Below are 65,859 nucleotides of genomic sequence, written 5' to 3' on the forward strand. Positions count from 1 at the left end.
GGGGGTGATAATGATATTATTCTATTGTAGGTGGGGAGGGGGGAGGGGGGTGGATAATGATATTATTCTATGTGTAGGTGGGGGAGGGGGATAATGATATATTCTATGTGTAGGTGGAGGGGGAGGGGTGATAATGATATTATTCTATGTGTAGGTGGGAGGGGGTGATAATGTATAATTCTATGTGTAGGTGGATAATGATATTATTCTATGTGTAGTGGGGAGGGGGGAGGTAGTGATAATGATATTATTCTATGTTTGGTGGGGGGGGTGGATAATGATATTATTCTATGTGTAGGTGGATAGGGGGGTGATAATGATAATATTCTATGTGTAGGTGGGGAGGGGGGTGATAATGATATTATTCTATGTGTAGGTGGGAGGGGGGTGGATATGATATTATTCTATGTGTAGGTGGGGAGGGGGGTGATAATGATAGTATTCTATGTGTAGGTGGGGAAGGGGGTGATAATGATAGTATTCTATGTGTAGGTGGGGAGGGGGGTGATAATGATAGTATTCTATGTGTAGGTGGGGAGGGGGGTGGATAATGATATTATTCTGTGTAAATTGTGTCAATGTGATTATATGTATTCATGTAGAAGAAACATCAACAGCCGTGTGTGAGGCTAGGGTCTCAGTTTAGCTGTGTGATTCCCCAACCTCTCATCTAGTACCCCCAGACAGTCCTCTGCTTTGATGTATTCTACAACAAGCACAGCTGATTCAAATGGTCACCTGATCATCAAGCCTTTCATTCCTTAATTCAGCTACGTTTGTTCTGGAAGACATTGAATATGTGGACTGTCTTAAGGTACTGGAGGAGATATTCGGAGAGGTTAGGGAGTCACTGGAGGAGAGGTTAGGAGAGGTTAGGGAATCACTGGAGGAGTGGTTAGGGAATCACTGGAGGAGAGGTTAGGGAATCACTGGAGGAGAGGTTAGGGAGTCACTGGAGGAGAGGTTAGGGAATCACTGGAGGCGAGGTTAGGGAGTCACTGGAGGAGAGGTTGGGAGTCACTGGAGGAGAGGTTAGGGAGTCACGGGAGAGAGGTTGGGATCACTGGAGGAGAGGTTAGGGAGTCACTGGAGGAGAGGATTAGGATTCCTGGAGAGAGTTTAGAATAACTGGAGGAGAGGTTAGGGAGTCACTGGAGGAGAGGTTAGGGAGACACTGGAGGAGAGGTTAGGGAGTCACTGGAGGAGAGATTAGGGAGTCACTGGAGGAGAGGTTAGGGAATCACTGGAGGACAGGTTAGGGAATCACTGGAGGAGAGGTTAGGGAATCACTGGAGGAGAGGTTAGGGAGTCACTGGAGGAGAGGTTAGGGAATCACTAGAGGAGAGGTGTAGACATCAATGGTTGCTTCGACTGTCCCTGTACTTTTGGATTCGGCGAAAGAGGAAATGGGGATTGTAACGATGAGTCCAGAGTGTGTATCTGTGTGGGGAGGTGTCTGTGTGGGGAGGTGTGTGTGGGGATGTCTGTTGGGGAGTGTGTGTGTGGATGTGTGTGGGGCGGTGTGTGTGGGGATGTGTGTGTGGTGGGTGTCTGTGTGTGTGGGGAGGGTGTGTGTGGGGAGGTGTGTGTGGGAGATGTGTTGTGGAGGGTGTGTGTGGGAATGTGTGTGCGGGGAGGTGTGTGTGGGGAATGTGTGGGGAGGTTGTGTGTGGGGAGTGTGTTTTGTGAATGTGTGTGTGGGAGGTGTGTGTGGGGATGTGTGTGGGGAGGTGTGTGTGGGTGTCTGTTTGGGGAGGTGTGTGGGAGGTGTGTGGGGAGGTGTGTGGGGAGGTGTGTGGGGGAGCTGTGTGGGAGTGGTGTGTGGGCATGTGTGTGGGGAGGTGTGTGGTGGGGATGTGTGTGGGGAGGTGTGTGTGGGGAGGTGTGTGTGGGGAGGTGTGTGTGGGGAGGTGTTTGGGGAGGTGTGTGTGGGCCGGGTGTGTGTGGGGAGGTGATTGTGGGGAGGTGTGGTGTGGGATGTCTGTGTGGGGAGTGGTGTTGGGGAGTGTGTGTGGGAGGTGTGTGTGGGGAGATTTGTGGGGAGGTGTGTGTGGGCCGGTGTGTGTGTGGAGGTGTGTGTGGGGAGGTATGTGGGGAGGTGTGTGTGGAGGTGTGTGTGGGGAGGTATGTGGGGAGGGTCCTCCTTCTGTCCTACCACACAGCAGACCCATCACCCCACACCCCTACAGCCTGCTCTGTCCTCCTTCTGTCCTACCACACAGCAGACCCATCACCCCACACAACCCTACAGCCTGCTCTGTCCTCCTTCTGTCCTACCACACAGCAGACCCATCACCCCACACAACCCTACAGCCTGCTCTGTCCTCCTTCTGTCCTACCACACAGCAGACCCATCACCCACACAACCCTACAGCCTGCTCCGTCCTCCTTCTGTCCTACCACACAGCAGACCCATCACCCCACACAACCCTACAGCCTGCTCTGTCCTCCTTCTGTCCTACCACACAGCAGACCCATCACCCACACACAACCCTACAGCCTGCTCCGTCCTCCTTCTGTCCTACCACACAAGCAGACCCATCACCCCACACACAACCCTACAGCCTGCTCTTCCTCCTTCTGTCCTACCACACAGCAGACCCCATCACCCCACACAACCCTACAGCCTGCTCCGTCATCCTTCTGTCCTACCACACAGCAGACCCATCACCCCACACAACCCTACAGCCTGCTCTGTCCTCCTTCGTCTACCACACAGCAGAGACCCATCACCCACAACAACCCTACAGCCTGCTCTGTCCTCCTTCTGTCCTACCACACCAGCAGACACATCACCCCACACAACCCTACGAGCCTGCTCTGTCCTCCTTCTGTCCTACCACACAGCAGACCCATCACCCACACAACCCTACAGCCTGCTCTGTCCTCCTTCTGTCCTACCACACAGCAGACCCATTCACACCAAACAACCCTACAGCCTGCTCTGTTCCTCCTGTCCTACCACACAGCAGACCCATCACCCCACACAACCCTACAGCCTGCTCTGTCCTCCTTCTGTCCTACCACACAGCAGACCCATCACCCCACACAACACTACAGCCTGCTCTGTCCTCCTTCTGTCCTAACCACACAGCAGACCCATCACCCCACACAACCCTACGCCTGCTGCCGTCCTCCTTCCTTCCTACCACACAGCAGACCCATCACCCCACACAGACCCTACAGCCTGCTCTGTCCTCCTTCTGATCCTACCACACAGCAGACTCCAGCACCCCACACAACCCTACAGCCTGCTCTGGTCCTCCTTCTGGCCTACACACAGCGACCCATCACCCACACAACCCTACAGTCCTGCTCCGTCCTCCTTCTGTCCTACCGACACAGCAGACCCATCACCCCACAAACCCTACAGCCTGCTCTGTCCTCCTCTACCAACACAGCAGACCCATCACCCCACACACACCCTACAGCCTGCTCTGTCCTCTAACCACACAGCGAACCCATCACCCCACACAACCCACAGCCTGCTCTGTCTCCTTCTGTACCTACACACAGCAGACCCATCACCCCACACAACCCTACAGCCTGCTTGTCCTCCTTCTGTCCTACCCACACAGCAGACCCATCACCCCACACAACCCTACAGCCTGCTCTGTCCTCCTTCGTCCTACCACACAGCAGACACCATCACCCCCACAACCCTACAGCCTGCTCTGTCCTCCTTCTGTCCTACCACACCAGCAGACCCATCACCCCACACACCCTACAGCCTGCTCTGTCCTCTTCGTCCTACCACACAGCAGACCCATCACACCCACACAACCCTACAGCCTGCTCTGTCCTCCTTCTGTCCTACCACACAGCAGACCCATCACCCCACACAACCCTACAGCCTGCTCCGTCCTCCTTCTACCACACAGCAGACCCATCACCCCACACAACCCTACAGCCTGCTCTCCTCCTCTACCACCAGCAGACCCATCACCCCACACAACCCTACAGCCTGCTCTGTCCTCCTTCTGTCCTACCACACAGCAGACCCATCACCCCACACAACCCTACAGCCTGCTCCGTCCTCCTTCTGTACCACACAGCAGACCCATCACCCCACCAACCCTACAGCCTGCTCGTCCTCCTTCTACCACACAGCAGACCCATCACCCCACACAACCCTACAGCCTGCTCTGTCCTCCTTCTGTCCTACCACACAGCAGACCCATCACCCCACACAACCCTACAGCCTGCTCTGTCCTCCTTCTGTCCTACCACACAGCAGACCCATCACCCCACACAACCCTACAGCCTGCTCTGTCCTCCTTCCTACCACACAGCAGACCCATCACCCCACACAACCCTACAGCCTGCTCTGTCCTCGCTTCTGTCCTTACCACACAGCAGACCCATCACCCCCACACAACCCGACAGCCTCTGCTGGTCCTCCTTCTGTCCTACCACACAGCAGACCCATCACCCCACACCAGAACCCTACAAAAGCCTGCTCTGTCCTCCTTCCTACCACCAGCAGACCCATCACCCCACACACCCGACAGCCTGCTCTGTTCCCTCCTTCCTGTCCTACCACACAGCAGACCAATCACCCCACACCAACCTACAGCCTGCTCTGTCCGCCTTCTGTCCTCACACAGCAGACCATCACCCCAACACAACCCTACAGCCTGCTCCTGTCCTGCCTTCTGTCCTACCACACAGCAGACCCATCACCCCAACACAACCCTAAGCCTGCTCTGGTCCTCCTTCTGTCCTACCACACAGCAGACCCATCACCCACACAACCCTACAGCCTGCTCTGTCCTCCTTCTGTCCTACCACACAGCAGACCCATCACCCACACCAACCCTACAGCCTGCTCTGTCCTCCTTCTCTACCACACAGCAGACCCATCACCCACACAACCCTACAGCCTGCTCTGTCCTCCTTCTGTCCTACCACACAGCAGACCCATCACCCCACAGCAACCCTACAGCCTGCTCTGTCCTCCTTCTGTCCTACCACACAGCAGACCCATCACCCCACACAACCCTACAGCCTGCTCTGTCCTCCTTCTGTCCTACCACACAGCAGACCCATCACCCCACACAACCCTACAGCCTGCTCTGTCCTCCTTCTGTCCTACCACACAGCAGACCCATCACCCCACACAACCCTACAGCCTGCTCTGTCCTCCTTCTGTCCTACCACACAGCAGACCCATCACCCCACACAACCCTACAGCCTGCTCTGTCCTCCTTCTGTCCTACCACACAGCAGACCCATCACCCCACACAACCCTACAGCCTGCTCTGTCCTCCTTCTGTCCTACCACACAGCAGACCCATCACCCCACACAACCCTACAGCCTGCTCCGTCCTCCTTCTGTCCTACCACACAGCAGACCCATCACCCACACAACCCTACAGCCTGCTCCGTCCTCCTTCTGTCCTACCACACAGCAGACCCATCACCCCACACAACCCTACAGCCTGCTCCGTCCTCCTTCTGTCCTACCACACAGCAGACCCATCACCCCACACAACCCTACAGCCTGCTCCGTCCTCCTTCTGTCCTACCACACAGCAGACACATCACCCACACAACCCTACAGCCTGCTCCGTCCTCCTTCTGTCCTACCACACAGCAGACCCATCACCCCACACAACCCTACAGCCTGCTCCGTCCTCCTTCTGTCCTACCACACAGCAGACCCATCACCCACACAACCCTACAGCCTGCTCTGTCCTCCTTCTGTCCTACCACACAGCAGACCCATCACCCCACACAACCCTACAGCCTGCTCTGTCCTCCTTCTGTCCACCACACAGCAGACCCATCACCCCACAATACCCACACAGCAGACCCATCACCCACACAACCCTACAGCCTGCTCTGTCCTCCTTCTGTCCTCCCACACAGCAGACCCATCACCCCACACAACCCTACAGCCTGCTCTGTCCTCCTTCTGTCCTACCACACAGCAGACCCATCACCCCACACAACCCTACAGCCTGCTCCGTCCTCCTTCTGTCCTACCACACAGCAGACCCATCACCCCACACAACCCTACAGCCTGCTCTGTCCTCCTTCTGTCCTACCACACAGCAGACCCATCACCCCACACAACCCTACAGCCTGCTCTGTCCTCCTTCTGTCCTACCACACAGCAGACCCATCACCCCACACAACCTACAGCCTGCTCTGTCCTCCTTCTGTCCTACCACACAGCAGACCCATCACCCCACACAACCCTACAAGCCTGCTCTGTCCTCCTTCTGTCCTCCCACACAGCAGACCCATCACCCCACACAACCCTACAGCCTGCTCTGTCCTCCTTCTGTCCTACCCACACAGCGACCCATCACCCCACACAACCCTACAGCCTGCTCCGTCCTCCTTCTGTCCTACCACACAGCAGACCCATCACCCCACACAACCCTACAAGCCTGCTCTGTCCTCCTTCTGTCCTACCACACAGCAGACCCATCACCCCACAACAACCCTACAGCCTGCTCTGTCCTCCTTCTGTCCTACCACACAGCAAGACCCATCACCCCACACAACCCTACAGCCTGCTCTGTCCTCCTTCTCTACCACACAGCAGACCCATCACCCCACACAACCCTACAGCCTGCTCCGTCCTCCTTCTCTTCCACACAGCAGACCCATCACCCCACACAACCCTACAGCCTGCTCTGTCCTCCTTCTCTACCACACAGCAGACCCATCACCCCACACAACCCTACAGCCTGCTCTGTCCTCCTTCTGTCCTACCACACAGCAGACCCATCACCCCACACAACCCTACAGCCTGCTCTGTCCTCCTTCTGTCCTACCACACAGCAGACCCATCACCCCACACAACCCTACAGCCTGCTCTGTCCTCCTTCTGTCCTACCACACAGCAGACCCATCACCCCACACAACCCTACAGCCTGCTCTGTCCTCCTTCTGTCCTACCACACAGCAGACCCATCACCCCACACAACCCTACAGCCTGCTCTGTCCTCCTTCTGTCCTACCACACAGCAGACCCATCACCCCACACAACCCTAACAGCCTGCTCTGTCCTCCTTCTCTACCACAAAGCAGACCCATCACCCCACACAACCCTACAGCCTGCTCCGTCCTCCTTCTCTTCCACACAGCAGACCCATCACCCCACACAACCCTACAGCCTGCTCTGTCCTCCTTCTCTACACACAGCAGACCCATCACCCACACAACCCTACAGCCTGCTCTGTCCTCCTTCTGTCCTACCACACAGCAGACCCATCACCCACACAACCCTACAGCCTGCTCCGTCCTCCTTCTGTCCTACACACAGCAGACCCATCACCCACCCACAAAACCCTACAGCCTGCTCTGTCCTCCTTCTGTCCTACCACACAGCAGACCCATCACCCACACAACCCTACAGCCTGCTCTGTCCTCCTTCTGTCCTACCACACAGCAGACCCATCACCCCACACAACCTACAGCCTGCTCTGTCCTCCTTCTGTCCTACCACACAGCAGACCCATCACCCACACAACACTACAGCCTGCTCTGTCCTCCTTCTGTCCTACCACACAGCAGACCCATCACCCCACACAACCCTACAGCCTGCTCCTGTCCTCCTTCTGTCCTACCACACAGCAGACCCATCACCCCACACAACCCTACAGCCTGCTCCTGTCCTCCTTCTGTCCTACCACACAGCAGACCCATCACCCCACACAACCCTACAGCCTGCTCTGTCCTCCTCCTGTCCCTACCACACAGCAGACCCATCACCCCACACAACCTACAGCCTGCTCTGTCCTCCTTCCTGTCCTACCACACAGCAGACCCATCACCCCACACAACCCTACAGCCTGCTCTGTCCTCCTTCCTGTCCTACCACACAGCAGACCCATCACCCCACACAACCCTACAGCCTGCTCCGTCCTCCTTCTGTCCTACCACACAGCAGACCCATCACCCCACACAACCCTACAGCCTGCTCCGTCCTCCTTCTGTCCTACCACACAGCAGACCCATCACCCCACACAACCCTACAGCCTGCTCCGTCCTCCTTCTGTCCTACCACACAGCAGACCCATCACCCCACACAACCCTACAGCCTGCTCTGTCCTCCTTCTGTCCTACCACACAGCAGACCCATCACCCCACACAACCCTACAGCCTGCTCCGTCCTCCTTCTGTCCTACCACACAGCAGACCCATCACCCCACACAACACTACAGCCTGCTCTGTCCTCCTTCTGTCCTACCACACAGCAGACCCATCACCCCACACAACCTACAGCCTGCTCCGTCCTCCTTCTGTCCTACCACACAGCAGACCCATCACCCCACAACACCTACAGCCTGCTCGGTCCTCCTTCTGTCCTACCACACAGCAGACCCATCACCCCACACAACCCTACAGCCTGCTCTGTCCTCCTCCTGTCCTACCACACAGCAGACCCATCACCCCACACAACCCTACAGCCTGCTCTGTCCTCCTTCTGTCCTACCACACAGCAGACCCATCACCCCACACAACCCTACAGCCTGCTCCGTCCTCCTTCTGTCCTACCACACAGCAGACCCATCACCCCACACAACCCTACAGCCTGCTCCGTCCTCCTTCTGTCCTACCACACAGCAGACCCATCACCCCACACAACCCTACAGCCTGCTCTGTCCTCCTTCTGTCCTACCACACAGCAGACCCATCACCCCACACAACCCTACAGCCTGCTCCGTCCTCCTTCTGTCCTACCACACAGCAGACCCATCACCCCACACAACCCTACAGCCTGCTCCGTCCTCCTTCTGTCCTACCACACAGCAGACCCATCACCCCACACAACCCTACAGCCTGCTCTGTCCTCCTCTACCACACAGCAGACCCATCACCCCACACAACCCTACAGCCTGCTCTGTCCTCCTTCTGTCCTACCACACAGCAGACCCATCACCCCACACAACCCTACAGCCTGCTCTGTCCTCCTTCTGTCCTACCACACAGCAGACCCATCACCCCACACAACCCTACAGCCTGCTCTGTCCTCCTTCTCTACCACACAGCAGACCCATCACCCCACACAACCCTACAGCCTGCTCTGTCCTCCTTCTGTCCTACCACACAGCAGACCCATCACCCCACACAACCCTACAGCCTGCTCTGTCCTCCTTCTGTCCTACCACACAGCAGACCCATCACCCCACACAACCCTACAGCCTGCTCTGTCCTCCTCTACCACACAGCAGACCCATCACCCCACACAACCCTACAGCCTGCTCTGTCCTCCTTCTGTCCTACCACACAGCAGACCCATCACCCCACACAACCCTACAGCCTGCTCTGTCCTCCTTCTGTCCTACCACACAGCAGACCCATCACCCCACACAACCCTACAGCCTGCTCTGTCCTCCTCTACCACACAGCAGACCCATCACCCCACACAACCCTACAGCCTGCTCCGTCCTCCTCTACCACACAGCAGACCCATCACCCCACACAACCCTACAGCCTGCTCTGTCCTCCTCTACCACACAGCAGACCCATCACCCCACACAACCCTACAGCCTGCTCTGTCCTCCTCTACCACACAGCAGACCCATCACCCCACACAACCCTACAGCCTGCTCTGTCCTCCTCTACCACACAGCAGACCCATCACCCCACACAACCCTACAGCCTGCTCCGTCCTCCTTCTGTCCTACCACACAGCAGACCCATCACCCCACACAACCCTACAGCCTGCTCTGTCCTCCTTCTGTCCTTCCACACAGCAGACCCATCACCCCACACAACCCTACAGCCTGCTCTGTCCTCCTCTACCACACAGCAGACCCATCACCCCACACAACCCTACAGCCTGCTCTGTCCTCCTCTACCACACAGCAGACCCATCACCCCACACAACCCTACAGCCTGCTCTGTTCCTCCTTCTGGCCTACCACACAGCAGACCCATCACCCCACACAACCCTACAGCCTGCTCTGTCCTCCTTCTGTCCTACCACACATGCAGACCCATCACCCCACACAACCCTACAGCCTGCTCTGTCCTCCTCTACCACACAGCAGACCCATCACCCCACACAACCCTACAGCCTGCTCTGTCCTCCTTCTTCCACACAGCAGACCCATCACCCCACACAACCCTACAGCCTGCTGTGTCCTCCTTCTGTCCTACCACACAGCAGACCCATCACCCCACACAACCCTACAGCCTGCTCCGTCCTCCTTCTGTCCTACCACACAGCAGACCCATCACCCACACAACCCTACAGCCCTGCTCCGTCCTCCTTCTGTCCTACCACACAGCAGACCCATCACCCCACACAACCCTACAGCCTGCTCCGTCCTCCTTCTGTCCTACCACACAGCAGACCCATCACCCCACACAACCCTACAGCCTGCTCCGTCCTCCTTCTGTCCTACCACACAGCAGACCCATCACCCCACACAACCCTACAGCCTGCTCCGTCCTCCTTCTGTCCTACCACACAGCAGACCCATCACCCCACACAACCCTACAGCCTGCTCTGTCCTCCTTCTGTCCTACCACACAGCAGACCCATCACCCCACACAACCCTACAGCCTGCTCTGTCCTCCTTCTGTCCTACCACACAGCAGACCCATCACCCACACAACCCTACAGCCTGCTCTGTCCTCCTTCTGTCCTACCACACAGCAGACCCATCACCCCACACAACCCTACAGCCTGCTCTGTCCTCCTTCTGTCCTCCCACACAGCAGACCCATCACCCCACACAACCCTACAGCCTGCTCTGTCCTCCTTCTGTCCTCCCACACAGCAGACCCATCACCCCACACAACCCTACAGCCTGCTCCGTCCTCCTTCTGTCCTACCACACAGCAGACCCATCACCCCACACAACCCTACAGCCTGCTCCGTCCTCCTTCTGTCCTACCACACAGCAGACCCATCACCCACACAACCCTACAGCCTGCTCTGTCCTCCTTCTGTCCTACCACACAGCAGACCCATCACCCCACACAACCCTACAGCCTGCTCTGTCCTCCTTCTGTCCTACCACACAGCAGACCCATCACCCCACACAACCCTACAGCCTGCTCTGTCCTCCTTCTGTCCTCCCACACAGCAGACCCATCACCCCACACAACCCTACAGCCTGCTCTGTCCTCCTTCTGTCCTCCCACACAGCAGACCCATCACCCCACACAACCCTACAGCCTGCTCTGTCCTCCTTCTGTCCTACCACACAGCAGACCCATCACCCCACACAACCCTACAGCCTGCTCTGTCCTCCTTCTGTCCTACCACACAGCAGACCCATCACCCCACACAACCCTACAGCCTGCTCTGTCCTCCTTCTGTCCTACCACACAGCAGACCCATCACCCCACACAACCCTACAGCCTGCTCTGTCCTCCTTCTCTACCACACAGCAGACCCATCACCCCACACAACCCTACAGCCTGCTCTGTCCTCCTTCTCTTACCACACAGCAGACCCATCACCCCACACAACCCTACAGCCTGCTCTGTCCTCCTTCTGTCTACCACACAGCAGACCCATCACCCCACACAACCCTACAGCCTGCTCTGTCCTCCTTCTGTCCTACCACACAGCAGACCCATCACCCCACACAACCCTACAGCCTGCTCTGTCCTCCTTCTGTCCTACCACACAGCAGACCCATCACCCCACACAACCCTACAGCCTGCTCTGTCCTCCTTCTGTCCTACCACACAGCAGACCCATCACCCCACACAACCCTACAGCCTGCTCTGTCCTCCTTCTGTCCTACCACACAGCAGACCCATCACCCCACACAAACCCTACAGCCTGCTCTGTCCTCCTTCTGTCCTACCACACAGCAGACCCATCACCCCACACAACCCTACAGCCTGCTCTGTCCTCCTTCTGTCCTACCACACAGCAGACCCATCACCCCACACAACCCTACAGCCTGCTCCGTCCTCCTTCTCTTCCACACAGCAGACCCATCACCCCACACAACCCTACAGCCTGCTCTGTCCTCCTTCTCTACCACACAGCAGACCCATCACCCCACACAACCCTACAGCCTGCTCTGTCCTCCTTCTGTCCTACCACACAGCAGACCCATCACCCCACACAACCCTACAGCCTGCTCTGTCCTCCTTCTGTCCTACCACACAGCAGACCCATCACCCCACACAACCCTACAGCCTGCTCTGTCCTCCTTCTGTCCTACCACACAGCAGACCCATCACCCCACACAACCCTACAGCCTGCTCTGTCCTCCTTCTGTCCTACCACACAGCAGACCCATCACCCCACACAACCCTACAGCCTGCTCTGTCCTCCTTCTGTCCTACCACACAGCAGACCCATCACCCCACACAACCCTACAGCCTGCTCTGTCCTCCTTCTCTACCACACAGCAGACCCATCACCCCACACAACCCTACAGCCTGCTCCGTCCTCCTTCTCTTCCACACAGCAGACCCATCACCCCACACAACCCTACAGCCTGCTCTGTCCTCCTTCTCTACCACACAGCAGACCCATCACCCCACACAACCCTACAGCCTGCTCTGTCCTCCTTCTGTCCTACCACACAGCAGACCCATCACCCCACACAACCCTACAGCCTGCTCTGTCCTCCTTCTGTCCTACCACACAGCAGACCCATCACCCCACACAACCCTACAGCCTGCTCTGTCCTCCTTCTGTCCTACCACACAGCAGACCCATCACCCCACACAACCCTACAGCCTGCTCTGTCCTCCTTCTGTCCTACCACACAGCAGACCCATCACCCCACACAACCCTACAGCCTGCTCTGTCCTCCTTCTGTCCTACCACACAGCAGACCCATCACCCCACACAACCCTACAGCCTGCTCTGTCCTCCTTCTGTCCTTCCATCACATGATTACCAGCCATGGTAGGATTTACACTAAACCCAACAAGTTACGTTTCTCAAGTTAGGATTCAGCCCGAGGAAAGTACAATGTGTGGATCTGGCAGTATGTGTGTCATCCTCTCTCTGTAATGTGTGTAAGTACTGATTCCTCTCTGTAATTAACCCCAGGATTACCATGGGAATTATCCCTGAGGTGAAACCAAGACGACAGACAGTATCCCTAGGCTAAGACCAGGAGACAGGCATACCAACAACTCTCCTTTATACTGCCACTATAGTACAGAGAGCCTGCCTCTGATAGGCCACTATAGTACAGAGAGCCTGCCTCTGATAGGCCACTATAGTACAGAGAGCCTGCCTCTGATAGGTCTGTCCTGTCCACATAACTTGCTGGGTTTTGGCCAAACAGCCACTCTCTCTAATTCATTCCACCATGTAGAGAAGTCATTCTGAGTGCACTCTGTAGGCTGTAGGAAATAGGGGGCCATTTGGGACATAGTACGCTGTAACAAATTACACTGAGTGCTTCTGTTTTATTTTCATGTACTCTTATCACTCATCTCTTGCTCTCGCCCACTTTCTTTCCCTCTCCCCCCTCTCTGTTTGGTTTACTAAAAGACCCCTCTGCTACACCCTAAAAGACCCTAAAAGACCCCTCTGCTACCCCCTAAAAGACCCCTCTGCTACCCCTAAAAGACCCCAAAAGACCCCTCTGCTACCCCCTAAAAGACCCTAAAAGACCCCTCTTCTACCCCCTAAGACCCCTCTGCTACCCCCTAAGACCCCCCTGCTACCCCCTAAGACCCCCCTGCTACCCCCTAAAAGACCCCCCTGCTACCCCCTAAAAGACCCCCCTGCTACAACCCTAAAAGACCCCAACAAGACCCCTCTGCTACCCCCTAAAAGACCCTTCTGCTACCCCCTAAAAGACCCCTCTGCTACAACCCAACAAGACCCCAACAAGACCCCTCTGCTACCCCCCAAAAGACCCCCCTGCTACAACCCTAAAAGACCCCAACAAGACCCCTCTGCCACCCCCTAAAATATCCCCCTGCTACAACCCTAAAAGACCCCAACAAGACCCCTCTGCTACCCCCTAAAAGACCCCAACAAGACCCCTCGGCCACCCCCTGAAATATCCCCCTGCTACAACCCTAAAAGACCCCAACAAGACCCCTCTGCTACCCCCTAAAAGACCCCCCCGCTACAACCCTAAAAGACCCCAACAAGACCCCTCTGCCACCCCCTGAAATACCCCCCTGCTACAACCCTAAAAGACCCCAACAAGACCCCTCTGCCACCCCCTAAAAGACCCCTCTGCCACCCGTATGCTGTATCTGTCACTGGACAACATGTTCACTATGTTGGTTAGCTATTTATACCTAATCGCTGTGTACACAGACAGACGGTTGGTTAGTTATTTATACCCACTATTCTGGACCGCCATGTCAAAACAAGCTATCACAAACTAGCTGTCTGTCTGGGTACCACGAGGGCAGAGTGTCTGTGTGAGAGCAGTGTTTATAGCTATGCCACCACCAGTCACAAGGTGAGAACGGGGAGGTGGGAGTCAGTCGGCTCTCGCCTCAAGTAAACTCAGCAAGACCACGTCAGCGACCCAAATGGTACTCTGTACCCTACATGGCGCACTACATTTAACCAGAGCCTTATGGGCCCTGGGCAAAAATAGTGCATTATAAAGGGAATAGGGTTCCGTTTGGGACACTGCCCACAATAGGCTATTTAGTATTACAGTAAGTGCACTATAGGGCTCTTATCAAAAGAGGTGCCCCTTGGTCAAAAGAAGTGCACAATATAGGCTGCCATTTTGGACACATCCCATGATGAGCACAATGCAGGCTGTAGGTACTAGGTGGTGTGGATGAGCGGGAGTGAGACACTAGCCCTGTTTGAGTACTCTCAGAATGCATCCTTCCTTCCTCCTCCTTCTTCTTCTTCTTTGAAAGAGCCTAATCACTGATCTGGTGTCTGTTAATAGGTGAAAGCTAAGTAGTAGAATCCTTTACTTTCCCCTATCCAGCCATGTTGAATCAGTGATAGTAAGCCAGGGTGGTATTTCCTATTGATTTAGTGCACACCGTAGCGGTTTGCAGCAAAACAAGCACATTTCTTTATGGGACAAGTTGAGTTAATGAATATAACCCAGGTAAAGTATGAACCAAGACAGAGCAAGGGCATCAGAGCGTGTTATTGGCCTTGGATAATGACTTACTCTCCTGACTCCTCTCTAATCCATAGTGAGACAAAGGTTACTGCAGGTCATTCTCCCCCTGGCAGACAGCAGCATCGATCACAGAGCTTCTACCTCATCCTTATCAAGGGAGGAAGAAGGTGCCCCGAGAGTAGACGCTGATCTTGGGTCATTTGGGCATTTCCCCCATTAAGGTTAAGTTTAGGATTGGGGAGATGATCCGTAGCTAGGGGAAACGTCACCCAGGTAGGAGCCTTATCAGGCATTAATGTATTTTACAAACTTGAATAAAGGCCTATTAGCTACTAATCAAATCAAATGTTATTTATCCCATGCACCGAATAAAACAGGTGTTGACTTGACCTAATACCAAGCTACTGCTGAAAGTAAACAACGTTTTTGTTTGGGAAACAAACATCAATGTGGTAAGATGGTCCGCTAAATGACGTAAATGTAAACAAACATGTCGCACACTAGGAGATGTGACGCTATGGTCAACTGATAAGGGTGGACTTTGTACTTCCTTGCCAACCGGGTTGGGTAGCTAGCTATATCACTCTGCACATTGTCCTCTGACAACAAAACAAACGTTGCAACATACAGTAGTGCTGCCATGCATAGCCTTCGCCCCACTGGGCTCGTCATCATGTTTAAAGTTAGTAAAATACAGTTGGGTAATAACAGTAATAAGAGGTATTAGTTTGCGCTAGTCTGTATACCTTTCTATAGCATGAAATTGATATCTAAGTAGCTAAAACAGTGACTTTCAGATCAATCAACAAATGAATAACCGTTCTTCCGGCCTACCAACCGTTGCCAGCCAACTACTGTACAGGCCAGCTGTATAAGAGAAAGGCTATAGCCATACACATAGCTAGAACTGATATTGTCTATGGCTGTAGAAAACTAGACTGGTGCCAGTCTGTTTCTGCTCCATTGCCAACTCCTCAAGGAATTGGCATGTTTAGCTTGACAATAACAATGCAATTCCTCAGGCAAACGCACAAACCGATTTGGGACCAGGCTAATTGTTAGCTAGCAGCAAGTCAGCAACTGCACTGTACCAAGCTATTTCCAATATTTTTTTAAAATATTTTTTTCCCCGTAAGCTTTATTTAACTAGGAAAGTCAGTTAAGAACAAATTCTTATTTACAATGACGGCCTTTTTATTTACTTTTATTTATTTCACCTAGGTAGGCTAGTTGAGAACAAGTTCTCATTTACAACTGCGACCTGGCCAAAATAAAGCAAAAGCAGTTCGACACATACAACAACAGCGTTACACATGGAATAAACAAACACACAATCAATAATACATTAGAAAAAATTATATATACAGTCAGTGCAAATGAGGTAAGATAAGGGAGGTAAGGCAATAAATAGGCCATAGTGGCGAAGTAATTACAATACAGCAATTAAACACTGGAATGGTAGATGTGCAGAAGATGAATGTGCAAGTAGAGATACTGGGGTGCAAAGGAGAACCGGGGAACAGTGGGATAACTGCCTTGTTCAGAGGCCGAACGGCAGATGTTCACCTTGTTAGCTCAGGGATTCGATCCAACAACCTTACCACTAGGCTACCACCTGCCGCCCCAATATCCATACATCATAGTGACAGCTAAGGTTACGTAACATCCTACCGAAACCACATTTAGCAAACCATGTGCACAGAAACTTAAGTCTAGCTGAGATCATTCCGTTCGTACTGGCTGTTTGTCGACACTGGCAGGCTGTGAGCACATTCACAGCCCCTCTCTCAGAAAGGTAGCAACTGAAACAGTATAGCTAGCTAGTAGGTACTATAGTTCTCTGACTTTAGGAGCATTTGTGATTGAAATCACAAAATAATCACATTAGTAGACACTTTTGTTTGGCCAGGCAGCACTCAAATTCATGTTTACAAAGTAGCAAAAATACCTAGTTAGCCAGTTTGTGCTGAAGCTGGATGTAACGATGTGCCGTTATATCTAGCTCAGTGGTTATAATCAACAGTTGATCAACCAAAACGTTACATTGTTGGTAGAGCTACGCTAAGAGTTAGTTACTAGCCTAGCTAACGTTACCTAGTTACTTCAATTACTGAGGTTACTATGCACACAACAGACCACCGAAAATGATATAAACCCTTTTCGCAGCTAGGCAACGTTGTACATGTAGCTAATATAACGAGGTAGCTGGATAGTAGGCGTAGCTACACGACTTACCACCCATCACACCACACCCGGACAGAGCGTTTCCTCTTCTCTGGGCTGCAAGCCAAGTCTCCCTGCGTAGCACCGCTCTCTATCCCCTGCTCATTCGATGTGTGGTGACCGTTCTTGATCATGTTGATAAAATAATATTAAAACTCTGAGCTAAAACCACACAAGAATAAAAGAATGCCGTCAAAGTAAAGTTAAAAGGACGGGTCGTGCGATCTCATTCCCCGGTTTAATGTAAGAATGAACCCGCCGGTTGGACAACGCCTCCTTTTGCGTGGAAATCGCGTCATGATCGAACCATGACTACTCCTAGGTAGCGGCCATGCTGGGTTGCGTAAAAACTCATATCACGTGATTACGGAAACCCGCACAACGTAGATTTTGGGTGTGTTCGTGAATTCAATCTCGAGTGCCAGGGTGCGCTCAGGGCGTTCTTAAACACAAAGCGTTTCGCAGAGTAGGGTTGATCCGAGCGTTTAGACTCCACAACGGCAGTCAAGCGCCCAAGCTAACTGGCTAGCTTCCAGACACAAATGAGAGAACACCTCACTCTGACCATTTTACTCGCCCTAGCAGAGCTGGTTAGGCTGTTTTATCCTGATGGTTGGTGATTGTAACTGTGCTGCTGGCAACAATTTAATTACCCTTTTTTGCCGACGTTTATTGACACCAGCCATATTCAACGGGTGTTGAGCTTTAGTAAATTCATCAGTTATTCTGCGCTCTGGCAAAACTCAGACGAGAGTGCTCTGAAATAGAGTAAATAGCCAGAGCGAATTTACGAACGCATCCTATACATTTCCGATAAATCTACGCGATTCGTGTGTAAACAAAGTACCAGAACACTTTCCTGACAACCAATTTGTTTGAGACACAAAAAAATACAGCATGCAAAGTTTCAATAGATTCAGTGGAACTTTAAATTATAGTAACAGTACAAAAACAGTCAAGGGGTGGACAATGTATACTTCACAGTAGCCCAAAGGCCTGCAAATGGCGATATTGAGTCGTTTTACTCATATCAAATCAAACGTTATTGGGCCAATACAACAGGTGTAGACTACAGTGAAATGCTTATCCCCGCTATACACTAATATCCCCATGGACCGATTCGTAGATAAAACATTCTCCATTCAGGCTGCGAAGTTGTAGATTTCCTCCATATAAACGGGGAAGTTTACCTAAAATCCCAAACTTCCTAAGTGATTCCATACATTGAAATTAGTTAGGTGGAATGTGCCTTCTCCCTCTCTCTCCCTGTTGTTGCAGTCGGCCACATGCAATAATAATATAAAATAATCGCAATTGTTTTAGGTGGAAAGTACACATTTCCTGATTTAAAACATATAGTATTTTTGATTAAAATTGCTAATCTGGCCAGACCCTTTAAATAAATGTAGTAATTTGTCCACAATTCACGGTTTTCTCAATTGCTGACAATGGAGCCGCGCACAAAGACACGTCACATGACTCATTTGAGCAGCTCTCCAGTTCTACACTGTAGGGCACAGGTGTCAAACTCATTCCACGGGGGGCCGAGTGTCTGCGGGTTTTCGCTCCTCCCTTGTACTTGATTGATGAATTAACATCACTAATTAGTTAGGAACTCCCCACACCTGGTTGTCTAGGGCTTTATTGAAAGGAAAAACCAAAAACCTGCAGACACTAGGCCCTCCGTGGAATGAGTTTGACACCCCTGCGAGAGGAGAACTCCACCTAACTAGTTTCAATGTATGGAATCACGTGGGAAATGTGGGCTTTTAGCTTAACTTCCCCTTTAACTTGATTTAATGGCGAGAAGGCAGAATAAAAAAACAACAGGGAAACTGTGTGTACTTTCTGAAACACCATTTTCCACCACCATAGTTGGAATAGTGGTGAGATTTTAATGGGTGTAGGGTTAGTTGGTATAGTGGTGAGGTTTAATGGGTGTAGGGTTAGTTGGTATAGTGGTGAGATTTTTAATGGGTGTAGGGTTAGTTGGTATAGTGGTGAGGTTTTAATGGGTGTAGGGTTAGTTGGTATAGAGGTGAGGTTTTAATGGGTGTAGGGTTAGTTAGTATAGTGGTGAGGTTTTAATGGGTGTAGGGTTAGTTGGTATAGTGGTGAGGTTTTAATGGGTGTATGGTTAGTTGGTATAGTGGTGAGATTTTAATGGGTGTAGGGTTAGTTGGTATAGTGGTGAGGTTTAATGGGTGTAGGGTTAGTTGGTATAGTGGTGAGGTTTTAATGGGTGTAGGGTTAGTTGGTATAGTGGTGAGGTTTTAATGGGTGTAGGGTTAGTTGGTATAGTGGTGAGGTTTTAATGGGTGTAGGGTTAGTTGGTATAGTGGTGAGGTTTTAATGGGTGTAGGGTTAGTTGGTATAGTGGTGAGGTTTTAATGGGTGTAGGGTTAGTTGGTATAGTGGTGAGGTTTTAATGGGTGTAGGGTTAGTTGGTATAGTGGTGAGGTTTTAATGGGTGTAGGGTTAGTTGGTATAGTGGTGAGGTTTAATGGGTGTAGGGTTAGTTGGTATAGTGGTGAGGTTTTAATGGGTGTAGGGTTAGTTGGTATAGTGGTGAGGTTTTAATGGGTGTAGGGTTAGTTGGTATAGTGGTGAGGTTTTAATGGGTGTAGGGTTAGTTGGTATAGTGGTGAGGTTTTAATGGGTGTAGAGTTAGTTGGTATAGTGGTGAGGTTTTAATGGGTGTAGGGTTAGTTGGTATAGTGGTGAGGTTTTAATGGGTGTAGGGTTAGTTGGTATAGTGGTGAGGTTTTAATGGGTGTAGGGTTAGTTGGTATAGTGGTGAGGTTTTAATGGGTGTAGGGTTAGCTGCTAGTCCCCCCCACCCACCACCATCTCAAGTCTCTCTTTTTGTATCAATGTGTCACGGGAGTACAGTAGGTTGTGGTGTATGCACCTCAGTTGGATGCAATCAGCCAATACAATTAAAAAAGAACAGACTGCTGCAACATGATTGGCTAAACGCAATACATAACATCAAGGACTAGCATTAACTACTCTACGATAGAGGAAAATGGTGTTTCATAAATAAAGTATGCATATTTTCTAAATGTTTTCCCTCCTCACCATTAAATCCAGTTAAGGAGGAAATTGACACCTTTGCAGCCTGAACTGGAGAATGTTTAATGTACGAACCGGTCCACGGGGGACACGGCTGCATACATTTCCTTTGGATGGCAAGATGAAACTACTGAATATCGCCATCTGCTGGCCTTTGGACTGACTTCACAGTAACTCTGAAACAAAAGGGTTATACATATTGCAAAGTAGAGACTTGCCACAAGGCTTCATAGTGTAAAACTGCAGCATTGCAATGATGGTAGTAATCATGATCACTCAGTGCTCATCCTTGCCTTTCTAGGTGTATGGAGAAGTTGCTCCTAAACACTGATCCTGGGTCATTCCTGGCCTCCGTGTGAAGTGTGAATTTATTTCATCTGTAGCCTAATAAACTGCATGGTTTCCCAATGAGTCTTAGTGAGAGGACCACACAACATGTCATCGCGTGACTAAGTTTACTTTGATATGACTGCTATTATATCAATATTTGTGCATAAAAGCGTTTCCACTGACATTTCTTGCGTAGTTAATTTTACAGACACAAAAAGATCCCACCTTGTCTAGGTTGGATAGAAACCTGGTTTATGAAAACAAATAATGTTTTTTTTAAGTGTTTACATAGTGGCGTAGCCAGTCCACAAGGTGGCGCAGGGCCTCTTCTATTATTTGGGGAGAACACCGATGTATAGCACCAAGAAAACACAACATTTAACACTGAGATTCCATCCCAAATATACCCCCTTCAGCATGTAGTGCTCTACTTTAGACCAGGACCCATAGACAATAGGTTGCCATTTGGGACATACCCTAAATTCCCACTTCCATTATTGTAAAACCAAATGCCTGACAATAACACCATCCAATGACAGATACTAATGCCATGAATGTGCTGTACTGTAATAGGATGGCATCGACGACGGAAAACCTGAGGAAAGTTAGTAAGGTGCTGTGCATGTAACAAACACAAAACACCACTCCTATGAAACTACATAAAAGCACCATTCAATTGAAAAACCAAACTCTGTATTAGGTGGGTTATAATCTTTCTAGAAGTTACACAGGGTTGACAGAAGGACCTAAATGCTGCATCGTGTCACTTTACCAAGTCTTTCTTCATATTAAACATCTGATTAATCTAATTCTCCATGTGTTCTGTATTAAAGGGTACTTTATTAAATATAACAGAGATTTAAAATTGAATATTGGTGCACAATTTCGAAAGAAAAAATATCAAAGGGACACAAAGGCATTCATTTCGTGGAACAACCCATCTGTTTATGGACCCATATTTGCAAAACCTAACTATTCAATGTCTTTGTTTCACAGGGGACAGACCTAATCGTTGCTCTCTAAGTGGGAGGGGCTTATCATCTGGGAGCCTCAACAACATCATGATTCTGACAAGACAGAGAAGAGTCTATCCAGATCAGGACACCTCAAGAAACACCAGCAGAGAGGTATAGGGAAGAAACCTCACCACTGCTGCTCTGACTGTGGGAATAATTTTACTAAACAGAGGGATTTACACCAGAGAGAAACCGTACCACTGCTCTCAGTGTGGGAAGGGTTTCGCTGCATCTAAAACCTTAAAATCTCATCAGAGAAATCATATAAATGCTTCAAACAATCAGGAGCCCTGACTACACACCAACGCATACACACAGGAGAGAAGCCATATAGCTGTGATCAGTGTGCGAAGAGCTTCAGTCATTCAGGAGCCCTGACTACACACCAACGCATACACACAGGAGAGAAGCCGTATAGCTGTGATCAGTGTGGGAAGAGCTTCAGTCATTCAGGAGCCCTGACTACACACCAACGCATACACACAGGAGAGAAGCCGTATAGCTGTGATCAGTGTGGGAAGAGTTTTGCTCAAGATTTCACTCTGACTAAACACCAGCTCACATACACTGGAGAGAAACCTTACTCCTGTCTATGTGGAAAGAGCTTTGCTCATTCAGGGTCACTGATAAAACACCAGAAAGCACAAACATGTTTTCTTTCATCTCCCTCCTCTCTGGCACTGGTTTCAGATCCCTAAATAAAGTTTCAATAGAAAACATCTTGTGAAGAGTCATCCATCTCCCATTCTCTAACAGTTTATGTCTGATTACCATGGTAACCTGTGTCGCATAATATGCAGCTCTGGATCCATATGTATCAAGCGTCTTGGAGTAGGAGTGTTGTGTGTGTGTGGTGGGGAGGAGGTGTTCAGAGCTGTATCTTATTTAACTCCTATTATCCATTAAATAACTGTATAATGTTGAATAATGTTTCAACAATACTAGGTGTGTATTAAGTTCTGAACAAACAGAGTAAAACTCAGACAATTAGAAAAAGCTCAAATCAACTTTATTCACCCACTGGGTCATACAGCTGCAAAGACAAAGACGTGATTATAGAAGCACATATATTTATACCTTCCTACTAGGCGAGGTGTCAACTTGTTGCACATCTAGACAGCCAATAAAACTCTGTAGCTAGGCAGGAACTTAATTGGTTCCTCACTGGTGTAGTCATGGCCCTGCCTGATGCTTGAACCTTCGTGGGCGTATTAAAATCTATAATAATAATTTAAAAAATGTTTTACAAGGAGCATAGACCTCTTGTATTATTTGTTTGCCCCTAAAAGATTGTTGTGGAAATTCACCAGTAAGGAGTCAAACTCAATGTAACTCAAACACAAGATAGAGGGAGAGGAGATGCCGTGTACAATTCAAGGCTATCTTCAAACATAACATTTTCCGTCACAAGATGTTCACATATTTATTGTAAATCCCTTGACCAGGTTTTAGTGTAACTAATGGGACATATGGAAGTACAGAAGCCACAGGCCTATTAGTGTGGTCAAATGTTGTTGCAATGATTTAAATATGGATATCTTTCAACTTTCCTTATTGTATATTAAGTGTGCTCCAGAAAGATGTTCACACATTTTTATTGTGAAGCGAATGATGTGTTGGTTGTTAGGGAGAGGCATCATGGGGCAGGAAGCCAGCTCTGCCCATCAGCACTTATAGGTCATGTCAACCACAGACCTCACCACTCTTCTGTTTTCTCACAGCCAGTAAGGTCTCCCCTACCAAACTTCTCTCTCTTCACTCTGGAAATTAGCATTCTACTTTTTACGCAGAACGAATGCTTGCATGTAAATGTCATAGTAAAACATACATCTGGAATGTGGTTTCATGTTTTTTGTTTGTTTACATTGCTGATTGCATATTCATTTTTTTGATTTCATTTTTTGTGTTTAGTATTATGTAGAAGAGACCAGGATATGTTGTTGGCCTGGGTCCCAATACTCAGTGTTATAGTCCTGGTCCTGAGAATAGAGACCAGGATATGTTGTTGGCCTGGGTCCCAATACTCAGTGTTATAGTCCTGGTCCTGAGAATAGAGACCAGGATATGTTGTTACCCTGTGTCCCAATACTCGGTGTTGTAGTCCTGGTCCTGAGAATAGAGACCAGGATATGTTGTTGGTCTGGGTCCCAACACTCAATGTTATAGTCCTGGTCCTGAGAATAGAGACCAGGATATGTTGTTACCCTGTGTCCCAATACTCGGTGTTGTAGTCCTGGTCCTGAGAATAGAGACCAGGATATGTTGTTGGTCTGGGTCCCAACACTCAATGTTGTAGTCCTGGTCCTGAGAATAGAGACCAGGATATGTTGTTGGTCTGTGTCCCAATACTCAATGTTATAGTCCTGGTCCTGAGAATAGAGACCAGGATATGTTGTTGGTCTGTGTCCCAACACTCAATGTTATAGTCCTGGTCCTGAGAATAGAGACCAGGATATGTTGTTGGTCTGGGTCCCAACACTCAATGTTATAGTCCTGGTCCTGAGAATAAAACAGGTTTAAAACAACAACAGAGAAACACGTGTCTTACAGTGCTACACATCTGTTATAATAAGTGTTGTTTACTGCTTAATTGAAGTATCAGGTGTAGTTTTTCACCAGTTATAAAGTGTGTTTGTTGTCTCTATGTTTCTAGGCTGCAGGGAGGGAGATGCAACAACAGCCCTGAGAACATCTGGACTCAAATGAAACACGGTTCCAAGTTGCTGCCAGGTACAAGTAGACGATAGCAGAAAACAGTATTCTTAGTGAAAGGGGTGTTGTTGAACGTTTTCTTGACTTTACTCGACTTTTATAGATTGGTGAAATATTATCCAAGAACATTCTGAAGTAAGTTTTACCGTACATGAGATGTGAGACGCTATGTTGTCATAAAGTAATTGAGCTTAGATATTTAAATAGCTGTTTGATTGCTCTGGTCTATGGTTACATCAGTTGCAACATCGAGACTGGAATTCTCTTGCGGCCGGAAACCCCTCAAACCTTATCTGAACACCGTGACAACATATTAACTGCGCTGTAGCCTACACATGTATTTTCTTTAGTAAGAAACAATAGCTTCCACGATGAATCCGGTAAGTCTGGTTTCCTTTATTAAACAGTGTAGGTCTGCTGTGTTGTATAAAATGTCTAGGACTAGTTTTCATCATATTTGATCCTCCACATTGCTGTGTTCAGTTTAAACGGCTGGACAAAAAACATGACGGTAAAACTTGTTGGGATTGTTTTTTCCTTCGGCAAAGTAGCGTACTACTTTATCATGCGTAGGAATCTACGCCTATTACTTAAGCATCTCTCCTTCCTCCCAAAGTGTACACTTGTTCACCTCCACTTACTTGAAGGTCAGATTATTCATTATATGAAAAAAAGATACATATTTGCGACTGTATCTAACGATGTTCAACTCAGTATGCTTATCAAACTCAATTCCTGTACCCCTTTCTCCCTCATACAGTATCAGTCTCTCTCTTTCCTGATCATACTTCCCACACTGTATCAGTACATTCTCCACTGTCTCTGTTTCCTGGCAGTAATCACATCTTCCTGTTGAATGATTTCCTATCACATTTAATAACTTATTCAGCTGGCTGTGTCCTACTCTTAGCCTTGTAAGGATAGCCTCCTCTCTTCTGTCCATTCCTACCATCCTCCCCTACTTTACTCTGTACCTGGAATAGGGGCAGCAGGTAACCTAGCAGTTTATAGCGTTGGGCCAGTAACCCGAGCCGACTAGGTGAAAAATCTGTCTGTGCCTCTGAGCAACTTAACTCTAAATGTTTGTGTAAGTCGCTCTGATAAGAGTTTCTGCTAAATGACTAAAATGTAAACAATGAATAGATGGCTGCCCTTATTGTCACTGTTCCACTGCTCCTGCCATCTCTGCACCACCACTGCCCATATCATTCCCTTAGCCTCTGCTTTTCTCATTGGCACCTCCACCTCCTGTCTCCTAAGGGTCTGTTTAGCTAGTACATCTACTTCCTCATTCCCTTCCACCCCCACATGGGCCGGGACCCAAGCAAAGCTTATATGGACATCCATCACCCGGGCATAGAGCAGGCCTTGTCTGCTATGTGAGCTAAATGACTGCAGACTCATCAACACAGCACACGAGTCAGAACATATAGCTACTCTGTCTGGCTTGACTTCCTCCACCCACTGCAAGGCCAACAGTACGACCATCAGCTCTGCCATGTACATAGCCAGGTGGTCTGTGATACGTCTCCTGACAGCCATCCCACTTTCCTGTTCAACAAAGGCTGATCCAGTCTGACCTGTCCTTGGGTCTTTTGATCCATCTGTATATATGGGTAAGAAATACTGATTTACAGTTTCCAGTCGCCTTTTAAAGAACTTGCATGGATCAACCCCCTCCCTGTCTTTCCATAATCTCTCCAACACTTGTAAATCAACTACTGGAGGTGGAAGTAGCCATGGTGGACTCACAGGGATAGGTACCGTGGGGCTAAAGTCCCTGACATACATACCCATCTGCCTCGCCTGCTTATCACCCACCCATCCAAAGCTTTTATTCTGTCCATGTTCATGCTCCCAACTTTTCTGTAGCACCCCTTTTGTGGGGTGAGACAAATTAACTGTAAATTAACCCAATAATGAATTGCCAGCGATTGTCTTCTAATATGTAATGAAAAGAAGTGTCTTCACAAATGGCAGGCAGTCGTTATCACAGCCACAAAGTAAAACATTTATATCGTAGAAATTCATGGAAACAAAAATGTGCTTTTTTGAGTTTAAGGTTAGGATCAGGCATAAGGTTAGCAGTGTGGTTAAGGTTAGGTTTAATATTACATTTTAAGACGATAAATTGTTTAAATAGGCGTGTTTTTTTTTAAATCGATCAAGTTTATGTATTTATTGCCCGTTTTATATCAGCCGATGTCACAAAGTTCCCTGTACAGAAACCCAGCCTAAAACTCCCAAAAGCAAGCAATGCAGATGTAGAAGCACGGTGGCTAGGAAAAACTCCATAGAAAGGCAGGAACCTAGGAAGAAACCTAGAGAGGAACCAGGCTCTGAGGGGTGGCCAGTCCTCTTCTGGGTGTGCCGGGTGGAGAATATAAGAGTACATGGCCATTAAGGCCAGATTGTTCCTCAAGATGTTCAAACGTTCATAGATTACCAGCGGGGTCAAATAATAAAGTTCATGACTTTGTGGCTATGGTAACTAATGTCGACCTGGCACTAGTGGTTTTTTTCTCTCAAAGTTGCTGACATGTCACGTGTCCTACTTTTATCAGTACACTCGTAACAACTTAATCATTACGAAACGTATATTCGATCAAATAAGCCACAAGTCGCCTCTTCCTCTCTGTTTTGAAAGGAAATTACTGGTATACTAAATATGGTGGAAACTCTGACTAGCCCATGCCTCCACCAACCCAATACTATTCGATTAGTGGGAAGTAGTGAACGATTGAACATTTGAGGAAAAAGGAGATATTCTAGGGATGTTCCCAAATCCATCAGAGGTGTAGACTAAAATAATACAATATTTGGTTTAATGATAAACTGTTTGATATTTCTTGCGGCCAACAGGACAAAGCTAGCACGTTCCCCTCCACCCTCCCGGAGTCCCCGGGTCAAACGCCTCCTGGTACCGCTTTACTGCTGGTTCTGGTCGACTGCAGGAAAGCACCGGGGCAGAGTGGAACTGAGAGAGGAGGAGGAGAAGAGAAGGAAGATGGAGATTTGATTTCATTAAGTAAGAACCATGTTGTGTCGATTAGACTACAGTCTGCTTCTGAAACGATAGCGGAGGTGCATAAAGATGGCGGCCCGCAGGTACTTACCACAACTTCCTGGTTTTCCTACGTTCACTGTTTTTCACATTGCTCGCTTTCTCTTTTTTTTTTGGTATGGTCATTAGCACAGTAAACATGATCTCAATTTTAGTTTCAAGACGCTGGCAATTTGAAAACTCGTCAAAGTAGATTGTGTTGATTTATTGGAACATTGAACAATGTCGAGCACCGTAGTTTCAAAACGGGATAGTTCTAAAACAATGACGTCATATCAGAATTCTGCCATCTTTATGCGCTTTAGTCATTAATTGATTCGTGATATAGTGATGAAAATATCTGGGTAGTTCCGCCCATTTTTAAAAGTGTAACTTGGTCCAAAATATATATTTCACCTAATGTTAACATTCTGTCATAAAGAGCACATGTTCAACTTAATAAAAAACATGTTTTCCCATCTCAAGACATTTTGAATACAAATATTACTATACAAAGTGCCTATGTGCCAAATAAAGTGACATGGTTGAATGTAACAGGGGACCAGTGAAAACAACAAAACCACTGGATTACATGTGTAAAATAGTCCTTTAAATCAGCCATAAAACCGCTTGTGACAGGGGGAATGGAAGCTAGTTTTGTGCAACAGGGGGAATGGAAGCTAGTTTTGTGCAACAGGGAGCGGCAATTGAATGCAATCTTCACAACAACAAAAACATTTCTAGCATGTAAAAGGGTTGACTTCCTCAGTTCTCCACCACAAAAACATTTCTAGCATGTAAAAGGGTTGACTTCCTCAGTTCTCCACCACAAAAACATTTCTAGCATGTAAAAGGGTTGACTTCCTCAGTTCTCCACCACAAAACAGCAGTAAATTGACAAAAAGAGTAGAACCAGCTCACCAGCTTTTACTCTGATTTGACTATTAGATGTTCAATGTTTCTTTTGGATTTTTATTTTTTATAGTTTCACCATATTAAAACGAGAGTTGGGTTTATGTAACAGGGTTGACCTTAAAATGAGGGACAGATGAGTTTTCACATACAAACTTTATATGTTTGAATTCTGAATCAAATACGCTTCTCAAAAATATGTTTATTTTGATTAGCAATTTTCTGCATTTATTAAAGTCCCGTCAGGTACCCTGATATCAGATGTCCATGCTATTCAATATCTTTGTTTCACAGGGTACAGCCCAAACCGTTGCTCTCTCAGTGGGAGGGGCTTATCATCTGGGGAGTCTAAACAACAATTGGATGCTGACAAGACGTCTCTCCAGAAGAGTCTCTCCAGATCAGAACGTCTCAATAGCTGTGATCAGTGTGGGAAGAGCTTCAAACAATCACGACACCTGACTACACACCAACGAATGCACACAGGAGAGAAGCCTTATAGCTGTGATCAGTGTGGGAAGAGATTTGCTGTATCAGGAATCCTGACTACACACCAGCGCATACACACTGGAGAGAAGCCTTATAGCTGTGATCAGTGTGGGAAGAGATTTGCTGTATCAGGAATCCTGACTACACACCAACGAATACACACTGGAGAGAAGCCTTATAGCTGTGATCAGTGTGGGAAGAGCTTCAAACAATCACGACACCTGACTATACACCAACGCATACACACAGGAGAGAAGCCTTATAGCTGTGATCAGTGTGGGAAGAGATTTGCTGTATCAGGAGACCTGACTACACACCAGCGCATACACACTGGAGAGAAGCCTTATAGCTGCGATCAGTGTGGGAAGAGCTTCAATCAGTCAGGAGCCCTGACTATACACCAACGCATACACACAGGAGAGAAGCTTTATAGGTGTGATCAGTGTGGGAAGAGTTTCAGGACGTCAGGACACCTGACTACACACCAACGCATACACACAGGAGAGAAGCCTTACCACTGTGATCAGTGTGGGAAGAGCTTCAATCAATCAGGGACCCTGACTACACACCAACGCATACACACAGGAGAGAAGCCTTACCACTGTGATCAGTGTGGGAAGAGCTTAAGGAATTCAGGACACCTGACTATACACCAACGTATGCACACAGGAGAGAAGCCATATAGCTGTGATCAGTGTGGGAAGAGTTTTGCTCGAGATTTCAACCTGACTAAACACCATTTCACACACACTGGAGAGAAACCTTACTCTTGTCTATGTGGAAAGAGCTTTGCTCATTCAGAGTCACTGAAAAAACACCAGAAAGCCCTTTCCTCTCCGGCACCGGTTCCAGATCCCTAAATAAAGGTTCAATAGAAACACCTTGTGAAGAGTCATCCATCTCCCATTCTCTAACAGTTTAAGTTTGATTACCATGGTAACCTGTGTAGCATAATATGCAGCTCTGGATCCATATGTATCAAGTGTCTTGGAGTAGGAGTGTTGTGTGTGTGTGGTGGGGAGGAGGTGTTCAGAGCTGTATCTTATTTAACTCCTATTATCCATTAAATAACTGTATAATGTTGAATAATGTTTCAACAATACTAGGTGTGTATTAAGTTCTGAACAAACAGAGTAAAACTCAGACAATTAGAAAAAGCTCAAATCAACTTTATTCACCCACTGGGTCATACAGCTGCAAAGACAAAGACATGATTATAGAAGCACATAGTTTTATACCTTCCTACTAGGCCGGGTGTCAACTTGTTGCACATCTAGACAGCCAATAAAACTCTGTTGCTAGGCAGGAACTGAATTGGTTCCTCACTGGTGTAGTCATGGCCCTGCCTGATGCTCGAACCTTCGTGGAAGTATATGTGTGTGAAATAGGACTGTTTATTTTCACTTCATCTGGCCTGACCTCGGGACGGATTCCTCGTTCGTCCCTAATCCACGGCTGTTTTACTTTATCAGTGACTGAGACCAGACTGTTGCCCTTTGCCTCCCTCCTTAGGAGCTGTGATATTTAACAATAACATGTTTTGACAGAGTGTAAACTTTCTGCACTCCCCCTTGTCTCACTCAGTAACTTTCCATACACTTAGTTCTTATCCACCCTCCATTGACCCCAACATATACATTCCTTCTACCTGCAAAGTAATCAATAAGTTCCAGTCTGGTAACATGAATAGTTAGATTTCAAGCTAGAATCCAACAGTATTCATGTATTCAATAGATCAATAAATGAAATCCATTATCTGCAAAACAATGTCTACTTATCACATGAATTATATGTTTTTAAAATCTATAATAATAATACTTTTACAAGGAGCATAGACCTCTTGTATAATTTGTTTGCTCCTAAAAGATTGTTGTGGAAATTCACCAGTAAGGACTCAAACTCAATGTAAATGAATCAATCTTTATTATCAGGACCGGAGAGGTTCACAAACTCAACCCAAGCTTGATGACAACTCTGACAAGGGCGTTCCCTCTCAGTCCTTATATACTGCTACACGAACAAGTCATATAAGCATGATTTACATCATTCATTATTAGCATTGATTCCTGCATGTGACTTCCGTCTGGAGTGCCAGAGTGCGCTCTGGGCATTCATAAATTCAAATCCTTTCGCGGTGTACATGTTTTTTTTATATACATATATTTAAAGAAGGGTTGATCCGAGCGTTTTAACCTCACAACGGCAATTAAGCACTCAAGCTAACTGGCTAGCTACTTCCAAACACAAATGAGAGAAACCCTCACTCTGACCATTTTACTCACCCTAGCAGAGCTGGTTAGGCTGTTTTATCCAGATGGTTGGTGATTGTAACTGTGCTGCTGGCATCAATTGAATTACCCTTTTTTTGCCGACGTTTACTGACACCAGCCATATTCAACGGGTGTTGAGCTTTAGTAAATTCATAATTTATTCTGCGCTCTGGCAAAACTCAGACGAGTGCTCTGAAAACAGAGTAATTAGCCAGAGCGAATTTACGAACGCATCCTATACATTTCCGATACATCTACGCGATTCGTGTGTAAACAAAGTACAAAAACACTTTCCTGTCAACCAATGTGTTTGAGAGAGAAAACAATACAACAGGCAAAGTTTGAATAGATTCAACGGCACTTTTTTAAATTATCATAACATTACATAAACAGTCAAGGGGTGGACAATGTATACTTCACAGTTGCCCAAAGGCCGGCAAATGGCGATATTGAGTCGTTTCATCTTATCATCCAAAGGGAATGCATGCAGCCGGATATACACTCATATCATATTAAATGTTATTGGGCACATACGCCAATACAACAGGTGTATACTTTACAGTGAAATGCTTATCCCCGCTATACAGTCATATCCCCATGGACCGGTTCGTACATAAAACATTCTTCATTCAGGCTGCAAAGTTGTAGATTTCCTCCATATAAAAGGGGAAGTTTAACTAATATCACCAACTTGTGATTCCAAACATTGAAATGAGTTAGGTGGAGTTTGCCTTCTCCCCCAGTTGTTGCTGTCGGCCACATTAACTTGATTTGATGGCGAGAAGGCAGACGAAAACAACCACAGGGAAACTGTACTTTCTGAAACACCGTTTTCCACCACCATGCTGGAGTAGCCAATGCTAGTCCCGGATGCTGTGTATCACGTTCAGTCAATCAGATGTTTTATTTGGAAAACTATCAGACTAGAGGGGAAACAAACAGACTGGTACTGTAGTGGAACAGTGGTGAGGTTTTAATGGGTGTAGGGTTAGTTGGTATAGTGGTGAGGTTTTAATGGGTGTAGGGTTAGCTGGTATAGTGGTGAGGTTTTAATGGGTGTAGGGTTAGTTGGTATAGTGGTGAGGTTTTAATGGGTGTAGGGTTAGTTGGTATAGTGGTGAGGTTTTAATGGGTGTAGGGTTAGTTGGTATAGTGGTGAGGTTTTAATGGGTGTAGGGTTAGTTGGTATAGTGGTGAGGTTTTAATGGGTGTAGGGTTAGTTGGTATAGTGGTGAGGTTTTAATGGGTGTAGGGTTAGTTGGTATAGTGGTGAGGTTTTAATGGGTGTAGGGTTAGTTGGTATAGTGGTGAGGTTTTAATGGGTGTAGGGTTAGTTGGTATAGTGGTGAGGTTTTAATGGGTGTAGGGTTAGTTGGTATAGTGGTGAGGTTTTAATGGGTGTAGGGTTAGTTGGTATAGTGGTGAGGTTTTAATGGGTGTAGGGTTAGTTGGTATAGTGGTGAGGTTTTAATGGGTGTAGGGTTAGTTGGTATAGTGGTGAGGTTTTAATGGGTGTAGGGTTAGTTGGTATAGTGGTGAGGTTTTAATGGGTGTAGGGTAAGTTGGTATAGTGGTGAGGTTTTAATGGGTGTAGGGTTAGTTGGTATAGTGGTGAGGTTTTAATGGGTGTAGGGTTAGTTGGTATAGTGGTGAGGTTTTAATGGGTGTAGGGTTAGTTGGTATAGTGGTGAGGTTTTAATGGGTGTAGGGTTAGCTGCTAGTCCCCCCCACCCACCACCATCTCAAGTCTCTCTTTTTGTATCAATGTGTCAAGGGAGTACAGTAGGTTGTGGTGTATGCACCTCAGTTGGATGCAATCAGCCAATACAATTAAAAAAGAACAGACTGCTGCAACATGATTGGCTAAACGCAATACATAACATCAAGGACTAGCATTACCTACTCTACGATAGAGGAAAATGGTGTTTCATAAATAAAGTATGCATATTTTCTAAATGTTTTCCCTCCTTCTCGCCATTAAATCCAGTTAAGGAGGAAATTGACACCTTTGCCGCCTGAACGGAGAATGTTTTATGTACGAACCGGTCCACGGGGGACACGGCTGCATACATTTCCTTTGGATGGCAAGATGAAACTACTGAATATCGCCATCTGCTGGCCTTTGGACTGACTTCACAGTAACTCTGAAACAAAAGGGTTATACATATTGCAAAGTAGAGACTTGCCACAAGGCTTCACATTGTAAAACTGCAGCATTGCAATGATGGTAGTAATCATGATCACTCAGTGCTCATCCTTGCCTTTCTAGGTGTATGGAGAAGTTGCTCCTAAACGCTGATCCCGGGTCATTCCTCCCACTAACTGTTAAGGTTATGATTGTGGCGGGGAGGCTGATCCCAGACCTGTACCTATGAGAAACTTCCACCTGAGTGTCTTTCTATTAAACACAAGGCAGGAACAACAGAAGTTACAGTAACATTTAGTAAACAACATTATGTAAACGTGATGCAGGGTTCTCCCCAGGATTTAACAAGGTGGTGCTGCGGAGTGTTTTTGAACACCGGTAACTGTCATTTCCTGCAATCTAGCGCACCGAAAAATACCTTTTACCGGTTCAATTCCCATGTACCAAATAAAAAATACAAGTTACATGGGTTTCCATCGCATATGTGCCCACTCTGGTATTGGCATGTGTGCTCTAGCCAACAGCTCTCAGATACAGTGCTGGTATAGTCTACATGAGATTATTATGTCAAATGGCAGCCACGCATCATGTCACCAAAATTAGACCCTGGATATTTATTGAAGGGAGCATCAAGCTCATCACTGCACTTTCCCCCCCCTGTGAAGTTCATCACAACTTATTTCATCTGTAGCCTAATAAACGGCATGATTTCCTAACGAGTCTTAGTCACGCGATTACAGGAGTGGTCTTCTCACTAAGTTTACTTTAATATGACGGCTATTATATCAATATTTGCTCATAAATACGTTTACACCGACATTTCCTGCATAATACATTTTACAGACACAAAAAGATCCCACCTTGTCAAGCATATTTTGATATGTAATACCGTATAAAACGGTTGAATGGAAACCTGGTTTATGCTTAAAAAAATAATAATAAAAATATATATATATTTGTCAAGTGTTTACATAGTAGCGCAGCCAGTCCACAAGGTGGCGCAACGTCTCTATTATTTGGGGAGAACACCGATGTAGCACCAAGAAAACACAACATTCAACACTGAGATTCCATCCCAAATGGTACCCCCTTCCCCATGTAGTGCTCTACTTTAGACCAGGACCCATAGACAATAGGTTGCCATTTGGGACATACCCTAAATTCCCACTTCCATTATTGTAAAACCAAATGCCTGACAATAACACCATCCAATGACAGATACTAATGCCATGAATGTGCTGTACTGTAATAGGATGGCATCGACGACGGAAAACCTGAGGAAAGTTAGTAAGGTGCTGTGCATGTAACAAACACAAAACACCACTCCTATGAAACTCCATAAAAGCACCATTCAGTTGAAACAAACTCTTAGGTTACAGCCCAATAATCTCTCCTGAAGTGTTCACTACTCCCCACAAACTTAAAAGCATTGGATTAAAGTAGCATGGAGCAGAGGGAGTTTCCATATACCAGTCATTTTCTTTTAAATCCATGACGGGAAGTGAACAAGTGCACACTTCCGGAGAAAGGGTTTCCACTAGATAGCACAACCACAAATTTAAAGTTGGCTATATCGTATATATATATATATATATATATATATTTTTTTTGGGGGGGGGGGGATTTTTGGTCTTAATTTAAGGTTAGGCATAAGGTTAGCAGTGTGGTTAGGGGTAAAAATCACATTTTAAATTGTGGAAAGAGGCAGGGTTTATGACTTTGTGGCTGTTGTAACTAGTGACGACCAGAAAGGAGAGATTATTAGGATGCTCCCTCAGGCTTAAAGAGGTAGTATCTGAAACCATCATAATACTCTGCATCACAAATAGCTCTGTCTTAGTGAGCTTTTCCCCCCTCACTTCTTTTTGCTGGTACGTCTTCCTTACTATCAAGGTCCATTTCAAAAACAACCAATCAGAACAAACAGGAGATGGAGAATCGTGTGGCAAATTTCTACTATGATTAACGTTCTGCTACGCCACCTTCTTCCTCCTCCTCTTCCTCCCTTTGGAGTATCCTCGTCCGAACCAACCTCCTTGTACTGCTGTTCCTCCACCCTGTCCCGGGGAGTCTGGTGAGCAGTCCTTCCCGCCAGCGGGCGGAGCTATGAGTTTACGAGTATAACTGTCCTCCTCTTCTGGTCTCAGCGGTGTGGCCAAGCTGAGTACAGGGTCCTCTGTCCTGATGAAGGAAGGGCAGTTAGGAATGCGTCAGTCAGGGTGTTCCAGGTGGGGTACATTCATTAGTGCACACCATAGCATAACTAATAGCATTCAACTCTGGCTTTATTGGTTCAAGTCAGTGGTTTCCAATCCTGGTCCTGGGGACCCAAAGTGGTGCAATTAAAAAATGATAGTGCAAGGACAAACGCACCCGATTCAACACCATAACATTCAACTAATCACAACTTGCCTAGTTAAATAACGGTTAAATAAATATTTGCAACAGAAAACTTTTAGCAATAACAAGTTCAGGTATGTCCCTCCCCGTTCCAACCAGTTTGCCTCCTAGTGAAGACACCCGAGGTGTGTTTTGAGACGGTGCTTCCTGGTGAAGACACCCGAGGTGTGTTTTGAGACGGTGCTTCCTGGTGAAGACACCCGAGGTGTGTTTTGAGACGGTGCTTCCTAGTGAAGACACCCGAGGTGTGTTTTGAGACGGTGCTTCCTAGTGAAGACACCCGAGGTGTGTTTTGAGACGGTGCTTCCTGGTGAAGACACCCGAGGTGTGTTTTGAGACGGTGCTTCCTGGTGAAGACACCCGAGGTGTGTTTTGAGACGGTGCTTCCTAGTGAAGACACCCGAGGTGTGTTTTGAGACAGGTCTTACTGGTTGTAGGCAGGGATCTGAATGTTCAGCTCCTCCATAAGGAGACGCATCACGTCGTCACATTTCCCATGGATCTTCAGCGTGGCCAGGTCATCTTTAGGTGTCCACTAAAACAAGACAGAGGTCATCATCAATCAGGCACCCTATTCCCTTTATAGTGCACTACTTGTGACCAGGGCCCATCTCTGTGGGAGAACTAAGTGAAACGATCAAGATTCAACTGTAACACAGGCTTTATTGGTTCAAGTCAGTGTTTCCCAATCCTGGTCCTGGGGACCCAAAGGGGTGCAATTCAAAAAAAAAATTGTCCTAGCACTAATCATGAATACGTTAATGCTGGGGCAATGCCAGGGACCAGGATTGGGAGACGCTGGATCACGGTAAGTACTACCAAGATGACCTGTAGATTGATGATATAGAGTTTGGGTCTCCTGATAGCAGGTCTATTCATGCTCCATAGACAGGAATACTTCTTCAGCACCTGGTAAAGACAGATGGAAAGATCAGTCTAACCACACTGATGACATACAAACCAGCAATGACATACAAACAGTAGGAGTCAGTCAAGGTTCTACAACTAAAAACCACTCAATTCTATTCAATATTCACAGAAGTCCTATTTCATTTTGCATTCAATTTCATTGTCCTGTGAAGGTGGCAGCACTCTGAGTCTATTAATCCTGGTTAAACAGTCCTTACCTTCAAGGCTTTATTGATGCTGTGTGTTAATACATGTTGTGGTCCTGTCCTTACCTTCAGGCTTTATTGATGCTGTGTGTTAATACATGTTGTGGTCCTGTCCTTACCTTCAGGCTTTATTGATGCTGTGTGTTAGTACATGTTGTCCTGTCCTTACCTTCAGGCTTTATTGATGCTGTGTGTTAGTACATGTTGTGGTCCTGTCCTTACCTTCAGGCTTTATTGATGCTGTGTGTTAGTACATGTTGTCCTGTCCTTACCTTCAGGCTTTATTGATGCTGTGTGTTAGTACATGTTGTCCTGTCCTTACCTTCAGGCTTTATTGATGCTGTGTGTTAGTACATGTTGTGGTCCTGTCCTTACCTTCAGGCTTTATTGATGCTGTGTGTTAGTGCATGTTGTGGTCCTGTCCTTACCTTCAGACTTTATTGATGCTGTGTGTTAATACATGCTGTGGTCCTGTCCTTACCTTCAGACTGGAGCCCAGGCAGAGGATAACGTCAGCCCTCTCAGCAGCGTTCGATGCCCCCCTCCAGTTGAGAGGCTGCTCCAGGGTGCCCCTCTCCCCGAAATGTACGATGGTGTCCCTGAGCTCGCCCCCACAGTGGGCGCACTGCCGCCCCGTCCCGTGCCTGTGCCTCGCCGTGCGCTCCGTCACGTCAAAGAGTCGCACAAACTCCCTCACCGGGGAACAGGAAGTACACACCTGTAAACCAGGAAATGTCAGAATAATACAGTGAGTTCTTTAGGTGGAATATACTGTATGTAGTATATACTGTATGTAGTGTGAGTGTGTGACCTACCTCGATGAACATGTTGCCGTGCAGCTCAGAGAGGGTGTGTCTGGGAAGACCGCTACGCAGGTGGAGCCCATCACAGTTCTGAGACACTACGTGCTGCACCTGCACACACACACCCCCACACACACGAAGGCCAAACACACGTTGGAAATCATCATACAGACACCTCAAAACCTTTCCAGTATCGGGCGAAGCTACAATCACAAGGTCCATGACGACACACACAACCAGCTCACTGACCATGTTCTCCTCATGCAGCATCCTGATACACATGTGTGTAAGAGTAGGTTCTGCTTCACTCAGGTCTGACGAGCTGTTGAGAGAGAGAGATGACTTCATGACATGCAGTATGACGAAGTTACCCTCTTGTTGACTTAATGACATGCAGTATGACAAAGTTACCATCTTGTTGACTTAATTACATGCAGTATGATGAAGTTGCCATCTTGTTGACTTAATGACATGCAGTATGACAAAGTTACCATCTTGTTGACTTAATTACATGCAGTATGACAAAGTTACCATCTTGTTGACTTAATTACATGCAGTATGATGAAGTTGCCATCTTGTTGACTTAATTACATGCAGTATGATGACGTTGCCATCTTGTTGACTTAATTACATGCAGTATGATGAAGTTGCCATCTTGTTGACTTAATTACATGCAGTATGACAAAGTTGCCATCTTGTGTCCTCCAGCCTGTCTCACCTGACAGCTCTGCCCTTCTGTAGCTGTGTCCAAACCCCATTTGGTCCCCTGTAGTCTGGGATGGACGCTGCCTGCAAAACATGACACAGAAACATGTCACTCTTGTCATGATGGGTGACAGGTAGCCTAGCCGATTGGGCCAGTAACCGGAAAGGTCGCTGGTTCGAAACTCCGAGCAGACTAGGTGAAAAATCTGCCGATGTGCCATTGAGCAAGGCCCTTAAACCTAATAACTCCTGTAAGTCGAATAAGGTGTGCTGGAAGAGTTCAAAGTTCAAGAACGCCTGGAGGTCCCCGAGGAGAGGTTTGAAAAAGGCTGTATGAGTGCACACCGTAGAAAACGTTTTGCAATGAAAACAAGCATTTCATTTTGGTTCAGGTTAGTCCCTCCCCGTTTTAGCCATTCGGTTCCTGTGAATACACCCCAGAACAAAGTTATACCCTGACCCCAGATCTGTTTGTGCTCTTGCCAACTCCACTGCTGTCAATGAGTTGACATGATAGCATAAATAAACTGGCACTTAGACTAGTGGAGCACAGCCATAGTGTGAAATACAGAGCCCCAGTATTTACCGTGCTGATCCCGGCTCCAGTGTAGATAACCAGGTGTTGAGCCTGTCTGACTGCCTCAGCCAACTGTCCCACTTTACACCTCAGGTCCTCTGTATCATCAAATACCTACAACAGCACAAAGACAGAGAGACATATAAAGCAAATTCCATGCTAATAGTCATCCTCCACATTTCATCTCCTAGCCTGGTGTTTCAGGTCAGTAAAGACATGTTAGACCATGTTATTGGTAGCCTGGGTGCCAGTCTGTTTGTGCCAACTTCTTATGGAATTGTCATGCCATGTTTTAAGTGACAATCAGTTGGGAAGATCGCCCAAACAGATCTGGGACCAGGCTATGTTATTGGGCACTTCTAAAGACACGTCAACCAGACCTCTTCTTGCTTCCGCTTTAGAACGTTCCTGCGGACCTGCCGCGAGCACAGCTCCTGTACCGTGTCCTGGTGCAGAAGTAGATCCGCAGACTCCTCCTGTGTCCGCTCACTCTCCTGCTTCTTCAGGATCTTAGCTACCTGGAAAGGAGGGGACGATAGATAATTACATGTAAAAATTGTATAAAGCGTAGAAGTGCTGATCTAGGATCAGGTGCCACCTGTCCATGTGATCTGATAGGGAAAACTGATCATAAAATCAGAACTCCTACTCGGAGAAGCTTTATATGAGCCCTGAACATTTCGGTAGTCATTGTCAGCTGCTTATTTTACATTGAGAATGACGCAAAGGAATGCAATAGTTACTAACTTTGGAATACATGAATGGGCAATATCTACTCTTGACAATGTCACTCAGTACGAACACTGTCAGAGTTTTATCCAAAGTTCTCAACATTGTAATGCATTGCAATAAGTGTTATTTTGCAAGCCACCGGTGTAGCTTGCTAGCCGGCTAGCATAACATCTAGCTAGCTTGTAAACAGCGGACTACACAAATCTCCAGTCTCTCCTCACTGACCAGTTTGAAACTCTTCCGCTGGATTTCTCTTTGCAGTATTTCAGCCTTCTCTTTAGCTTTTCTCTCATCCCGAGAGGACGCGCCTGTGTCTGGTTCCTCTCCCATTCTCACAGACGTAGAATCACACTGACAGACAAACCAACGACAGCTATGGACGAATGTAGTCGAACAGGCCAAATGTACCTTTCGAAAAAAAAAAAACTACGCCCACTGGCGTTCTCACAATATAAACGTTTACAAGAACTCCGAAATTAATTTAAAAACTATACCGAACAAAAATATAAATGCAACATGTAAAGTGTTGGTCTCACGAGCAGAAATAAAAGAGCCTAGACATTTTACATATGCACAAAAAGCTTATTTCGCTCAAATTGTGTGCACAAATTTGTTTACATCCCTGTTAGCGAGCATTTCTCCTCTGCCAAGATAATACATCTACCTGTCAGGTGTGGCATATCAAGAAGCTGATTAAAGAGCATGATCATTACACAGGTGCACCTTGTCCTGGGGACAATAAAATGACACTCTAAAGTGTGCAGTTTTGTCACACAACATCACAGATGTCTCAAGTTTCAAATGAGCATTCAATTGGCATGTGACTGCAGGGATGTCCATCAGAGCTGTTGCCAGAAAATTGAATGTTCATTTCTCTACCATAAGCCACCTCACATAATTTAAGAGAATTTGGCAGTACATCCAACTGGCCTCACAACCGTAGAGCACGTGTAACCACACCAGCCCAGGTCCTCCACATCCGGCTTCTTCACCTGCAGGATCGTCTGAGATCAGCCACACGGACAGCTGACAAAACGGAGTATTTGTTTGTATTAAAGCCCTTTTGTGGGGAAAAACTCATTCTGATTGGCTGGCTCCCAATTGGGTGGACCTATGCCCTCCAGGCCCAGCCATGGCTGTGCCCCTGCCCAGTCATGTGAAATCCATAGATTAAGACCTCATGAATTCATTTCAATTGACTGATTTCCTTATATGAACTCTAACTCAGTAATATTGTTAATTGTTGAATGTTGCGTTTATATTTTTGTTCAGTTTACATTCAAACAACCTGACAAGTACATTTTTTATAAAAACATTTATTAAAAAACACTTCTAAATAATTTAGAACAAAAACAGTAGGAAAGAACACTCAGAACAGACCTTCAAAACTAGACTTGGGTTTTCTGGGCTTTGGTTGCTTTGCCATCCCAATACCGTACCACAAACAGGTATAGGAAATATAAATAGTGTAAAACGTGTAAAACTAACATATTACGAACAGTGTGTCCAAAAACAAGTCCTGAGGTCTTGTGGTAAGAAATACAATACTTTCCAGATGGCTAGCAAGAAACACTATGCATGCATCCCAAATGGCAGCCTATTCCCTGTATTGCACTACTTTGACCAGGGCCCATAGGGCCGTATTGTTTTAGGGTTAAGTGAGATGGATTGTGTGTGTGTGTATATTTAGGTATCAACAGTATTCATTACCTGGGTCAAGGGAGGGACTACCTGAACTTGTCCAATAAGAAAAATAAACACTTTCATTTTCCAAAACATTTTCACTAATGAATATGACCCTGAATTTGTCCAATAAGAAACGCTTGTTTTCATTTTCCAAAACATTTCCACTAATGAATATGACCCTGAACTTGTCCAATAAGAAACGCTCGTTTTCGTTCTCCTGTGCAAAACGTTTTGCTACACTGTGCCAAAATGAACACGACCCAGTTCCAGTCCAGTCTAGCCCGATAAGTAGACCATCTTCACCGAGATCTGCGGGACTGGGTGGTCTTGGGGACCCTTTGAGGGTTGGGTCGAAAAGACCCACGTGTCTGCTTCACGACGTTCCCCTCTACCCCAGCCAGAGGGCCCTTCTGGCAGGCAACAACCACAGCTCCAGTCCCCCTCTGCCCCTCTGCCGCTTTCCTCCTGATGGGAGAAGAAGAGAGGGGAACAATAGGTTGATGAGTGAGACAGTAGGACTCTTTTACTAGTATCATACTATCACTATGCTGGGCAGTAGTCACTGCCTGGGCTGTACTAGCTTGGGTAGAAGTATGGCTCTTCTATAACCAAACATTTTATTAACACAACTCTAACCTTGTACTGATAACCCTGAACTCAGAACATACAAGTCATACACTTGCTGTCTTGCTCTGACAATGTCTGTTTTATATACAATAACTATCTAGTCTAGTGACACATCTTCTATTACAGGACTCACATCATGACTCCTCTCTTCCTCTCCAAGGCCTTCTGTGTAGCAGCTGACAGAGAACTCTTCCCCCTGGTCGACCCCGTTTCCCCAGTCTGTGGACCCAAACACACAGTTTGATACACAAACACTCCTGAAATGTGTGTATGCTGATGTATATTTGTTCTACATTTAATCCTAATCTTTCTATCCAGACCCCAAAGCATCTCATGTTGGAGGCTTTATTGTGCACAAGGAAGTAACTAATTGCACCCCAAAATATCTCAAACGTCATCATGATACCTAAATGCTATTTGTTGGATTTATTCTGCTGATCTGTGTACTTCTGTATGTATGTATATATATATATATTGTAACACATGTTTTGATTACCACTATGCATGATTGTAGTTTTAACGTAGAGGTACTTGGGGATTTTGGCTATGAGTTCCTTTATCTACTTCCCCAGAGTCCGATGAGGTCATGTCTCTGTGTGCAGTTTGAAAGATGTTGCTAACTAATGCTACAGCAATTTCTAACTAGCATTAGCATAATGACTGGAAGTCTATGGTATCTGCTAGCAAAACCACCTCTCTTCCTTCCTAATTGACACAGAGACATAAAAATGGTATCCACAAGTTCACTTGCATAAAAAAAACAATGTATTTGGCACAGGTCTTGATGCTCGGATGGTTTAACTACTAAAACGAGTTAGCCAGACGGCCAAAAATAAAAACTACATAAAAACTAATGCTCTTGAAATGTTTGTCAGCGCTCCCCCGGTGGTTACCTTGTGTTTCATCTCCCTGTCCCTGGCCAGCTGTCTGTTCCCCCCCCCCGGTGGTTACCTGGTGTCTCATCTCCCTGTCCCTGGCCAGCTGTCTGTTCCCCCCCCCCCCCCGGTGGTTACCTGGCGTCTCATCTCCCTGTCCCTGGCCAGCCGTCTGCCCCCCCCCCCCCCAGTGGTTACCTTGCGTCTCATCTCCCTGTCCCTGGCCAGCTGTCTGTCCCCCCCCCCCCCCCCCCCGGTGGTTACCTGGCGTCTCATCTCCCTGTCCCTGGCAGCTGTCTGTCCCCCCCCCCCCCCCCCCGGTGGTTACCTGGCGTCTCATCTCCCTGTCCCTGGCCAGCCGTCTGCCCCCCCCCCCCCCCCCCCCCCAGTGGTTACCTTGCGTCTCATCTCCCTGTCCCTGGCAGCTGTCTGTCCCCCCCCCCCCCCCCCCCCCGGGGTGTTACCTGGCGTCTCATCTCCCTGTCCCTGGCCAGCTGTCTGTTCCCCCCCCCCCGGTGGTTACCTGGCGTCTCATCTCCCTGTCCCTGGCCAGCTGTCTGTCCCAGCTGATGATCTGCATCCTGTCTCCTGCTGACAGACAGAAGACGTCCTGGAACTCATAACGTGCCGATCGGAGCTGGAACAAGACACCACTCCTGAGAATTAGTCTGTCTGTGTGTGTAGAGACTGTGTTGTGCGCGCCAGAGTGTGTGTGTGTGTGTGTGTATAGAGACTGTGTTGTGTGCGCCAGAGTGTGTGTGTGTTAGTTACCTGCAGTGTGACTCTCTCCTGCAGCACCAGGTCTTGCCTGCTGTCTCTCCCAGGGCTCTGGGGCTGGAAGGACTGCAGGAACTGCTGCGTGTCCTGAGGGAGGGGGGACACACGCGCGCACACACAGTCATACACACACAGCGAAAATAAATGATTAAACACACATCCATAAATCACATCTTCCATAAATCCCATGATGGGCTGTGTGTTTCTGAGACTGTGTGTGTCACCTTGATGGTACATAGCAGCTGTCCCACTCTCTCTGTGCGTAGGAGCCTCCTGGTTAGGTATCCCTTCACTGCTGCTGCCACCAGGGGGCCAAAACACACAGACAGACACCTGGGAGACTGAGGAGAGAGGAGGGAGAGATGAGGGGGGGTGGGGAGAGACGAGGGGGGAGAGACGAGGGGGGAGAGACGAGGGGGGGAGAGACGAGGGGGGGAGAGACGAGGGGGGTGGGGAGAGAGGAGGGAGAAATACCAATTCCGTCAATGACAACCAATTAATTTCCCACCAAGATTCTCAAGGTCCTTTCAACTGGTGGCCAACTGTAGCTGTAGACATGCACGTACACACATACGAACGCACACACAGACACACTCACCTGCACACAGACACAGACACACACACACCTGCACTCTGACTTGAATCATCCTCCAACTAACCGTTGTGCTTCTCACTTGTTGATTATAAACTGATGATCCAAATATACAAAGTCAGTCAGGTGTGAATTGAATTTACCCGTGAGGGGGAGTCTGGGTCTGAAAGGAGGGATCTTGGTGGGGGGGAGTCTGGGTCTGAAAGGAGGGATCCTGGTAAAGGGGAGAACAGAGGGATGGACAGGGGGATGGAAGAGAGGGGGAGGAGGGAGGTCGTGTTGTCCCCTAGACGTGCGCTGGATGTGGGGCAGGACACAGGGAAGGACAAACTCTGGAGTAGCTGGTAACGTACAGCCAGCATCTGACAGACAGGAGAGAGGAATGAGAGAGACAGAGAGGAATGAGAGAGAGAGAGAGAGAGAGAGAGGAATGAGAGAGAGAGAGAGAGAGAGAGAGAGAGAGAGAGAAGAATGAGAGAGAGAGGAGAGAGAGAGAGATAGAGAGGAATGAGAGAGAGGGAGGAATGAGAGAGAGAGAGGAATGAGAGAGAGAGAGGAATAAGAGAGAGAGAGAGAGAGGAATGAGAGAGAGAGGAATGAGAGAACGAGAGAAAAATAAAGAGAGAGAGGAATGAGAGAAGAATGAGAGAAAAAGTAAGAGTAAAAAAGAGAGAGAAAGAGAGGACCATTAGTGCTCAGAGCGACTATCTGGCACTTAACCAGCACCCCTCATGAATTAAACTAATGATCATCTCCTTTTCTGTGTCATATCCCCCCTCTGCCTCCTTCCTTCCATCCCAGCTACCCTACATCTCTGTCTCCCTCCATCTCTCTATCCACGACCCAGCTACCCTCCTGTTACAGGCAACACATCATCAATGATGGAGGGAGGGGAGAAGACAAAGGTTTTATTATTAAACAGCTTTATGTTAATGATGGTGTTAGAGCTACACAGACACACACAGACGGAAGGTAACCTGCCTAAATGATTTCACCCCGTAGCACTCACATCGGTAGCCATGAAGTGCTTTGAAAGGCTGGTCATGGCTCACATCAACAGCATCCTCCCGGATACCCTAGACCCACTCCAATTCACATACTGCCCCAACAGATCCACAGATGATGCAATCACACTCCACAATGTTTCTCACCTGGACAAAAGGAACACCTATGTGAGAATGATGTTCATTGACTACATCTCAGCGTTCAACACCATAGTGCCCACACAGCTCATCACTAAGCTAAGGACCCTGGAACTAAACACCTCCATCTGCAACTGGATCCTGGACTTCCTGAATGGCTGCGCCCAGGTGGTAAGGGTAGGTAGCAACACATCTGCCACGCTGATCCTCAACACTGGAGCCCCTCAGGGGTATTTGCATAGTCACCTCCCGTACTCCTTGTTCACCCACGACTGCGTGGCCAGGTACGACTCCAACACCATCAAGTTTGCAGACGACACAACAGTGGTAGGCCTGATCACCGACAATGACGAGACGGCCTATAGGAAGGAGGTCAGATACCTGGCAGTGTGGTGCCAGAACAACAACCTCTCCCTCAATGTGATCAAGACAAAGGAGCTGATCGTGGACTATAGGAAAAGGAGGGCCAAACAGGCCCCCATTAACATCGACGGGGCTGTAGTGGAGCGAGTTGAGAGTTTCAAGTTCCTTGGTGTCCACATCACCAACAAACTATCATGGTCCAAACATACCAAGACAGTTGTGAAGAGGGTACGACAAAACCTTTTCCCCTTCAGGAGACTGAAAAGATTTGGCATGGGTCCCCAGATCCTCAAACGGTTCTACAGTTGCACCATCAAGAGCATCCTGACTGGTTGCTTCACCGCCTGGTATGGCAACTGCTCGGCATCTGACCGTAAGGCATTACAGAGGGTAGTGTGTACGACCAAGTACATTTTTGGGGCCAAGCTTCCTGCCATCCAGGACCTATATAGTAGGTGGTGTCAGAGGAAGGCCCAAAAAATGGTCAAAGACTCCAGTCATCCTAGTCATAGACTGTTTTATCTGCTACCGCACGGCAAGCAGTACCAGAGAGCAAAGTCTAGATCCAAAAGGCTCCTTAACAGATTCTACCCCCAAGCCATAAGACTGCTGAACAATTAATCAAATGGCCACCGGACTATTTACGTTGACCCCCCCCACCTTTGTTTTTACACTGCTGCTACTCGCTGTTTATTATCTATGCATAGCAACTTTACCCCCACCTACATGTACAAATGACCTTCACTAACCTGTACCCCCGCATACTGACTCGGTACCGGTGTCCCCTGTATATAGCCTCATTATTGTTATGTCATTTTCTTATGTTACTTTCATTTATTTTTTTACTTTAGTTTATTTAGTAAATATTTTCTATTTCTTGAACTGCATTGTTGGATAAGGGCTTGTCAGTAAGCATTTCACTGTGAGGTCTATACCTGTTGTATTCGGCACATAAAATGTCATTTGAAATACAAGGAATGGATGCCAGCTAACATGTTGGTTGTCCTTGGGTTTAACACACACACACACACACACACACACACACACACACACACACACACACACACACACACACACACACACACACACAGTGAGGTAACCAACCTCAGCCACTCTTCCTCTTAGGGCTCCAATGAAACATTTATAGTAGAATCTCTCCCTGGTCCTTAAAACTGGAGGAGAGTTTCAAGGTCTCTTATAATGGGCATATGTCTGCAGTCTGCACAAGCTGCGTGTGTGTGTGTGTGTGTGTGTGAGAGAGGATGTAATTAAGCTGAAATACCTGTCTCTCTTTTGAGGAACATTAAGGTTGATGTAACAGCACAAGCTGGGCGAGAATCAGAGAGAGGGAGGGAGAGAGAGGAATTGAGAGAGAGGGAGAGGGAGGAATTGAGAGAGAGGGAGAGGGAGGAATTGAGAGAGAGGGAGGAATTGAGAGAGAGGGAGGAATTGAGAGAGAGGGAGGAATTGAGAGAGAGGGAGGAATTGAGAGAGAGGGAGAGGGAGGAATTGAGAGAGAGGGAGAGAGAGGAATTGAGAGAGAGGGAGAGAGAGGAATTGAGAGAGAGGGAGGAATTGAGAGAGAGGGAGGAATTGAGAGAGAGGGAGGAATTGAGAGAGAGGGAGAGGGAGGAATTGAGAGAGAGGGAGAGGGAGGAATTGAGAGAGAGGGAGAGGGAGGAATTGAGAGAGAGGGAGAGGGAGGAATTGAGAGAGAGGGAGAGGGAGGAATTGAGAGAGAGGGAGAGGGAGGAATTGAGAGAGAGGGAGAGGGAGGAATTGAGAGAGAGGGAGAGAGAGGAATTGAGAGAGAGGGAGAGAGAGGAATTGAGAGAGAGGGAGAGGGAGGAATTGAGAGAGAGGGAGAGGGAGGAATTGAGAGAGAGGGAGAGGGAGGAATTGAGAGAGAGGGAGAGGGAGGAATTGAGAGAGAGGGAGAGGGAGGAATTGAGAGAGAGGGAGAGGGAGGAATTGAGAGAGAGGGAGGGAGGAATTGAGAGATAGGGAGGGAGAGGGAGGAATTGAGAGATAGGGAGGGAGAGGGAGGAATTGAGAGAGAGGGAGGGAGAGGGAGGAATTGAGAGAGAGGGAGGAAGAGGGAGGAAGAGGGAGGAATTGAGAGAGAGGGAGGGAGAGGGAGGAATTGAGAGAGAGGGAGGAAGAGGGAGGAATTGAGAGAGAGGGAGAGAGAGGAATTGAGAGAGAGGGAGAGGGAGGAATTGAGAGAGAGGGAGGGAGGAATTGAGAGAGAGGGAGAGGGAGGAATTGAGAGAGAGGGAGGGAGAGGGAGGAATTGAGAGAGAGGGAGGGAGAGGGAGGAAGAGGGAGGAATTGAGAGAGAGGGAGGGAGAGGGAGGAATTGAGAGAGAGGGAGGGGGAGGAATTGAGAGAGAGGGAGGGGGAGGAATTGAGAGAGAGGGAGAGGGAGGAATTGAGAGAGAGGGAGAGGGAGGAATTGAGAGAGAGGGAGGGAGGAATTGAGAGAGAGGGAGGGAGGAATTGAGAGAGAGGGAGGGAGGAATTGAGAGAGAGGGAGAGGGAGGAATTGAGAGAGAGGGAGGGAGGAATTGAGAGAGAGGGAGGAATTGAGAGAGAGAGAGGAATTGAGAGGGAGGGAGAGGGAGGAATTGAGAGAGAGGGAGAGAGAGGAATTGAGAGAGAGGGAGAGGGAGGAATTGAGAGAGAGGGAGAGGGAGGAATTGAGAGAGAGGGAGAGGGAGGAATTGAGAGAGAGGGAGAGGGAGGAATTGAGAGAGAGGGAGAGGGAGGAATTGAGAGAGAGGGAGGGAGGAATTGAGAGATAGGGAGGGAGAGGGAGGAATTGAGAGAGAGGGAGGGAGAGGGAGGAATTGAGAGAGAGGGAGGAAGAGGGAGGAAGAGGGAGGAATTGAGAGAGAGGGAGGGAGAGGGAGGAATTGAGAGAGAGGGGGGAAGAGGGAGGAATTGAGAGAGAGGGAGAGAGAGGAATTGAGAGAGAGGGAGAGGGAGGAATTGAGAGAGAGGGAGAGGGAGGAATTGAGAGAGAGGGAGGGAGGAATTGAGAGAGAGGGAGGGAGGAATTGAGAGAGAGGGAGGGAGGAATTGAGAGAGAGGGAGGGAGGAATTGAGAGAGAGGGAGGGAGAGGGAGGAATTGAGAGAGAGGGAGGGAGAGGGAGGAAGAGGGAGGAATTGAGAGAGAGGGAGGGAGAGGGAGGAATTGAGAGAGAGGGAGGGAGAGGGAGGAATTGAGAGAGAGGGAGGGGGAGGAATTGAGAGAGAGGGAGGAATTGAGAGAGAGAGAGAGGGAGGAATTGAGAGAGAGGGAGAGGGAGGAATTGAGAGAGAGGGAGAGGGAGGAATTGAGAGAGAGGGAGGGAGGAATTGAGAGAGAGGGAGGGAGGAATTGAGAGAGAGGGAGAGGGAGGAATTGAGAGAGAGGGAGGGAGGAATTGAGAGAGAGGGAGAGGGAGGAATTGAGAGAGAGGGAGAGAGAGGAATTGAGAGAGAGGGAGAGGGAGGAATTGAGAGAGAGGGAGAGGGAGGAATTGAGAGAGAGGGAGAGGGAGGAATTGAGAGAGAGGGAGAGGGAGGAATTGAGAGATAGGGAGGGAGAGGGAGGAATTGAGAGAGAGGGAGGGAGAGGGAGGAATTGAGAGAGAGGGAGGAAGAGGGAGGAAGAGGGAGGAAGAGGGAGGAATTGAGAGAGAGGGAGAGAGAGGAATTGAGAGAGAGGGAGAGGGAGGAATTGAGAGAGAGGGAGAGGGAGGAATTGAGAGAGAGGGAGAGGGAGGAATTGAGAGAGAGGGAGGGAGGAATTGAGAGAGAGGGAGGGAGGAATTGAGAGAGAGGGAGGGAGAGGGAGGAATTGAGAGAGAGGGAGGGAGAGGGAGGAAGAGGGAGGAATTGAGAGAGAGGGAGGGAGAGGGAGGAATTGAGAGAGAGGGAGGAAGAGGGAGGAATTGAGAGAGAGGGAGGGAGAGGGAGGAATTGAGAGAGAGGGAGGGGAGGAATTGAGAGAGAGGGAGAGGGAGGAATTGAGAGAGAGGGAGAGGGAGGAATTGAGAGAGAGGGAGAGGGAGGAATTGAGAGAGAGGGAGGGAGGAATTGAGAGAGAGGGAGGGAGGAATTGAGAGAGAGGGAGGGAGGAATTGAGAGAGAGGGAGGGAGGAATTGAGAGAGAGGGAGGGAGAGGGAGGAAGAGGGAGGAATTGAGAGAGAGGGAGGGAGAGGGAGGAATTGAGAGAGAGGGAGGGAGAGGGAGGAATTGAGAGAGAGGGAGGGGGAGGAATTGAGAGAGAGGGAGGGGGAGGAATTGAGAGAGGGGAGAGGGAGGAATTGAGAGAGAGGGAGAGGGAGGAATTGAGAGAGAGGGAGGGAGGAATTGAGAGAGAGGGAGGGAGGAATTGAGAGAGAGGGGGGAAGAGGGAGGAATTGAGAGAGAGGGAGAGAGAGGAATTGAGAGAGAGGGAGAGGGAGGAATTGAGAGAGAGGGAGAGGGAGGAATTGAGAGAGAGGGAGGGAGGAATTGAGAGAGAGGGAGGGAGGAATTGAGAGAGAGGGAGGGAGGAATTGAGAGAGAGGGAGGGAGGAATTGAGAGAGAGGGAGGGAGGAATTGAGAGAGAGGGAGGGAGAGGGAGGAATTGAGAGAGAGGGAGGGAGAGGGAGGAAGAGGGAGGAATTGAGAGAGAGGGAGGGAGAGGGAGGAATTGAGAGAGAGGGAGGGAGAGGGAGGAATTGAGAGAGAGGGAGGGGGAGGAATTGAGAGAGAGGGAGGGGGAGGAATTGAGAGAGAGGGAGGGGGAGGAATTGAGAGAGAGGGAGAGGGAGGAATTGAGAGAGAGGGAGAGGGAGGAATTGAGAGAGAGGGAGGGAGGAATTGAGAGAGAGGGAGAGGGAGGAATTGAGAGAGAGGGAGGGAGGAATTGAGAGAGAGGGAGAGGGAGGAATTGAGAGAGAGGGAGAGGGAGGAATTGAGAGAGAGGGAGAGGGAGGAATTGAGAGAGAGGGAGGGAGAGGGAGGAATTGAGAGAGAGGGAGGGGGAGGAATTGAGAGAGAGGGAGGGGGAGGAATTGAGAGAGAGGGAGAGGGAGGAATTGAGAGAGAGGGAGAGGGAGGAATTGAGAGAGAGGGAGGGAGGAATTGAGAGAGAGGGAGGGAGGAATTGAGAGAGAGGGAGAGGGAGGAATTGAGAGAGAGGGAGGGAGGAATTGAGAGAGAGGGAGAGGGAGGAATTGAGAGAGAGGGAGAGAGAGGAATTGAGAGAGAGGGAGAGGGAGGAATTGAGAGAGAGGGAGAGGGAGGAATTGAGAGAGAGGGAGAGGGAGGAATTGAGAGAGAGGGAGAGGGAGGAATTGAGAGATAGGGAGGGAGAGGGAGGAATTGAGAGAGAGGGAGGGAGAGGGAGGAATTGAGAGAGAGGGAGGAAGAGGGAGGAAGAGGGAGGGAGAGGGAGGAATTGAGAGAGAGGGAGGAAGAGGGAGGAATTGAGAGAGAGGGAGAGAGAGGAATTGAGAGAGAGGGAGAGGGAGGAATTGAGAGAGAGGGAGAGGGAGGAATTGAGAGAGAGGGAGAGGGAGGAATTGAGAGAGAGGGAGGGAGGAATTGAGAGAGAGGGAGGGAGGAATTGAGAGAGAGGGAGGGAGAGGGAGGAATTGAGAGAGAGGGAGGGAGAGGGAGGAAGAGGGAGGAATTGAGAGAGAGGGAGGGAGAGGGAGGAATTGAGAGAGAGGGAGGAAGAGGGAGGAATTGAGAGAGAGGGAGGGAGAGGGAGGAATTGAGAGAGAGGGAGGGGGAGGAATTGAGAGAGAGGGAGAGGGAGGAATTGAGAGAGAGGGAGAGGGAGGAATTGAGAGAGAGGGAGGGAGGAATTGAGAGAGAGGGAGGGAGGAATTGAGAGAGAGGGAGGGAGGAATTGAGAGAGAGGGAGGGAGGAATTGAGAGAGAGGGAGGGAGAGGGAGGAAGAGGGAGGAATTGAGAGAGAGGGAGGGAGAGGGAGGAATTGAGAGAGAGGGAGGGAGAGGGAGGAATTGAGAGAGAGGGAGGGGGAGGAATTGAGAGAGAGGGAGGGGGAGGAATTGAGAGAGAGGGAGAGGGAGGAATTGAGAGAGAGGGAGAGGGAGGAATTGAGAGAGAGGGAGGGAGGAATTGAGAGAGAGGGAGGGAGGAATTGAGAGAGAGGGAGGGAGGAATTGAGAGAGAGGGGGGAAGAGGGAGGAATTGAGAGAGAGGGAGAGAGAGGAATTGAGAGAGAGGGAGAGGGAGGAATTGAGAGAGAGGGAGAGGGAGGAATTGAGAGAGAGGGAGGGAGGAATTGAGAGAGAGGGAGGGAGGAATTGAGAGAGAGGGAGGGAGGAATTGAGAGAGAGGGAGGGAGGAATTGAGAGAGAGGGAGGGAGAGGGAGGAAGAGGGAGGGAGAGGGAGGAAGAGGGAGGAATTGAGAGAGAGGGAGGGAGAGGGAGGAATTGAGAGAGAGGGAGGGAGAGGGAGGAATTGAGAGAGAGGGAGGGGGAGGAATTGAGAGAGAGGGAGGGGGAGGAATTGAGAGAGAGGGAGGGGGAGGAATTGAGAGAGAGGGAGGGGGAGGAATTGAGAGAGAGGGAGAGGGAGGAATTGAGAGAGAGGGAGGGAGGAATTGAGAGAGAGGGAGAGGGAGGAATTGAGAGAGAGGGAGGGAGGAATTGAGAGAGAGGGAGAGGGAGGAATTGAGAGAGAGGGAGAGGGAGGAATTGAGAGAGAGGGAGAGAGAGGAATTGAGAGAGAGGGAGAGGGAGGAATTGAGAGAGAGGGAGAGGGAGGAATTGAGAGAGAGGGAGAGGGAGGAATTGAGAGAGAGGGAGGGAGAGGGAGGAATTGAGAGAGAGGGAGGGAGAGGGAGGAATTGAGAGAGAGGGAGGGAGAGGGAGGAATTGAGAGAGAGGGAGGAAGAGGGAGGAAGAGGGAGGGAGAGGGAGGAATTGAGAGAGAGGGAGGAAGAGGGAGGAATTGAGAGAGAGGGAGAGAGAGGAATTGAGAGAGAGGGAGAGGGAGGAATTGAGAGAGAGGGAGAGGGAGGAATTGAGAGAGAGGGAGAGGGAGGAATTGAGAGAGAGGGAGAGGGAGGAATTGAGAGAGAGGGAGGGAGGAATTGAGAGAGAGGGAGGGAGGAATTGAGAGAGAGGGAGGGAGAGGGAGGAATTGAGAGAGAGGGAGGGAGAGGGAGGAAGAGGGAGGAATTGAGAGAGAGGGAGGGAGAGGGAGGAATTGAGAGAGAGGGAGGAAGAGGGAGGAATTGAGAGAGAGGGAGGGAGAGGGAGGAATTGAGAGAGAGGGAGGGGGAGGAATTGAGAGAGAGGGAGAGGGAGGAATTGAGAGAGAGGGAGAGGGAGGAATTGAGAGAGAGGGAGGGAGGAATTGAGAGAGAGGGAGGGAGGAATTGAGAGAGAGGGAGGGAGGAATTGAGAGAGAGGGAGGGAGAGGGAGGAATTGAGAGAGAGGGAGGGAGAGGGAGGAAGAGGGAGGAATTGAGAGAGAGGGAGGGAGAGGGAGGAATTGAGAGAGAGGGAGGGAGAGGGAGGAATTGAGAGAGAGGGAGGGGGAGGAATTGAGAGAGAGGGAGGGGGAGGAATTGAGAGAGAGGGAGAGGGAGGAATTGAGAGAGAGGGAGAGGGAGGAATTGAGAGAGAGGGAGGGAGGAATTGAGAGAGAGGGAGGGAGGAATTGAGAGAGAGGGAGAGGGAGGAATTGAGAGAGAGGGAGGGAGGAATTGAGAGAGAGGGAGAGGGAGGAATTGAGAGAGAGGGAGAGAGAGGAATTGAGAGAGAGGGAGAGGGAGGAATTGAGAGAGAGGGAGAGGGAGGAATTGAGAGAGAGGGAGGGAGGAATTGAGAGATAGGGAGGGAGAGGGAGGAATTGAGAGAGAGGGAGGGAGAGGGAGGAATTGAGAGAGAGGGAGGAAGAGGGAGGAAGAGGGAGGGAGAGGGAGGGAGAGGGAGGAATTGAGAGAGAGGGAGAGGGAGGAATTGAGAGAGAGGGAGGGAGGAATTGAGAGAGAGGGAGGGAGGAATTGAGAGAGAGGGAGGGAGAGGGAGGAATTGAGAGAGAGGGAGGGAGAGGGAGGAAGAGGGAGGAATTGAGAGAGAGGGAGGGAGAGGGAGGAATTGAGAGAGAGGGAGGAAGAGGGAGGAAGAGGGAGGGAGAGGGAGGAATTGAGAGAGAGGGAGGAAGAGGGAGGAATTGAGAGAGAGGGAGAGAGAGGAATTGAGAGAGAGGGAGAGGGAGGAATTGAGAGAGAGGGAGAGGGAGGAATTGAGAGAGAGGGAGGGAGGAATTGAGAGAGAGGGAGGGAGGAATTGAGAGAGAGGGAGGGAGAGGGAGGAATTGAGAGAGAGGGAGGGAGAGGGAGGAAGAGGGAGGAATTGAGAGAGAGGGAGGGAGAGGGAGGAATTGAGAGAGAGGGAGGAAGAGGGAGGAATTGAGAGAGAGGGAGGGAGAGGGAGGAATTGAGAGAGAGGGAGGGGGAGGAATTGAGAGAGAGGGAGAGGGAGGAATTGAGAGAGAGGGAGAGGGAGGAATTGAGAGAGAGGGAGGGAGGAATTGAGAGAGAGGGAGGGAGGAATTGAGAGAGAGGGAGGGAGGAATTGAGAGAGAGGGAGGGAGGAATTGAGAGAGAGGGAGGGAGGAATTGAGAGAGAGGGAGGGAGGAATTGAGAGAGAGGGAGGGAGAGGGAGGAATTGAGAGAGAGGGAGGGAGAGGGAGGAATTGAGAGAGAGGAAGGGAGAGGGAGGAATTGAGAGAGAGGGAGGGAGAGGGAGGAATTGAGAGAGAGGGAGGGAGAGGGAGGAATTGAGAGAGAGGGAGGGAGAGGGAGGAATTGAGAGAGAGGGAGGGAGAGGGAGGAATTGAGAGAGAGAAGCAGGCAGGGAGGGATACAGGTGCCAGCTAGATGGGTTTATAGGTGACCTTGGTTAGATGTCACAGTTATTGGAGTTGCTAGTGTAGTGGTCATATTGCGGTCCAGCGCTCTCTCTCCCTCTCCCTCCTTCTCTCTCACCTGCAGTAGTTGTTGCTGTTCATCAATTGTTTAGAGGTCAGGGTTGGGGTCAATTCCCTTTTAATGCTTGTCAATTCAGGAAGTACACAGAAATTCCAATGACTAATTCTCTTCAAAGCTTTTCAATGAGGAGATGTGGAATTGGAATTTGGTTTACTTTCTGATTTGACTGGAAGTGAAACTGGATTGAGCCCAAACCTGTAAGAGGTTGTATTGTAGTAATACTGTGGTCATACTGAGGTGGTGGTCAGCGGTCTCTCTCACCTGCAGTAGTTGTTGCTGCTGTCTCCTCTGCTCCTCCTTCAGGGCTCTGACCTGGGCTGCATGGGTCTGCTTCAGCTGGAGCTGCTGGTTCTCCTGACTGGAACAGGATCCCACCTGCTGGTTCTGACTGGAACAGGATCCCACCTGCTGGTTCTCCTGACTGTGTGACCGCACCGCAGCTAGGAGGGAGACGGGTAACAGTCAGACAGGAAGGGCTAGCTAGGGCTCTGATGTGATTTACAGACTCTTATTCAGGGATATTATGGATTGACAAACGTTTGTTCTGCACTTGTTGCCTTTATAATGAATGAATAAACAGCATAAAATGCTTATTTGAGTTTGGAGCCACTGAATGTTATATAATGTATTGAGAAAATATTGAATGAAGTTTGAGATGACCATCCAGGAAGACATCCTAATCTAAATCCACTGTGGACATTGGCTGGCCTTACCTTTAGGAGTACTGGAGTGAGGCCTGTCCATCACCTCTCTTCGTCCTCGTCCCCTGTTCCCCTCTGTCGTGTGCATGACCAGTCTACGTTTGGCCCTTGACGCCCCTCCCTGACCACCACCTCCGTTCTCAGGGGTCAGCTGCTTCCCCGCGGGGTCATGACCTTTCAACGACCCCTCTGACCCTGACCCTCCCTGGAGCCAGAGCCCTGAGGGCGTGTCCACGTCATACGATTGGTTGATGGATTGGAAGTGGGCAGGGTCCTCCAGATAACTCTTCCACTCCATTGGCTGGTGCTGGTTGTCACTGGCGTCTGAGAGGACGGAGAAAGGTGTTTTGTGTGATGCTGGAATCTTGACGACGTCATTCCGAACCTTGATGACTTCCGACGGAACCTTGATGACATCATATGGAACCTTCCGGAACACGTCAGGAACTCTCCTCTTCTGAGTGAGGGAGGTGACGAGGCCCGCTGCAAGAGGCTGCTGCTGGCGACCATCTTGTCTTTTGTAACCCGTTGTAACAGTGATCTCCACCTCCTTGACCAATGGAGGTACGCTGTCACACCACTGGACTCTACAGGGGACCACCGCCATCTTATCAGCTGACCTCTGACCTCCATCCCCTCTTCCTTTCTCACTGTCAGTAAGGTTACTCTCTGCCTGACTCTCAGGTGTATGGTAGTCCATGTATTTATGTGGCGGGTCCATGGTAAGGTTACTACTATTATCAGTCTGGCTGTTGTTGTGTGTCTGGTTCCCTGTTCTCTGTAAGGCCTGGCTGTCAGGTGTGTGGTCGTCCATGTATTTGTGTTGTTGGTCTATATTATCAGTCTGACTGTTGTTGTGTGTCTGGTTCCCTGTTCTCTGTAAGGCCTGGCTGTCAGGTGTGTGGTCGTCCATGTATTTGTGTTGTTGGTCTATATTATCCGTCTGGCTGTTGTTGTGTGTCTGGTGGCTCTCTGGTGTCTCTGTGAGCGTGGACTCCAGGTCTGAGATCAGTATTTTGAGGCTGGACAGGTTGAGCTCCAGCTGAGCTATCTGTTCTGCCTGGTCTGAGCTCCTACGCATAGGTGTTGTACCACCCCCAGCCACTAGGGGCGCTCTGTGCAGATGCCTTTGGTCCCGAGCATCATTCTTTTCCTGCCCAGTCACCGACCCCACCTCGTTGTCTACATTCAAAGGTGTGTTTACCAGGATCTGCCTCTTGGGGGTGCCACGCCCTCCTCCCCCACTGTTTCCTTTACTCTTACAGCGGATAGGGCTCATACTAAACTGGGGGGTAGGGACGGTCTGGAACCTACTACCCCCCAGAGAGGAAGGCCTCGGCAGGGTAGAGCTCTTCTCCCTGACTAGGTAGAATGATTTCTGGGTTATGGAGGCTGAGATAGGATGTAGAAGGTTCTCCATTAGCTTTGACGGTGCTGCTGTGACGTCTGGTGAGAGGTGTAGCTGGATGTCTGGTGAGAGGGGTAGCTGTATGTCTGGTGAGAGGTGTAGCTGGATGTCTGGTGAGAGGTGTAGCTGGATGTCTGGTGAGAGGTGTAGCTGGATGTCTTCGGCTGCCGAGCCAGCATCAATGTCCACTCCTGGAGGAGATTGGGATTGGGTGTTTCCTTCTCGACCAACCAAATGTGAAGGGCCATTTCCAGCCTCCAATTCCTTCAATATTCTTTCATGACATCCTTTTTCGTTGAGTCCCATTCTTTCCACAATCCTAGAGCTCGCCTTCTCCTCCTCACGTTGAACCCACGCTTCCTTAGGGAATATCTCTAGTGGTGGCGGTCTGGAAAACTGGACTCCCATTCCCAGATGATCCTTTCTCCAATCCCTGTCCCGGGTTTTCCTTCCCTCCGCCACCACTCTCCCTGACTGGAGGAACTCCTCATTCTCCTTGTCTGAGAAACTGATCTCCTCCTCCATCTTCTGGTGTGTCGAGGCCTCCTGGGTCCTACAATAAAATAGTATTTAAATTGCATATAAAATCACAACAAACTTTACAGTAAAAACATTCAAATGAAGGAGATAAAAAACAGACTGCAAAAAAAAGGAGATTAATACAAAAAAAGATGTCTAAAATAACAGTAAAACCACTGACTAAAAGCCATGCTAAAAAGATGGGTTTTCAAATGTGATTTAAAACCCTCTAATACGTCTGCCCCTCTTACCTGAACACAACAAACAGAAGTCAATAAAACAGATGAATAAAATAACATCAAAAACTGTCACCTGGTAGGACAAGTAGAGGTCTTGGCCTGGTTCTTCAGCTGACGCTGGCGTCTCCGGTGCTCCTGGGACTTTTTCAGCAGGGTCTGAAGGCTGAGGCGGTACGGCCCTGCCACTGGTTCCGATTCCGGGTCCAAGTCTACATCTCCAGTCTGGCTCTTTGGTTCTGATTCTGGCTGGTTCCTGCCTGGTTTGGGGCGTTCCAAAACTGCCTGGGATTTCTTTAGAAGAGTCTGGAGGCTAAGCCGGTATGGTCCCTCCGGTCGTTCCAGGTCTAAGTCTGAAGCCTGATCTGGTTTGCAGAGGTCCGGTGTTGAGGCCTCAGCCTGAGGACATGTCACTACAATCTTGGGTTCAGGACGGTCTGATAGTGATGAGGCTTGATGCTGGGGGAAAGTGACAATATTAGCAGTGCCACACTTCTTTCCTGGATGACTTGCTATGCGGTCTTCTACAGGAGGTGTGATATCGTTGCTCTGTAGCGGCGACGTCCCCAACGCTTCCTCTAAATAGTCTGGTATGACGTCATTACACCAGGACGACGTCACGCTCGCCTCATCTGCAGGGCCACCGGTTATGAGGTCATCGTCACACGGGGACGACCCCTCCTCCAGATCTTCAGCATCAATGGGAGGATGGCTGATGATATTACATGCCTTGGTTGTGTTTGTATCGGAGGTGTTGTGTAGGAGAACCCCCCCCGTTCCAACTGGTGTCCCCTCCTCAGGCCCTGACATAATGCTCTCCCCAGCCTCGGTCCGACTCAACACACAGGTGGCCTCCGCGTTTTCATACGTCACGTACCCCGAAGACTGGTGGCTGATGTCAGCTAGAGGATCCACCGCTGCTTCTCCTGAACCCAGGTCCTCCTCCAGAACACACCCAGCATTGGTGGTCTTATCCTGGTCATACAAGAGTCTCTCCCTGGTCCGGGTCTCTGAAGACTGGTGGCTGATGTCAGCTAGAGGATCCACCGCTGCTTCTCCTGAACCCAGGTCCTCCTCCAGAACACACCCAGCATTGGTGGTCTTATCCTGGTCATACAAGATTCTCTCCCTGGTCCGGGTCTCTGTTTGTGGAGCAACCTGGTTGGTGTGTGTGGTTGTCTCTCTAGCTAGAGAAGGTGTCATTGGGTCACAGACCAGCTTATCTAGGAAGGTCTCCCTCACAGTGGTGGTGTTATGGAGAGTTGTAAGGTGATTCGTTGTGAAGGCGCCGTAGGCTGTCGACGTCATGGGAGGACCTCGCACGAGGATGCCTGCTTTCCCATCATGCATGACGGTTAAGGTTGGTGGGGAGTACGACCCCGGCAAGCTGTTCTTGGTCTCGGTGACATCATCATTCTGCGACGCTAGAACCTGGCAGACATTGCTGTGGTGTAGGTTGGTGGTTTTGGCTGCCGTTAGTCCTGGTTCACCCTGAAAGAACTCCTCCAGTGTTGGTGCTCGCCTCAGCTAGAATACCAGACAGAAAACAAATTTTAAAAAACATGACCATAACAGGAAAGGTGAGAAATGAAAACAATCATATGACATAAATACATACTTTTCACCTTAAAGGCTAGGCAATACATTAAGTTAGCTGAAGTAGCAGGAGTGTACAATTAAATTATATGGGACCGTTTCCCAGCCTCGGCCTGCACAAAAAAAATATTTCATTAGAGATTCTCCAATAATGTTAATCTGCGTCTGGGAAACCAGCCTTATTTGACTTAAAATCCATGTGGATTTACCTGAACACTGTGTAGAATGTTCTGAACGTAGGACATCCTCGTCTCAGAGGGCTGAGTCTTCCTCCTATCCGTCGTCCTCTTGGCTGCCTCTCTGTGTCTCTGCATCTCTTCTCTTTGAACTCCTGTGAGCTGGGAGTGGCAACACAGCCAGACTTTGTCTATGTCCCCCTATTCCCTTTACAGTACACTACTTTTGACCAGGACCCATAGGGCTTACATAGGGAATAGGGTGCCATTTGGGACTCAAATATTTGTCTTGCCATGAGAGGCGGGTCTTAATAATGATAGATATCATAATAATGATAGATATCATAATAATAATGATAGATAACATAATAATAATGATAGATATCTTAATAATGATAGATATCGTAAGGCCCCAAAAAGAAAGTAATATGCATATACCATATAGTCGCAGCAAAGCCCTTGCTAATAATGATTTTAACAGTAGGTTAAAATATAAGACTATAAATACCTAGCTGGGTGCCAAGTCTTCTCTGCTCTTTCCAACTCCGTATGGAATTGTCGTGCAAAAAGACTGGTTCCCTGGCTAGCATATAACTAGCTCCATCATTCCTCACAGGCAACATAACATGTAACATGTAAGTGGTGATATCCATAGAGTTATACAGCAACAAGAAGCCTTACCAATGGAGGAAGGATGGGTATGCCATGGAAACGGATAGCTGATGATCCGTGGCGAGTACATGGTGATTCCAGTGTCCGGCGTTGGTTCTTGTTGTCGTTGCTATCCTTCCTTTTCAGTTCGTAAAGTCGGCGTTGTATGAACTGTTCATAGTCTTCCATTCTGTAACAAAACTATATGTTTCGTTAATTCGTTTTTAGAGCACTGCATTATTTGATGATCACGAAATAACTAACGTTATTGGGGTTTTTTAACTTGTTGTTAGCTAATCTAGCTAGCAGCTAACGTTATCTAGAAAGTTAGCTAATGGTCAACTAATCATTCAACAAAATAGCGCCAACTTTATCAAACAACACAACGTTAAATTAATAGAATGCAAAGTTTACAGAGTCGAAAAAAATATTGCTTAGTGAATGGCTTTAAAACTATTACATTAAACGAATTTGCAAGAGAGATCATTTGTATGTTTACATTTTACCCGCCTCCTCGAGAGAACAAACTGACAGTTTGGAGAAAACTGTCATGGCGTCTACAATTCACGTCATGGATTAACACACCAGGTGGATTTGGATTCAAGATTGAACACAATAATAACTCCAAGTCCGACTTTAAGTACGTCTATAATGTCATGAGTTAACCTATATATTGTGTATATTAGCGATAATTAGTTGTTTTGTCTTGAGATTACTGTTTTTGAAAGTGCTAGTTGGCAAACATGCGAAATTGCTGAAACTATACTCCGGTTCGTATTTTACAACTCTCCATGTATTTTGACAGACAACTAATCTTCGGTTCGTTATTTGCTACTGCCACCTACAGACGTTACTGGCTAATAGGTTGAGTAAACACAATATGGTTCATTTATGCGAACAGTAATACAACAGTAGAAAAACTACATACAGAGATCTTGATGTTTATTGGTAGCACGTCCATTGGACCGCTGATAATGAATTGACGAATCAGCTAAATAAATGCTGATCTTAGCAATTATGGTGATGATTCTACACTAAGGTATACGTCCATTGTAATATACATGTTATTTGTATTAGTTTGTTTCTATTCTATATAATTGTGCTGCATAAAGTATCTGTCCATGCCATGTAAGGTCGATGGGTCAACATATGCTATGCATAATAAAAATTTGATTTGATTTGATGTTACCCTATTTTTCTTTCATAAACGGGAAGTCCATGGGTCTAAAACACAAATGTCATGTATAAATCATTATTCAAGCGTTTCTCACGTAATTAAGAGGTCACAAATGGTCATGTGAGCAGTGAGAGGAGGATGGAGGGAGAGAAAAATGGAGCCGGGGTCAGATACATGTTGTGGATGGATAGTGTTGATAGAACTAGGGCAGACAGAGGATGGCCCCCTTTTCATTATAATAGTGTACAACTTTTGCCAGAGCCCTATGCATCCTGGCGCCCTATTCTCTATACAGTGCACTCCTTTTGACGAGTAGTGCACACAAAAAAGGGAATAGGGTGCCATTTGGGATGCCACCTTTGAAGTTGAAATAAATATGAACTGACCAGAAGAAACACCTTATCATCAGACATTCATGCAGACTACAATACTGTAATATAAAGCAACAGGATAGACTATAAAATGCACCTAGGACTTGAAAAAGTCTTCAATTTGACTAACTACAAAGACTTATTTCAGGCATCATCATATAGTCACTTTATAGCCTATAGCCTGGTCCCAGATCAGTTTGTGCAGTCTTGCCAACTCCTATGGTCCCTGTCATGGCTGTCTGCTGGCTCATGGCTTATACAGCCCAAAGTGATCTGGACCCAGGCTACATAACTATGGAACAATAGGGAAGATACAGTTTGTCCTCTTCAAATTCTGTTTATTGGTCATATACAAAATAAAGTCAACTGTTTATCAACAAACAATACAGTATGTACAACAATAAATTAAAGGATCGATGACAAAACAGTTCATTCCCATGGTTACCAATACATCAGCATTACTTATCTACAAATAGCAAAAAAAGTACAATAATTTAGTTATGAATTTATAAATACTTACAATGAAATGGACTCACTGTCACTTTAGGGTGTTTCCCCATACAAAGTACTGTGACACTCGATATAATAATGTATTACACCCCATAGAGAACATTTTACAAAACACAGATTTTTTTACATTTCCAGGTAATTTGTTACTAATAATTCCCATATTCACAAACTCTACTACTTGTTTTCATAGCTTTTCACTGATCATTGTATACTTTGGAGACACACACAGACTGTGTCCCAAATTACACCTAATTCCCTTTATAGTGCACTACTTTTGACCAGGGCCCTATGAAGGGAATAGGGTGTCATTTGGGAGGCATAGACAGAAACACCCCTGAGTCATATAGTCATATGCTCACCAGTTGACCCAACATGTGGTGTGTTATGGGGAGGGGAGGGGGGGGTTATATAGATAAGCACTTTGTATAAAAGATATTGACCTCAGTCACACTGTACCTGCAGTTTATTAAGCTGACAACAACTTTTAGACGACCAGCCACGACATCACTACTCATCAAGCTCTAGCAGTTCTAGCTCCGCCTCCTTCCTCAAGCCCCACACAGTTTTTGCATATATAGACGTTCACTTGACAACAGTCACCACGACAACATTCATGTGTGCTCGACAACGAGAGGAGGAACAAATCAACAAAACAATCAAGACTAAACAAACTGAACTAATATAACTTGGTGGTGGCACTTTTTGCTTTACGTTATCTAATTTGAGTATATTAAAATGTTTCTCCAAAAACCTTTAACACATTGCTCACAGAATGTTGAAACGCCACAGGACTTACCACAGTCAAAAGTAGAACAACATCAGAAGTTACAAAAGCAAATCTGGGGGGGGGGGGGATTACGAGGACCAAAAACTACTCCATCAGAACAATTTCACAGATCACCAGTCAAACAATATATATTTTTTGCCCATTTAAAAGAGAATCAAAATAGATATTTTTTACATGTATATCACTACATACAGTACATACACCTAAATGCCAGATGTGTGAGTTTCAACGTTAAAGAGATAAGAAAAGGGTTCTTTCTTATCAAACCTTTTCAGTCGAGATTTGCAGCACTCTGTACTTTCTCGGTTGATCAAACCCGCAGATGGGTTATCAGTGCAACCATTCCCGTGGCTTTAACAGTTTTTGTACTTTTAACACCCCCCTTTCCTCCTACCTTCCTCCCCCTTTCCTCCCCATTTAGCTACTGTGTGAAAAGAGAGAGAGCAGAGCATTCCCATCTACTGCACAGCAGTAACTTCCATTAAAGCCTATGGCAGGGTTTCCCCAACCTATTATGAAGATGAAGCAAAACATATTCAATATTGTCTAGGTTTGATATCTAGTTAACGGCAATAGAAGGGTGATTATAAAACCATGTGGAAATTGATCATTTGTACTCTAGAAGTTGCGGATAATTCAACTAAGTACTCAAATAACAAAAGAACCTACGTGGGTAAAACTGGACAGGCAAAAAAATGCTGTTACAAACTTCATGTCTGTGGGAAAACCCTGCTTTTAGACAGACCAAACCATACCCGGCCCACAGAATTATATTGAACAGTAGAATGGAAACGGGCCATCTCGGTATGGGAAACTTGCATTCTATAATTCTTGAATGACAGGATTTCTATGACCCGGCCCCTATATTAACAGATAGCAGACAACAGTGTTACTTCCCTGGCATTTACAGAATAGGATAAACAAACAAACGAAAACATCGGCAATGCAGTCTGCATTAAACATATCCATACATATAAATTATATACAGAGAAAATAAAATAATTATATAAATCACGTCACAAAAATATAACTTATTCAAAGAGCACGGGTGATGTAATCGTAGGCCCATATACCAGTCTTTACGCCCTCGCAGTAGTTTGGGTATCCTAGGATACGCTGTATCTCCAATCTCTTTATTCTCCCAGTTTGAAGAACTCATCTGGAATATTCAGGTTTTTATACATTTAGACGTTTTATTGAGTTGCTAAATAAACAGCTCCTATTCAGAGAGACTTTGTAATTTATGTAATGCATGTTTATAACACATTAATAACACGTGTATTAAGTATTAATAAACATTGTCAATTAATACAACCACCACCACTACATAAGGATATGGGCTGAGCATAGGTACCTTCGATTACATCACCCGCTTTAAATTAAAACAGCATCACGTATCCATAACAACAACATAGTGAACAATAATATTATCATTACCTCGTCATGTACTGTACATTACAACGTCACACCACCACGCGCCAGCCTCACGGTCACCATAACAACCACACGCGCCTAGTCACTAGAAAAACAAAGCTATCAACTTCAATAGTTAAGCCACTTTTGGTACAATTGCAAAAAAGAGGAGATATCAAACACTTTTTACCTTGATTATTTTTTAAAGATCTTTTATAAATAATGTAAAGATACTCAATGTAATTTATAAAATTCAAGATGTGACCATATGTAGACAAAGAATCCTTTGAAGAATACGTAACGTCACTCACACTGATAACTTTATGGTAAAACTTGTGAGAATTAAACCCAACTAACAGATTGAACAGTCCACTATTTAAAAACTGAAAATAAAAATTATTTTTAAATAATTATTTTGACAGTTGAAATATTGGCCATGTCAACAAAATACCTCATAGTCATAGTAACGTTAGTATGTTATTGCCATTCCCAAAAAACGAAACAAAATAAAATCTAACAATAAATTAGAAAAACATTCAAATTGACTATATTTAAATTCTATACATTTTTGACTAAAATGTTGATCTTTCAGTTAGTTTTTGAATGGAGTAATTGCCTAGTCACATAAACACGTGTCAGTCAATGTAATCCCGATAGCTAATACTACAGTATAGTACACAACTCCCAGACAGACAGGAACAGGACAACACTTGGCGATTAGATGCCTAGACCCCTCTGGCCTGTATGGAGATTGGTAATATGGTGATAATTGGTCAGTGCATAACATTAAGCACAGGTAAACACACAGGGACCTGTGATGAAACACAACCTCTTTAGGCCTCCCGAGTGGCGTCATTACAGACCAAGGGCGCACAATTGGCCCATCGTGCTCTAGCGACCTTCTTGTGGTGGGCCGGGCGCATGCACGCTGACTTCGGTCGGCAGTTGTACTGTGTTTCCTACGACACATTGGTGCGGTTGGCTTCTGGTTCTTGGCAGGGTCATGTTTCAGAGGACGCATGGCTCTCAATCTTTGCCTCACCCAAGTCCGTACGGGAGTTTCAGCGATGGGACAAGACTGTAACTACCAATTGGGGAGAAAAAAGGGTGAACAGTACCAAAAAAATGTAAAATAACCAAAACAACCTCTTCCTGAAGATCCTCACTTTTCTGAAAGTATCTTGTCTCTCTTGTGCAATGAGTGATTACAAAATACAATTCTCTGTCATTTTTATGATAAAAAATTAAATAAATTGATGGCTCTGCAAGCTGTTTCTGCAAAACAAGGAAGTGCCTGTGAGTACGGAAGCCCGTTGGGTAAAAAATAATTGTTTTCAGTAAAAACACGGCCAAATAGAATGATACCAAAACGAACGTCAGCCACGGATGAAGTTCACAGTGTTCCATGACACAACATAACTACATTACATCAAATTACAACGTTGGACCTCGTGTACAACAGTTACAAAATAACAGTAGAAACACAGTAATTACTATCCAGGGCGTGATATTTTCTCAAAGGGGGGCCACCTCACCTGATTAAATTCTGTCCTGTGCTCAATGACGATGCACTGACCAATGGTTTCATTTTTAAATAGTCCTAATTCGCTTCCTCTCCTCCTCTCCCTTCCCTCCCTTTTTCCTCTCATCCCTCCTTGGCCCAGCCCGCTACTA

General features: G+C 47.7%; 5 protein-coding genes and 1 long non-coding RNA gene across 11 annotated transcripts in view; 1 reads left to right on the forward strand and 5 right to left on the reverse strand.

Annotated features, from left to right (window-relative positions):
- Positions 1 to 4,680, reverse strand: part of LOC120023624 (fibrillin-2-like) — a 35,888-nt gene extending 31,208 nt beyond the window's left edge. The window contains exons 1-2 of the mRNA XM_038967671.1: positions 4,665 to 4,680; positions 4,350 to 4,409 (exon numbers count right to left, since the gene is read on the reverse strand). Coding sequence (XP_038823599.1) covers positions 4,350 to 4,409; positions 4,665 to 4,680 — 76 coding nt within the window. The remainder of the gene's footprint in view (positions 1 to 4,349; positions 4,410 to 4,664) is intronic.
- Positions 4,681 to 24,624: 19,944 nt separating this feature from the next.
- LOC120018874 (zinc finger protein 180-like) lies at positions 24,625 to 30,545 on the forward strand. Of its 2 annotated transcripts, XM_038962096.1 has the most exons (3): positions 24,625 to 24,750; positions 27,233 to 27,398; positions 28,620 to 30,545. In XM_038962096.1, exons 1-3 carry the CDS (start codon positions 24,742 to 24,744, stop codon positions 29,672 to 29,674), a joined length of 1,230 nt encoding a protein of 409 aa, XP_038818024.1. In that variant the 5' UTR covers positions 24,625 to 24,741; the 3' UTR covers positions 29,675 to 30,545. The 2 variants fall into 2 exon arrangements, 1 of the variants encoding a protein (XP_038818024.1); XR_005472271.1 differs by lacking the exons at positions 24,625 to 24,750; positions 28,620 to 30,545 and adding an exon at positions 24,762 to 25,986 and having other exon boundaries at positions 27,233 to 27,806.
- Positions 27,179 to 27,721, reverse strand: LOC120019248. Its single transcript, XR_005472313.1, has 2 exons — positions 27,487 to 27,721; positions 27,179 to 27,347 (listed from the first exon to the last, which is right to left on the reverse strand). It is a non-coding gene; the product is annotated as an uncharacterized LOC120019248 (long non-coding RNA).
- Positions 30,546 to 34,887: 4,342 nt separating the features above from the next.
- LOC120018914 (NAD-dependent protein deacetylase sirtuin-7-like) lies at positions 34,888 to 39,913 on the reverse strand. The gene is made up of 10 exons (XM_038962134.1): positions 39,788 to 39,913; positions 39,211 to 39,348; positions 38,840 to 38,944; positions 38,267 to 38,337; positions 37,798 to 37,870; positions 37,561 to 37,659; positions 37,227 to 37,463; positions 36,459 to 36,539; positions 36,059 to 36,165; positions 34,888 to 35,411 (listed from the first exon to the last, which is right to left on the reverse strand). The coding sequence occupies exons 1-10, from the start codon at positions 39,890 to 39,892 to the stop codon at positions 35,204 to 35,206; spliced, it is 1,224 nt and encodes a 407-aa protein (XP_038818062.1). The 5' UTR covers positions 39,893 to 39,913; the 3' UTR covers positions 34,888 to 35,203.
- Positions 39,914 to 40,862: 949 nt separating this feature from the next.
- On the reverse strand, positions 40,863 to 60,423 carry LOC120018348. 4 transcript variants are annotated; one of them, XM_038961513.1, is made up of 12 exons: positions 59,958 to 60,423; positions 59,310 to 59,438; positions 57,581 to 59,031; positions 56,259 to 57,302; positions 55,354 to 56,159; positions 54,902 to 55,080; positions 44,263 to 44,481; positions 43,752 to 43,868; positions 43,522 to 43,614; positions 43,274 to 43,387; positions 42,009 to 42,094; positions 40,863 to 41,713 (listed from the first exon to the last, which is right to left on the reverse strand). In XM_038961513.1, the coding sequence occupies exons 1-12, from the start codon at positions 60,114 to 60,116 to the stop codon at positions 41,548 to 41,550; spliced, it is 4,563 nt and encodes a 1,520-aa protein (XP_038817441.1). In that variant the 5' UTR covers positions 60,117 to 60,423; the 3' UTR covers positions 40,863 to 41,547. The 4 variants fall into 4 exon arrangements, with proteins under 4 accessions (XP_038817441.1, XP_038817433.1, XP_038817423.1 ...); XM_038961505.1 differs by having other exon boundaries at positions 54,902 to 55,015; positions 55,046 to 55,080; positions 55,354 to 57,302; XM_038961495.1 differs by having other exon boundaries at positions 55,354 to 57,302.
- A 4,799-nt stretch (positions 60,424 to 65,222) lies between these two features.
- The window catches only part of LOC120019154 (transcription factor MafG-like), a 21,784-nt gene continuing 21,147 nt past the window's right edge, over positions 65,223 to 65,859 (reverse strand). For both annotated transcript variants that reach the window (XM_038962447.1, XM_038962455.1), the window contains one exon: positions 65,223 to 65,859. This exon is cut by the window's right edge and continues 471 nt beyond it. In XM_038962447.1, coding sequence (XP_038818375.1) covers positions 65,857 to 65,859 — 3 coding nt within the window. In that variant the 3' untranslated portion in view covers positions 65,223 to 65,856.

This window comes from Salvelinus namaycush, chromosome 2, assembly GCF_016432855.1.
Source record: "Salvelinus namaycush isolate Seneca chromosome 2, SaNama_1.0, whole genome shotgun sequence".
Taxonomy (NCBI): Eukaryota; Metazoa; Chordata; class Actinopteri; order Salmoniformes; family Salmonidae; genus Salvelinus; species Salvelinus namaycush.

Coding starts and splice junctions, on each gene's coding strand:
- LOC120018348 (XM_038961495.1), bottom strand. CDS start 60,116: ATGGAAGACTATGAACAGTTCATACAACGCCGACTTTACGAACTGAAA. Junction 43,388..43,521: donor AGGAGAGAGTCACACTGCAG/GTAACTAACACA, acceptor GTCTTGTTCCAG/CTCCGATCGGCACGTTATGA. Junction 42,095..43,273: donor ACAGGGAGATGAGACGCCAG/GTAACCACCGGG, acceptor TTGGGTCCACAG/ACTGGGGAAACGGGGTCGAC.
- LOC120018874 (XM_038962096.1), top strand. Junction 27,399..28,619: donor TGGAGATTTGATTTCATTAA/GTAAGAACCATG, acceptor TTTGTTTCACAG/GGTACAGCCCAAACCGTTGC.
- LOC120018914 (XM_038962134.1), bottom strand. CDS start 39,892: ATGGGAGAGGAACCAGACACAGGCGCGTCCTCTCGGGATGAGAGAAAA. Junction 38,945..39,210: donor TAAAGCGGAAGCAAGAAGAG/GTCTGGTTGACG, acceptor GTGCTGTTGTAG/GTATTTGATGATACAGAGGA. Junction 36,540..37,226: donor GCCTGGGCTCCAGTCTGAAG/GTAAGGACAGGA, acceptor TGTCTTTACCAG/GTGCTGAAGAAGTATTCCTG.